The sequence below is a fragment of the Sycon ciliatum genome, chromosome 1 (genome assembly GCF_964019385.1).
Source record: "Sycon ciliatum chromosome 1, ocSycCili1.1, whole genome shotgun sequence".
In the NCBI taxonomy this organism is placed as follows: domain Eukaryota; kingdom Metazoa; phylum Porifera; class Calcarea; order Leucosolenida; family Sycettidae; genus Sycon; species Sycon ciliatum.
This window is the reverse complement of record NC_088643.1, coordinates 51,871,347-51,943,435: the sequence shown is the minus strand read 5'-3', so window position 1 is coordinate 51,943,435 and position 72,089 is coordinate 51,871,347. Positions and strand designations below refer to the sequence as shown.

The following is a 72,089-nucleotide window of genomic DNA, read 5'->3' as shown; positions in this document are numbered from 1 at the left end:
CCGTGTCCTGATTTTTTAGAATGTCATCAAGGGGGCAGGTGATGTAGAACGATGTGTTGTTTTTCTGCATGATGACATTCACCAAACTGTCTATTGCCTCGCATAGATGCGTTATATGAGCATTCGTGATTTTTGAGTCTTCAGTTTTGTCTTTTGGAGTCTTTTTGTTCCTTCCGGTGGAGTTATTGTCCCTGGTATCCCGTCATGTCATGTCCTAGTTCAAATACGTTATTGCAAACAAACGAGTGCTTGTCTTCTGTGTCCTGCGCCCCTGGGTACGAATGGCCGTGACTCCGTCACAATATGACTGTATCGGTACTCTACGAAGTAATGCATGTCCAAATAGCAAAGAGAATGCAGCAGTGCGAATATCAGATGGATCTCTATTCCATCTGTCTGCAGCCAAATAAGAAATATAAAACAGACCGTAGCGTGAATGAAAAACGCAGGGTAGAACTAAGCTATTGGGGGAGTGAATGGAATTCCGACATTGGAAGGGATTAGGTGCTGATGAGCGGAGTGGAAAGAGGTCCCAAAAAAGAACACCATGGACATTGGTAGAGGTTCCAAATCTCCCGATCACCCACAAGATCTCCCGATTTTTTTATGTATTGAAACCTCTCCCGATCTCCCGCCCAACATCACAAACCTCCGTTTTCTTTGCTACCAATTTTTCGTCAACTTCATAAACCTCAAACAAACACACCAGCATAGGGTAAAAGGCAAGAAAAAACACGCACACATGCACTAGAGGCAGCTCTGGTGCTGCCATCAAATTACTATCATCCGGAGACGCAAACGCATCTTGATTATTATTATTATTAATATTATTACTAAATTTTTGATAGGGCAATCCCCACAGGCCTAAGGCCTTCTTACAGGGTACCCTAAATGTGCCAATACAAGGTAATGGATGATGTACGAGTTCTGTATTTACAATCGAGTCAATGCCGGTAGAGACTCGTGGCAAGGACGGAAAGGGTGGTGTGTCACGCAGCCTGCTAGTATAGCGCGGGTGATCCCGCACCAAGTAGTTAGGCTGAAGGATTCGTGCTAGGCCCCGGCGGATTCAGCTAACATTATATCTATCATATTTAGCACATTCTGGAAACTAGCATTGCGCTAGCATAATCCCGTACGTTTTGCAGAAAACTAACTAGCATATTCTTGCGAGAACTAGCATATTCTTGCGAAGACTAGCATATTGTTTCAAAATATGGGATGTTCGTGAGAATTCGGAATGCCCTCGCGACTAGTACCACCTACCGCGCCTTTGCCTGCTGAGTAACAATAATTCGGTGGTTCTTCTATTGTCTTCTGTTTCGTAGAACATGACTTATGCTGCATAATAGTAGTTGTAGTAGTATTTATTTATTTACCATCGGATGCCTCAACAGTGATACACACAACTTTTAAGAGGGCCGATCACGGGATAAGTGGAAAGGAAAGGAAAAGAAAGGAAAAGAAAAAAATAGGAATCCAGACATCAAGCAGTACAGTAATCAAACACCAAGTCAACTTCAAGCTTAGTACAAGAACTATCAAGATCATCGAGAAACTCAACAGATTCCAAAAAGAAGGTCAAAATACTTCTTAAACGCCACTGGGTCTTTAAAAAGATCCCTGAGTTGGTTTGCAAATGTAAAGGTACGGTGGTGTCTGCGCCACTCGGCATGCAGTGTATTAAAGAAAATTGCGGCATGAATAGAAAAAGAATTTACTCCATAATACATGTATGCTGTTAACAATCTGCAACAAAATAAATGCCTCTATTTCCATTTTCCGAAGCAGAATTCCAGCATTATTAGTGCTCTTTTTGGAGCAGAATGCGAGTTTATTGAAAGGCAGAATCCATCAAATTCTCCAGCATTATCCGCCGGGACCTAATTGGTGCATTCAGTCGTACTTCGGAGGTAGGAGAATGGTGTCCGTGCACAGTGTGATTGGTCTTCGGTTGAACCAATCTGTTATGAGGGTAGGTACCTGCCGCTTCATTACTCTGACTGAGTTGATCCAAGGCAAAATAGCTCATCCTGAGTGCATGGCTATTGTCCATGGCCAAGAATTAGTACACAAGTCGAAAAATAATTTTTTTTGAGATGCTGACCAGCAATTGTAGTGAATACGCAGGATTCTTGGTGATTGATAGAGTGAGAAATGGTTTAAAAGTAGTTTATTGTGATGAGATTCAGTGGTAAGATGCAGGTGAGAATATTTCTCAGTTAGTGGTTCTGAAGTTGTGGGTGGTAAGTGTTGAGGATCGATGCACTCAAGAAAAAGGAAATGGTCAGAGTGCAGACTGGCAAAAGGTGTTGGTATGCGTGGAACGTAGAATTGGTAAAGGTGACAAGTCATGGTCAATAGGGTACAAGTCTCAGGTTGATGGCGTGCTGTTCCCACATGCAAGAGCTCCAATGTAAATGCATGACCCGCACATCATGATGTGTTTGCGCCTTTGAGTTACAGTAATGTGATATCAGCACCAGAGCCAGCAATGGTCTTACACCGAGGAAGACAACATATCCAGTCGCCACATATTTCCAGGTTACTTGCCATACCACCAAGACAACATGTACAAGTGGCGAGTACAAAGTTGCGAAAGTTCGTGCGAAGTTACTCAATCACTTCATGATGTAGAGCAAAGGTTTGCACGCATTTTCGTTTTTCAGAACCTCTCTAATCTAACCTAACGTTATGTCGAGAGTAATACCTCAACTGTTCAGGTAGAAAACTGCACAGATTGGCAGATAACCATGCATGTGAGTGCTGACTTAGCATAAAGCAGGAGATGCGTTCAGTGTGAATTATGGCAAGAAGCAAGCGAACGACACCTCAAAGAGTATGATTATCATGATGGCTACCCCTCCCCCTCCCCAAATGAAAAAAAAACTACACAATGCTGCATGCACAAACACATTGCACACGTGAATCTCTATTCAAATGTCAATCACAGCCCTTCAATTTTTGCCCAGATTACAACCTCTCACCCGTCTGCAGCTGATGGCAGACTAATACAGCACACCATCACCCTGGCACACATATCTTATCGAGCATGACTTGCCACATTTGCAACGTCTATCGTCCACGAACACCAACACCTATGGTTAGACTACACACCTACACCCCTAACAATTTCCCATTTCTCACCTGTATCGACCCGCAGCACTAACATTGCATAACTCCAGAACCACTAACTGAGAGACATTCCCACCTGCACCTCAACATCGTATCTCATCACCATCAACTCCCTATTAACTCGTACCACCACCCAGATTCATGCCTATTCACTGCAACCGTTGTTCAGAACCTCTCCATTTTGTTTCTGTGTCACCTTGTGAGTTTTTGTCTTTGCCATGGACAATAGCAACGCAAGCAGGATGAGCAAGTTTACCTTTGATCAACTCAGTCAGAGTGGTGTAGCGTCAAACCCCCACACTCACGACGCTTTAGTTCCACAAGACCAATCACGCAGCGCATCGACACCATTCTCCTACCTATCAAATTTGGTGGCAGCAAATCTTCAGCTTCTGGATCACGAGCACTATGACAACTTGTTTGATGGAGTACTTTTTCCCTCCTTGCCAGATGGCTCTACGGGCATGGGCTACAATGTGAACACACGACTCGTACATCATGATGCGTTTGCGCCTTTGGGTGATATTAAGTTGATGGCAGCACCAGCGCCAGCAATAGCCTTACAGCCAAGACGACAGCATCTCCAGCCGCCAAATATTGCCGGCTTACTTGACTTGCCACCAAGTCCACACGACCTCAGCCAGTCACTACCACAGAGTAACGTATTCGCAAAGCAGCCGTCAATGAAAGAACGTGAAAACCCAGCGACAACATTCTCCTTCCACCAAGGTCAGACGGCACCGATCCTTCCGCATAGCCTAATGCTGGATTACCAGCATAATTCCAACAGCTTGAGTGATGCAGCACTCTTTCCGTTCCCGCCACAATTTTTTATAGGCGTCAGCTCATTTGGAAATATAGGATTCCCTCATGATGTGTTTGCGCCTACTGGTGACACGAATGCGATGGACGCGTCAAGGCAAGGACGACAATATTATATTCCAAGTTTACCGGAAATGCCACCAAGTCGTCGTCACGACCTCAGTGAACCACTTCCACAGAGCACCTTACTCGGGCAGCAGCCGTCAATGAAAGAACCTGATTACTCAGCGACACCATTCTCCTTAAACCCAGGTCAGGCGGAACCACTCATTCAGCCTAACCTACTCGACAGCTTGAGTGATGCAGCAATCTTTCCCTACCTGCCAAAAGTCTCCACCTCTATGCGCTCCGATGTAAATACAGGATTACATCATGATGAGTTTGCGACATCGCGTGGTAGTGATGTGTTGCTATCACCGTCACCAGCAAGAGGCCTACAACAGCAACAACAACGACAACAACATCACAAGCCACCACATATTCCCAGGCTGCAGGTTATGTCACCGCATCACCATGACCTCAGCGAGCCACTACCACCGAGTAACGTACTTGGACAGCAGCCGTCGAGTAAAGAACCTGAAAAATTTGCCAAAGCCAAACGAGTCTGCCAGGAATGCAAAAGGAGTTTCTCGTCATCGCTCAAAACACACTTGACAGTGCACACCGGGGAGAAGCTATATCGTTGCACAGAGTGTGGACAAGCCTTCTCGCAGAAGCGTAGTCTAACTGTGCACGTCCGAAAACACACCGGGGAGAAGCCGTATCAATGCGACAGATGCGACTCACGTTTTTATGAACAAACAGCACTAACCAAACACAAGAGAACACACACAGGAGAGAAACCATACAAGTGCACTATCCCGGGCTGTGAACAGGCATTCTCACAGTCCTCCAGCCGCAACCGGCATGTGCGTACCCACAAGGCGAATATCGAGAGGCAAACCAAACCTGCCAGTGGATGCCACTAAACAGGCACTGCTCTATTGGACCAGCATGTCCAGTTCGAACAATGTCGGCAGGAGCACCAAATCAGAAGATAACAGGGCCAGGAAATGCGGTTATAGGGGTGTACGTTTTTGGAAACATGATTTCTGTGCTGGCGTGCACTGTGTGGAATTTGAGCAAAAGAATGATCTGACAAGTGTGTGTGTGTACAAGTAGTATCCTGGCCTAAACTGCATTTGCTGCTGCACCCATCCTATCACCCTCCGCTAGCAACCATTCACGTCTTTGATTTATATATAATTGCAAAACAGCCTATGTTCAGGGCATTTTGTTGTAGAACTATGCATTGGTTTTCTGAATGATGACATTACCAATGTCTCTTGCCTCGCGTATAGTACTTTACCGTAGTCGCATTTTGGGTTTGCCGAGTTTTCACTTGATTTGCTAGTTCATTTGTGGGTCTTCCATTTTCTGTGTTTCCTTTTGCTACATGTTGCTACTGTGCATGCGGAACGTGGTGTTGGTTTATTCCATGTACTGATTTTGTAGAATGTCATCGAGGGGTGGGTGTTGTAAAGCGATGACATTATATTTCTTTTCTGTATAATGATATTCCCCAAACTGTCTCTTGTTTAGCATACATGCGTGAGATGAGCATACGTAATTAGTGAGTTTTCAGTCTTGCCTTTTCAGTCTTCTTGTTCTTCCGTAAAAAAAGTTGTTGTCCCAGCTTTCCCGTTATGTCGCTCATGATGGTGCTGAACAAACGCTTAGGACCGTTGGAGCGACACTGACTCACGCTGCTATCTGGTGTTCACGAGGTGTTTGTCGCGCTGGAAACGGAGCGTCTCTGTACGTTGGTATCCCTGCTGATGTTTGTGCTTGGAGAGCAACATAAGTGGTGCTCTTCAGGCACAATCTTCCTCAGCCTACTCAAGCTCAACTGATGAGGGGTGAATTGGGCAAATCCCCTTAATAAGCCAGACTCCCTACACGAACTCCCCGACTACTCCCTTTATAGGCACGATCGGCAGCACTGTAGAGGCGGAGGAGTCGCCGTGTATGTTCACTCATCCATCCCACACAAACACAAAACAATCATCACGATGAACAACTTCGAAAGGCTTTGGCTTGAATTTGTTCTATCGAATGTATTACTCACAGTTGGATGCTTCTACGTTCCTTCAAGCACAGATCCGTACACATTCTGCCAACAACTGGAGCCCTGTCTAATAATAATAATAATAATAATGACAGTGCGCATTTCACTCATTGCATGAGGTCAACGCATCTGTTAACAATTTTGAGCCAAGCAGCTCTATCAGAAGCAGATTGCACAGCATCCAGAAGCGACAGATTAATGCATTGTAAGTCTTTCTTGACAACGTCGATCCATCTCAGACGTGGTCGTCCTTGGGGTCGTCGTATGTCTGTTGCCCCGTCTAGGTCTCTGCAATATGAACTCTCCGTTTCTATTGGTAGGAGGCATGAACGCAAACACACCTCATGGCTTCCCACTGATAGAGTTGGCGACCTGCTGAGCTACCCACTGAACACTGCCGGATTAAACCAGCACCTGTCTTTTCCTATCTGTATTTCCAAAGGCAATTTGAAGTCCTGCCTCGACGTAGTCATCTCCAACGTACCAGAAGAAGACCTATCTGTCACATCATATCCTCCTGTCGGAGCGTCAGATCATGTACTCGTCGGAGGACATGTGTCCCTTGCATGCCCACCACAAGCACCCGCAATCCAGCAACACGTCGAAACTTGGCGCTGGAACTGGAACCCTGATCGCGTCGTCGCACTGAAATAAGCCCTGGGCTCAATGCAGCTTTTGCCACCAGCTGAGGAAATTCCGCAGTTATCAATGTCAGACCTCTGGTCGCATTGGCATCACTCGCTTATCAACACAGCATACTTTTACTGTACTAACTTTGCACCAACACGTACACACCAGTCTCGCCCAGGTCGGCGACCATGGATGACTCAACAGCTTCGTTGCAGCATTAAGGACACTGATATGGCGTTGCCTTTTTGTCTCAAACAAAGTCGCATTATTGCGACGAACGGGGATAACACTTACAGTCAACATGCGGGCAGTCTCACTCATCTTCTGATGGGAAGGTGACAGGCACGCACTGCCTTTGAGCGTGATTCGAGACGAGGAGAAGTGGAACAAGCTATGAAACGACCCGCGCAGCAGCTGTCCGGATCGTACATTTTGAGCTCTTCCTCCAGCGACGATAGTGGCGAGGAGGATGTGTAACTTGCTTGAATTTTCGACTGAGTTGCTTACTGACATGTAAATAATCATGTATATAGTGCTTTGTGATCGTGGCTTGCTTCAAATATTCGTATTTCTTTCCTGAGACAAGTGTGAAGATAAGCGCCAATTTTAACTGGGCGGACCAAGTAGATAATAGCGAGCAATGAATTGGTGAGTGAAGTATATTTCAAAAGTAATAACCACTCGATTACTGAATAGTAGTGAATACGTAGAATACTCTAGTATTATAATGATATGAACACTGAAGCTAATGTGACATTACGGTAGTACAATATGAAGTACGTCACCACTGTTGTAAATGCACGCGCTGATCCTATCCAACGTGACGGCCAATGCAAGAGGTTGGAATTGGCTATTGATTTCCTAACACACTCATACAGCACCAAAAGCTATCATTTCTGTCATTGCTTATTTTCAACTAAACATAACACAGTTCCAAATCACCAGGTGCACATCTTGGCACATAATGTGTGCTGTCGCAGTCCACCGCAGAACATAGTAATCCACAGATAACTACCGATATAAGATGATGTCACATACATGCACGCGCGCACACACATGCACGCGCACACACACAAACACGCGCACACTTGCACGCTCGCACACATGCACGCGCGCGCGCACACACACAAACACGCACACACACCCAGAAATGCGCACACACACACGTGCGCACACACACATACACAGCTAATGGTATAGTATTGTTGCCCGCAAAGCAGCCAGGTGCTCTGGCTTGGACCTCCAGCAGCGCTGGTTTTGCCCTCGCTACTTGTCGTCTTGCCCTTTTAAGGGAAACGTGACGTTTCGTAAGGTGGATGTCAAAAACGAGTTCCAGTGCTTTCACTAAGATTTTCTCTTGACTGGCCTTAGCTTTGGTAAGAAACGGAAGCCAGATTCCAAATCCAATTCTGGGAGTCTTAGAAGTACAGAGAGCCTCGCACTGAAGAAGAGAACGAAGGAAACCCCCAGCCATGGAGGCAATAGATCGATAACGAGCGACGGCACATCATCGGAGTCCATCAACACCATTGCGGACACCCCGCCCACGGTAAGCACGGTAACAACTGCTGAAAGCTTGCTGAAGGAACTGCTTGCTGGACAACAGGACCTGAAGAGTACCTTGAATAAATTATGCCAAAAAGTGGAGGGGCTCACGCTTGATTTGTCCAATGTCAAAAATAAAGTGGAACATAATTATGGAGAAATCTAGCAAGGCAAGAGACAAGAAGATTGATAATTGCATGCTCGAAGTCGATTCTCTGAAAGCCCAAACTGAAACTGATATCAGAAGAATACGTGAGGAGCTTGTTGATGTGGGAGAGAAGCTACGTTCTCTGAATGGCACTTCGTCCGCCACTTTCGAGACAAACTCAACCGCGACTTCCGCAAAATACATCAAAAGAGAAGAGGTCCAAGAGCTATTGCGTGAGCAACAAGATGCAGCTTCTCGTGCGAGCAATGTGATCCTGTTTGGTGTGCCTGAATCTTTGGGTGATATTGTGCAAACTTGCAGAAAGATGCTCATGGAGCCAGGTGTTTCTCTTCCGGACAACACCTCCATTGAAAGAATTGGTAAAACCACACACAACACGAACGATTCCCGCCCACGACCGATCCGCATTAGGACATCGAAGTCCGTAAAGGACAGCATCTTTCAGCACAAATTCCAAATCCGCTTCCGCGACAGGCCGATCTACATAGGTCATGACCTCACTCCAAAGCAGCAAGCAGCGCGAAAGGCCGTGTTGCACCTTTTCCGTACGCTGAGGAGCAAGAAAGTGGCCTGCTCACTACCGTACGACCGGATTGTCCAAGGAGGGGTGCCTCTAACTGACGAGCGTCTCGCCGAGATTCTTCACAGCAATGCATAGGACAACGCTGACCCAAAGGCACAGGCAAGTAACGTTGTCCCTGCCCATGTAAATAATTCTATTCTCACAACCCCTACTAACAATGCATGTATTGAGTCCCTGCTTCCTCGTCCTCCCCCTCCTCCTCTCTATGTACATAATATCACTTCACCCCCCCCCCCCCGCACAATCGTTCACAGCCCAATAATATAGCCATAAATTCACGCCCATTCATTTTAAGCACCTTGAACTCCCGCAGCATGCAGTCCAATCTAGCTAGTATCATTGACCTCATAGATCACCACGACATCGATGTTCTCTGCCTACCAGAAACATGGCTGAACAAGGCCACCCCAGACGAAGTAGTATCAATACGCGGCTTCGAAATTTACCGACGAGACAGAGACAGCACCCAAACCAACTGGAATACACTAGGAGGTGGCGGAGTTGCCATACTGTGCGCATCACATCTTTCCGTACGTCGTCGAGCAGATCTAGAACACTTAGCATCAGAAATGATCACTCTGCAAATCAACGGTATCATTATTTCATGTATGTACCGGCCACCCCGTCATCATATCTCGTCCTTCACTGCTGCAGTTTCCGTATTGCATGAAATCGTCGACCAAAGCCCCGTGGTGGTTACAGGTGACTTCAATGCCAGAAACCAAGAATGGGACATCAGTGACAAGACGATTGCCGAAGGTCGACAGCTCAACACAATTTTCAATGAAGTTGGACTGTGTCTGATATCAACGAACTGCGGCACTCGGCCTTCGCGTAAGTCAAACTCATCATTAGACCTTGTACTATCAAATGTGCCACGAGCATTCAAAACCTGCAGTGTCGGCATGCCGCTCACAGACCACTGCCCTCTCATATGCTCCATCTCGTGGTCGGCTTTGTCTACCATCCACATGTCAGTTTCAACACCAGGAGCATGCAACGCCACCACCACGAAAACCGACATCCAAAAACGGAAAATTGATTTTTGACATGTTGCGCACCAGACTGAGCACTATGCCTTTAATGGAGTGCATTGGTGGTGAGGCACACATCGACTATAGATGCCTGGCACTTTGCTCGTCCTTAGACATGGCCATCAGTCGATCAACAATTTTGTTTTCCAAACCATACCACGCAAATAACCAACCTTGGTTCAAAACCGCACACAAGAAACTCAGACAGCGTGTCAACCGCCTGTATAAGTTACATCGCCGAGACTTGTGTAATCCCACCCTCAAAGCTGCATACACGCTCTGTAGAAACAAATACAGAACTACCATCCGACGCGCTCGAGATTCCTACTTGTCTGCACTAGGTACATCAACTCTAAGGAAAGGTAGAACAGGAGGTTACTTGTGGTGGAAACGAGCGAAACGCCTGTGCAATATTGATGGCAAGAAGCATGATATACAACTCCTAAAGGATGATGTTGGAAATCATACATCCAGCGAGGCAAAAGCTGATGCTCTTTGTCGCTTCTTCAGCGCTCAGTGCAATCAGAATCCCAATATTCATCTCGGAAACCGACCACCTCCGTGTACCACCATTGCCAGTGAAGAAGAAGATCACTTCAGGTTCACTGCAATCACTCCTGCACAAGTCTACGATGCTGCAAGAGCATTGCCGGTGCACAAATCGTGTGCTGACACGCGTATTACAAACTCTGTTCTCAGCAAATGTGCGGATCTTCTTTGTACCTCTCTGGCCGTCCTGTTCAACTACAGTCTGGAGCAAGGTGTTCGTCCCAAGGCTTGGAGAATGGCAACAATCATCCCCATCTTCAAGAAGAGAGGCTGCCCAACTCAGCCAACGAATTATCGTCCAATATCCCTTCTCCCATGCATCGCAAAACTATTTGAAAAACTAGTCGCCAATCAGCTCCAGAAATACCTCAGCGCAACAGAGAAAATATGCAGTGAACAATTCGCCTATGTGAAAGACAAATCCGCCACAGACCAGCTGGTTATTCTAACGCAATATATGGCATGCTACATTGTTCAGAAGTCAAATTTCGATTTAGTCTCCCTCGACTTCTGCAAAGCCTTCGACAGAGTAAACCACTCCACTCTCCTTGATCAGATCGGTAGGTTTTCAGACCCCAAAGTCACTGCATGGATACGGAGCTACTTGCAGGACAGACAGATAGCGGTACAAGTTGGGTCATGCACATCGTTACCGAAGATCACCAACTGTGGTGTGCCGCAGGGCTCACATTTATCACCTCTCTTGTTCTTAATCTACATTAATGACCTACCTACCACCATAATGCATTCCCATACCTTCCTGTTTGCGGATGATGTGACTTTACTCCACCCATACGAACACACTCCGTCCAGCCCAGCACTGCAAGCCGATATACAAGCGTGCCAAACCTGGGCTCGAGCTAGAGGAGGCGAGTTTTCCCCATCGAAAACCTCTGTCATCAGCTATTCCTACAAGTCGGTATCGCCGTCCACGGCTCCAGCATACCAAATAGATGGGGCTCCTCTCAACCGTACCGATGTGCTGAAACATCTGGGAATTCGCTTCACCGCTAATCTGAACTTCCACCAGCATTACATAGATATGAGTCGAAAATTCAAACAGAGAATTACGTTGCTATGTTACATGGCCCACCGCCTTACTCCCAAAGCCATGATGCTCCTTTACAAGAGCTACGTTCGACCCGTTATAGAGTATGGTGTTGTGGTGTGGGCGTACCGGCTACCTGCGTCTGATTTGTGTGAGCTAGACAAACTCCAAGCAAGATTCATCAGGTCGTACTTGCGACGGCGTAAGTTTCGATTTGCGTTCGACACGCCAAAGCAAGATCTGAACGCATTCGCCAAACTAGAATCACTGCAGTACCGTAGACAATTCATTAGCCTAGTTACATTGCACAAGTTTATTTTCAAATACCGGAATACCTTGGCTCAGTTCAGTTTTAATATTTCCCGTAGTGAGAGACGCCCCAACAAAATTATCCTCCCCAAAGCCTTGACAACATCCAAATCACTTTTTTTTATTCAAAACCTCCCTTTTATGGAATTGTCTCCCGCCCACATTGACTTCGGAATCTTCTGTCCATGTATTCAAGAAAGAGCTGCGCAAACATTCTTGGCAGTATTCATGTCTACTCGCTGGCATGCCGTTACCCTGTTCATCGTAGTCCTCCCCCCCCCCCCCCTTCCCAATCTGTACTCTCTTGTACCATCATCCTTCAATGCGACGGACCCCACGATAGGCGGTCAGCCTTTGGGTCATCCTAATAAAGTTATTATTATTATTGCCCTCTCCAGTGCTGCCTGCAACAAAACATTCCCTTCCGGAAACTCTGGGTGGACCAGTTCTCGGTGTTGTGTTTACACCGTGCTCCGCTTTCATAATTTCCGGTATGGCATTCGTTGTTCGTATCAACCACTAAGCTCCTGGTAGGTGGCCCTTACTGGCCTTAGGATGTGGCTCTGGGTTCACTACTACATGCACATCACTGTCAGCAAGTATAGACAAAGCAAAATCGGAGGCACTGGTCTTTTCCAGGTTTGCAATTGCTATCACATGGGTGCAATTGGTGAAGCACTTTCCATGATACCAGCCACACAATTTCCTCCTCCCCGAGCCCTTGTGCTGGCAGAGAAAAGCCCAGATATGGTCGTCCTTCTCTGGAGCAGCGCTGACGATGCGACACCAACTTGTAGTCTCGATATTACTCACTGCAGGCTTCTCGTTTTTACTAAATGGGCGCTGTGACACAGACACAAAATTCCAGCAATATTCAACTCCGCTGGGCTGTCATTTGCCACTTCGTTGCCGTCAGCTGCCTCATCCAGCACCTCGCTGCCACTAGAAACGTCTTCCTCTTCTTCCATTGTTGTCAAAACAACATCAATGTACACGAAAGGAATAAACTTCAATAAAGCGATCACAATATCCCAAGTCGATATTGTCGTCAACGTCGTCTTCTTCTAAAAAATAAATTATTTTTCCTCACTCCACGCGAACTCGTGTTTTGCGCTTGCTCATACGATGCACACCTCACCACTCGCGTAAAAATATTTGTTCTCACGGTGGAATTTGGTCGAGAAAAGAAGCCCTCGCGAAGGTCTCTGGATCGGTTCTGGAACGTCCAACAAGCGAAAACGTATCCTTTGTGATGTCCTTGACCAACACTGTATGCGGCGATTTGTCCCTCCGAGAGTGCATCAGCACTTGTGATTGTGAGTTTTGGCTCACGGACTACAGGGCACTGGCCATGCAGCCTTGGATAAGCGGTACACACATGTATTTATGCGCTACAGCGCGCTGGGACGTGGTCGCATTGGATCAACATGACTACACGCAGCGTTCTGTACGTGCGCTCACTGCCGCTCAGGGCGCCGGCCCCGGTCAATTCAAGGGAAACTGAACGCCAAAAATAAGTATGGCTTATCCGAATGAGAATTGGGCACTGATTCTGATGAGCTATGTCTCGAGCCGATCAGAGAAGAGGAACCGTGTCAAATTTCATAAATAACACCTTCCATATTTGGAAATTGGGCTTGATGACGTGCGTACTGCTTAGCTGTCACCATGCTGTACATACTCAGCAGTGAATGGAAGAAAACAATTACTTTGGTGTTTTGCAGCTCTATTTCGTTCCCTGACGGTACCCAAATCTAGATGTAGGAATCTGTTGAGCAGGAGAGTGACACAATGTCTTGTCTTCCCGAAGGCTGTCAAGCCTGCAGTGGTGATGAAGAAGACACGAATAACACCCCAAGATCGATTGTAGCGAATTGGAAAGCTCATGGTGAATTTGCTTCCACTCCAAGGCAATGTCGAGGTATGACGGGTGCTTGTACTGCCTTCCAAAGTGAAGCGGAGATGAACATGGCTTTGCATAGCTGTTGTTCTACGCCAACTTACCTACTCTTGCTGGTACCGTAGTGGTATATTGCAAATTTCGTGGACGAACAATTCGAGTCACTAGTGGCTAGTGAGCAACACTAACAGGTGAGATTTTTCAATTTGACAAAAATTGTTCTTGTTTGAGAACAGACGGTGGCAGTCATTAAACTCAGTAGGTGTCTCTCTGCGGCTTCTTTCCCTTCATCGATAGGGTTGTGCTTGAAGTCGAAATAAATAGAACATGTGGAACAAAAATCTGATCATGTAATTCGAATTTCAATTTCAAAGTATGTGTACATCAAATCACAAAAATTTCAATATGGTGCTGTGCATTGAAAAAGACTGGGTGCTGGCAGCAATGGAAAGGGTAGAAACGAAACCAGTAAAGTAGAGTATTCATAAGGTAGAGGGAGTTGAAAACGGGAGATGAGTAGTGAGCATTTCAGTTCGAAGTAGTGTCAATAGACAGCATCGTGTTGCATATGTTGTGAATATTGTGCGAATCTAATAATTGGCAGAGGGCAGTGATTAAGCAGAGTCTTGTTACAATACGAGGTACTTTGTGAGCAGATACATGTAGCAATCAATATCACGACATGGTTTAGACAGGAACTCATAAATGTCAAGAAATTTATAATCCAAATTTATAATTATTATCCCTTGAGTCGTATAATTATTATGGTGTTCTCCTGTGTTTACATGCAGAGCCTTGACGTTGCTGGATGAGCGACAATATAAATTACATAAACCTGTAGCTCATAATGTGGGATGACTGCCGTATTGCATTGCCAATGCAAACCCATCCTGTGTCAGTGCAGCCATCCAGCAACTTGTACTCCCCGGACCAGATGCCGCTGCAGCTGAACACCATGCCGATGGAAAGCCAGGAGTTGATGGCGAAGCATTCTGGTCTGCACAGTACAAGGCAAAGAACAATTATGAATTATAACGCATTGTAATCCTTCCCACACGTCTTTGTAAAAACAAACAAACAGTGCCATTATCACAACACTTGATCAAGCATCTTCATGGAGGTATTTTCCATTGTGCTGGCCCAGCATCTGCACCAGGAAGACCATGTACACTTACAAGTATCTTGTGTGTGTGTGTGTTTGTGCGTGTGTGTGTTTGTGTATCCGTCTGTGCACACGTCTGTGTGTGTGTGGGGGGGGGTAGACGCATATGTGTATGGGTAGGAGTGTGTGTGTGGGGGGGTCATGCACACGTGTATGGATGTGCACGCTGCATGCGTGTGTCTGTGGGATGGGGTGGGGGTGCACGCACATGTGTACATGTGTGCGCGCAATATAGAATGTGTGTGTTGTGTTCGTTGAACACAGGGAGTCCTCCTGATTCCATAAACTTTGTGATCATTGTGATTTCATGTGCTTTGAAGTTGAAATTCGCAATACATGTACTGATGCTTGATTAGATTTATGTTCCACATGTTCTATTTATTTTATTTTACTTCAAGCACTTGTACTATCAAGCACAACCCTACCAATGAAGGGAAAGAAGCAGCAGAGACACCTACTGAGTCAAATGACTGCCACCGTCTGTTCTCAAACAAGAACAATTTTTGTCAAATTGAAAAATCTCACCTGTTAGTGTTGCTTACTAGCCACTAGTCTTTACCACGGCGGGTTGTTGTGCTGCGGAGTGTACTGCATTCATTAAGCGGTTGTGTGCATTGCTGGCAACTGCCGATCGACCGCATGCCCAGCTAATGGCCTATGTGCGGTGTCGCTTGTCCTTCGCTTTGCTCAGGGCAGCCATAATGTGCATTCGCGGTGCACGTTCGGCCTACCATCGTCCAGTTAATGCAATGAGGGAGTTGGCCATTGTGGAGAGCGGCTTCTAAGCATGTGATTGAGTGGTCTCTGCATGTTGATCGGGTAGCGGAGTTCCATCACTGACACAGTGTGCGGGTATTGCATTATGAATTGGTTGAGTAGATAGTTCCGGAATTAATTCCGTGTTCGATATTGTTTATTTTTTACATATTTTTATTTATTTTTTTATTCGTGTTCGATATTGAATTTTAATTTTAATTTTTTTTTTACAAATATTGTTTTTATTCCATTTCACATTTTTCATTCGTGTTGGGTTTAATTTGGCCGTCACAAGAATTCAGCGTATTCTTGCAGTTTTTTTCTTTTGTTTCGGCTTGTATTGGCCCAATTAAGCATGTTTATAAGTTTGACCTCAATATGTCCATGCGTTATGGAAATATTTATACGTTCCCAAAAGGGAACGTTGGCCGGATCGCGTACCGAAAAGACCCTGGTTTTTATGAAGGGAAGATGCAATATGATATAATGGATTATGTTGCCTTCTAAGTGTTTGTGGAGCAATGCAAACATGAACAAGCAGAGGTGGAGAACAAAAAATATGTAATGGTCGCCAAGGAGTGTCCAGCAATGTTTCTTAGGGTTTTCGTCTGCTACCGTTCGCGTCTCGTATACATCGTGGTATTCGATCCACGATCGAAATGCAGTCGAACTCCACACTTAGAACAGTAACATATCGTGGTTTGTCTGCACCATTTACAACGACATTGTGTTGTCCACATGCTGTGTTGTCAAACGCCCTTGTATTGCACATCAACAGCAAGACACTGGTGGTTCTGGGCGGGGTCGGCTATAATAAAATAGGACGGCGATCTCGGGATGAAACTGGATGTAGGACGTCGGCTTGGGGCTCGCCGCTGCTTGAAAAATTGGCACTCTCAGATCAGTTGTAAGACTGTGGAGCCAGACAAAAAGAATTACAATGAATCTCTCAAGATTGTCGGTCTCCGAGCTAATGCGGGCCTTGTCCGTATCGCGGGTATCGCGCGGTACTTACTCGTCCAATAGCGTTTAGAGATGTACAGGGTGTGTATATCTCGCGATTGGCAAGTGGGTGATGCTGTAGTGATCTCGTGGTGATCGTGAAGGGATTTGTCCAGTTCAATTTCAGGACGCCTATCGTAAACACCAGCCTATTTCACCCAAAGCGTTGCTCCAGCGGGTTTGCGATTTTTTGCCGTCGTACTCACTATCAACAGGACAGGCACCAACATCATCATCCTCTCCATTCGTCAACTGGTAGTTGTCTAGGTCCATATATCTTGCAAGTTCGATGAAATCCTTATCATCCGTTGAATCATCTGATTACTACTCTATTTCATCGTCCATGTTCATATCAACGAGAGTGGTGAGCACACATGCTCTTTCCCTGGGCACAGCAAATTCACTGAATCAGAATCACTGAATCATTAGCACCATGCAGTGAACTGAGTTGTGAATTTGCAGTGCTCAGGGAAGGAGCAAGTGTGCTCACCCCTTCTTTTCGAGTTATGAAGCTGCAGGATGCCTTACTCCTATAGCGCTTACGTTCAGATTGCCAGTAATCGGTGGCGCTATGACTAGGTCCTGAAGTGTGTTGGAGTTCTCAACAATGTCCTTAGCTTCCATTGGAATCACTTTTGAGTCCCTTTCCAGAAAGGACTCTGCTACTGTAAAAATTTCCCTCTGTCATACCTAATTACAGCTAAAGCGATATTTTCTGACAAAAATGCAACCACGCGGAGGAAAAATCATCGAAAGTCCAGGAGAACGGCGTGAAGCATCCATACTTTGCTGAATATTGTTCAAGTGAATCTTGTTACACAAAAGAAAACCTACTTCAGAAGTATATCCCTTTGGAGACTGTTTAGCAATCTTTACTTTGGCAAATGTCAGGCTCGCAAAGCATTGCTGTATTCCGCATGCCAGTGAATCACAAATATATCACCAAATTTGGTTACCATGGAGACGGTCCAATCACCATCAAAACATCAAAAAGGCTCCATCAGTTGTATATCCACGTTTACGGATGTTACAAACAAGACATATGCGCTAGATATACTGGTTCCTGAAATCTGGTGAAAATGAGGTATATCTGGGTCTCGAATCAGGCCAATGTTCCCTTTTGGGAACATCGAAGAAAGACGGCGGGTTTCTATGTGCCATGACCAAATTTCCGGTGAATCTTCAGGCCAGTTGGGTGGCCATAGTAGCACAGTGCACATTTTACGTTTGGAGTAGTCTGATAAAGACTGTTTTTCACACCAGAATTCTCAATTTCTGAAGTACGGCCGAATACCGAAAATTCACGACATTTCGCGTTATATACCGATACTTGAAAATTTCAAAAGCCTGACAAATATTCCAAGATTCATGATCATCAGCCTCCTAGATATGTATATAAACAGAAAATGTGGAGGAAAAATGAATTTCCCTTGACTAAATCGCATGCGGAAAGATATGTTCCCTTTTGGGAACATTGGCCTGATTAAGGTTAACTACTCACTGTACTGATACATGGTGATGATTGTGCTTTGCTTTGCCCGTAAAAGAGGCCTTCCCTATGTCACTAGCCACTAGTGACTCGAGTTGTTCGTCCACGAAATTTGCAATATGCCACTACGTAACCAGCAGGAGTAGGTAAGTTGGCGTAGAACAACAGCTATGCAAAGCCATGTTCATCTCCGCTGCACTTTGGAAGGCAGTACAAGCACCCTTCATACCTCAACATTGCCTTGGAGTGGAAGCAAATTCACCATGAGTTTTCCAATTCGCTACAATCGATCTTGGGGTGATATTCGTGTCTTCTTCATCACCACTTCAGGCTGGACAGCCTTCGGGAAAACATTGTGTCACTCTCCTGCTCAACAGATTCCTACATCTAGATTTGGGTACCGTCAGGGAACGAAATAGAGCTGCAAAACACCAAAGTAATTGTTTTCTTCCATTCAATTCCACTGCTGAGCATGCACAGCATGGTGACAGCTAAGCAGTACGCACGTCATCAAGCCCAATTTCCAAATATGGAAGGTGTTATTTATGAAATTTGACACGGTTCCTCTTCTCTGATCGGCTCGAGACATAGCTCATGGGAATCAGTGCCCAATTCTCCTTCGGATAAGCCATACTTATTTTTGGCGTTCAGTTTCCCTTTAACTGGATTTCCATATCCACGACAGTACATGTATTTCAGCAAACGAAACAGTGGCTAGATCAGATGGAGAAAAGGAGGAAGGGTTTAATAATTTTTTTCATTTCTGAAAGCCAGAAGTGCGTCACCGGACCAACTAAGGGTAGAAATTTTTGAATCTCAGGGGTGGTTGACGTTTTTGGTGCTCCTCGGAACAGCTTTCCGGGAGCCCCCCGCAGCAGTTTTACCCTTCTACCTTTGTCCTTGCTGAAACTAAGAATGTCCCTGGACCAGAACCTTGATCTTGCCCTGATCGGGTACCAGGAACTAATCGGCATCGCTGAACGCAAGTCCCTGGACTCCCCTTCGAGCCTCGCCCGGCCAGAGCTGGTGCAGGCACTGCGGAAGCAAGGCGTTGGAGTGAAGCCCGTCACTGACACCGGTACGTCGTGGATTAATGACTCTAAGCTAGATAGCCTTGCTAACACTATCCAGGCCTTGGCGGGGGAGATTGCCTCCATGAGGGAGGACAGGGAAAGCATAATTTTGTTCATGAAGCTGGAAATTTCGGAGCTGAAGGGGGAAGTGCAACAGCTTCACCAGCAGCAGCACAATGGTTCATCCAAACCCGTACATTGCGACACTCCAGACATGCAATCCCGTTGTACTCGTACAGTGAGTACGAATAGCACACAGCCTAGCCAGAAGAGGATGCACGCACTCTACACAGCGGGTCAACTAGCACTACTTATAGCAGGGCCACCGTACCTAACACCAACCACATGGAACGCAGGAACATACCCGTACACACTGTTAGAAATGCAACAACTGGGGCGCACTTACAACAGCAGGCGCCGGTGGTGCACCAGTACAGCCCACATGTACTCAGGGTGCTGCTGGGAGCACAAGAAGTTCTTGAACAGCGGCGAAGGAGCAATAAATCAGCGGCCCACAGCGATCCCATTGCCCGGGCAACAAAATCCAAAATTGTGTCTGTCTACAGAAAAATGGCCATAGAAAACCCCAACCCCAACACACTCACTGGCCCACATCTTCCCAAGCGATGTGCCTTCTTTGTCGGGAATGTTAGTCCTGGAAGTAAGGCACAGTCCATTGTAACCTGGTGCACTGATAGGGGCGTTGATGTATACGCATGCACAATTGCCGAAACCCAATACTTTGGTACCTGCTATGCACGCGTTTCTGTCGCGGAAGAGTTTGAGCAAGCGCTGCTTGACAAGGAATTCTGGCCTGGCACCATTGCGCACACCGTCCGCAAATGGCACTATGCCGACTCCGCAAACAAGTGATGGGTCCTTGGTCACCTAGCCAACAGCTAAATCCTCTTGCCCAACCCTTTGTGCCCCACGCAAGTTCATCACACCCTTCCCCTCATTGCGTTACATATTCTTCTATATCTATTGGTCATATTCCACTTGCACCACCATTCCTTCCTGATTCTGGACGACAAACTACTAAAACTCCTAATCAACCTGCCCAATTACCTTCATCCTTCTCAGTGCTCTCACTTAACTGCCGCTCCATAGTAAATAAGTTAGCTGAGCTTAGTCAAGTCTGTGAGCAGTATTCTCCAGACATAATCTGCCTATGTGAAACGTGGCTGACAGCTGCCATAGACGTCTCAATTCCAGGCTACACGTCATACCGTCTGGACTGCCCACCTACGACCAGCTCTGATAACCTGCTAGCAAGAGGCTATGGCGGTGTTGCTACTCTTGTAGCTGACAGGTCGTTCATGTCCATCAAGCGCCGCTACGACCTTGAGCGTTGTGGACTGGAGACGGTTTGGCTCGAATGGCGGCCAGTGATCCTTCCCTCACTCCCCCTCATCATCTGCTCTATTTACAGACCCCCTGGAGACAGCATCTCCCAAGTCCAGGCATTTAGTGACCTCCTAGAGGACTTTCTGTCCAACATTAGCCTCCCCAATTCTGCGATTGTACTTGCAGGAGATTTGAATGCTCGCCACTCTGACTGGTCCCCTAGAGACACCACGAATCATGCTGGAAGGGAGTTCCGCAACCTCTTCTCTTGTTTTGGCCTTGAGCAAATGGTGACATTCCCCACACACTTTACCCCCCATGGCTCAACATCGTGTATTGACGTTGTGCTCACGGATCATACTCACCTACTACTCTCTGTTACATCTCTTGCTCCTCTTGGTGCATCTGACCACGCACAGATCCTCAGTCACTTCATACTGCCTACTGATGCTGTTTATCGTGAGGAACCTGCTGCAAACGGACATCCCGCTGCTGCACCCCAATACCACTTCAGGAATGTTCCTGGAAAGCCGGAATATGACTTTAAATCCGTGCCATCTTCCGTCTGGGATAGTGTGAATGCAGAGCTCGCTGACATTGACTGGAGCTGGCATCTGCGTGCCAGCAACGTCAATGATGCGCTTTCGCACTTTTCTTCCATTCTCAACAGTGCCCTTGAGAAGCACCTCTGGCCATTCGGAAAGCAGCCGTATTCTCACCGCTGCCCACGGCCCAGTCAGCCACCCTGGGTTGATGCCCATCTCCGCACAGCAATCAAGTGGAAATATGATCTCTATAGCATGTTTAAGAAGTACCCAACACAACAAAACAAACAAGCATACCAACAGCAGCGAAATATAGTGAAAACCCTGACGTGGACAAAGTACAGAGCCGAGTAATATCCGCTCTGTGCAAACTACTTTGCAGGGTGGACACCGTCCATCGCTTCATCAGTTTGTGAGACAAGCAAGAATTCGAAACGTATCACGGGAAATTCCGTCACTCACCACAGGGACTCAGCAGGCGGCTGACCCTTTGGCCAAAGCTACGGCATTAAACGCCCAGTTTGCCTCTGTGACTCGCCCAGATGACCCGTTGCTCTCTATTCCCCCTATTCTCACCCCCTCGGAGCCCTCAGCTTGTTTCACGTCCGTCATCACCACAACTGCCACTGTCCGGCGTCATCTGAAGAAGCTTCCGACGTGCAAGGCATCTGGCCCCGACTGCATCCCCAACCGGGTCCTCAAGGCCCTGGCACTATCCATAGCATTCCCTTTGTGCCATATTTTCAACATGTCATTTACCACGGGCATATTCCCTTGCGCATGGAAAACAGCGAAAGTCATACCTGTATACAAGAAAGGTTCCCGCCACGAACCTGCAAACTACCGCCCCATCTCTCTTCTTCCCTGCGTGTCCAAAGTATGTGAACGCATCTTTTATGATCACTTATACAGACATATTTCGCCGTTTCTGAGTCCCGCACAATCTGGGTTTCGTAAAGACGACTCCACCTCCCTTCAACTGACCTGCATCGTGCAGCAGGTGTGCCAACATAGGGATAACAGAGCGCTTGCTGGTATTTGCTTCTTTGACTTGGCCAAGGCGTTTGATACCGTCTGGCATCGAGGACTTTTGGCCAAGCTCGAGCATGCATTCAGGGTACGTAAGCAACCACTCTCCTGGCTGAAATCATATCTCTCTGGGCGTTATCAGTACGTAACTGTGCTTGGCGTATCCTCGGTTGCAGAGCCAGTATTATCAGGCGTTCCTCAACGATCAATTCTTGGTCCCCTACTATTTATAATTTACGTAAACGATTTACCTGCAGTCTTCCCTGGAACGTCTCTGTTTGATGACGACACGACCTTTATCACCTCATCAGCTTCCCTCACTGGCCTGAAAAACAACTTGCGTGCTGGCATTCAGGAAGTTCTTTCCTGGATGTCGTCCTGGAGATTGTCCCCAAATTTATCAAAAACAACGATCATGCTCTTCCCGCCCCAGCCAGAGTTCACAACCCTCATCCATGCCAACTTTCCAAATCCAATTGACATAGTGTCTTCTCACAAACACCTTGGCATTGTGATTGACTCTGCACTCTCTTGGGTACCCCACATCGAATATATCTGTAAAAAATCAAGTAAATCCTTAGGAATTCTCTCCCCCCACTGCTCCTACCTCCCACTTTCTTGCAAGCTTCAGTATTGTTTAGCCTACCTTCGCCCAATATTTGATAATGCCGATACGTCTTGGGTTGGATTATCCTCTTCTGCTGCTGCAAAGCTTGAAATACACCACAAGAAAATCCTTAAAATTCTCCTCCGTCAATCCCACATGCTCTCATCATCCGCCCTTTATAAAATCGCACATACAACCCGGTTATCACATGGACGCAGTGCACACCTGGCTTCTCTTGTCCATTCTATTAAGCTAGAGTTGTGCCCACCTCATCTCATGTGTTTTAATTGGTTCTCTTCTCTAAGAACTAGAAACTCGCTCTTACTCCCTAAGTGTAACTCATCCACTCTTTTGCGCTCCCCTCTCTTTATTGCTTTTTCTGATTGGCTCACTCTACCCCCCACTACTTATCTAATTTTGGAATACATATCACAACCAGTGCACGACGGCCCAATAAGCTGATATTGACAAACCATGGACAGCGCTGTTCAAATCTTTTTTTCCATAAATACAGCACCCTCTGGAATTGTCTGCCCCCTAAGATCACCTCCTTAACCAGTTTAAGCGAATTTAAGCAAGAACTGCACAAACAGTTTTACGAGCATTGGTTTCACTGTAGTGGAATTCCGTTGAATATGTAGCGTCACATCATATTCTGTAGAAGCTTATCTCTGGCACATTTTTCATCATTTATATGTATTATCCCAGTTCTGCAAGCTTACAATCATATGCTCAAGCGCAGAGCTCTGCCCTAGACTATGCCTTTTTCTCTTTCTTTGCTCACCTATCGCTCATTACTTTTTTTACAGATTTCGTATTATGGAAAGTTTGGAAACCCCTCGATAGGCGAAAGCCTTTGGGGAATCCTTAAACAATAAAAAATTACAAAAAAAATTAACCAGAGAAGTTACGGATCTGACCTCACTCCGCCTGTTTAAGATCCGTGCCGCCCCTTATTTACTACGACATAAATTGCTCATTATCCACATGTCCTTTGCGTCTCTGTGTTTTTCACGGTTTTTATTTGACATTATCTTTCTTTACGGAGTTGTTGTTGCTGTTCATTTTGCTACTCTTTCTTTTTCCCTCCCCTTCCTTATATTTATCGCCGTTGTTGGCAATCACCCACTCTCTTCACATTGGCCGGTGTTTCCACCGAGTCTTGAGATGTTGCAATAAATATAATATAAACTAAAGCCGTACCAGAGATAGGCGTGTCGCGCATCATCGAAGCGAACTGAAGGGAATCACCACCACCCTGGAGGAGGTCAGAAAACTCCTTTCCGCTCTTGATTTCCGGAAGTCGGCTGTGTACCATGACATCCCGACGAAATTGCTTGAGATCACTGGAGAGGAAATATTGTGCTCCCTCGCAACGCTTTTCAATGAGTCCTTCTCGCGAGGCGAGCAGCAACAGGACTGGGGCGACGCCACTATCAGTCCTCTACACAAGAAAGCCTCTTGTGCAGAGATAACCAATTTACGGCCAAACTCGCTCCTGAGCGTTGTCAGCAAGGTTCAGGAGAGAATTGTTCACCAACGCCCACATTGAGCCCCACCTACCGGCCGACTCATCTGGTTTTCGATCTGAAATACAGCTCTCCCGCCTTGTGCATTAGATTTCCGCCAGCCGAGATGCCCGTCACATAGTGTCAGCATGCGTCTTTGACTTATCAAAGGCCTTTGACGGAGTTTGGCATGCTGGCCTCCTGGCCAAACTCAAGCACCTTGGTGTCCATGGCATTGCCCATAGCTGGCTCACAAGCTACCTGACTCGCCGCCGACAACGCGTCAAGGTTGGCTCCGCCTTTTCATCATGGAAATCCATTCCAGCTGGAGTATCCAAGGCTCTGTCTGGGGCACCTTCCTATCCTGGTGTACACGATCGACCTACCCCCAGCATGTACAAACTCGCACTCCAAATGCACCCAGTTTGCCGATGACACGGCATTCATCGCGACGCATTACACGAGGAATTTATCCGCTGCATTCCTCCAACGTGCAGGACACGCAGCAGGACGATGGTTGAAGGATTGGCATCTCCTCGTCAACACCACTTAAACCGTCGTCCTTTCCATTCAAAACCAACACATCACGCTCCAATCGACTCTGCTGCAGGAGGTCCAATAACATAGGCACCTTGGCGTTACACTCCAAGACGATATGCGATGGACCCAACACATCATATAAATTACCAACAAAGCCAATAAAACTACTACACCAACTCCACAAGACACGTGGCACAATGAACGCTTCCAGCCTATTATTTATATACACGACCTACATCCGACCCGTTCTCGAATATGGCAGCCTTGGTGTTTGTACTCAGTGCGCAGCATGTGGGTATGTGACACTTTGTGATGTCAAACCTGCATGGACACGATCCATACAGTTCTCCATTCTACAAGAGACTGCGCTTGTATCAGAGATAATTATGTTATTTCTCAATAAGGATTCTGCTATATCTGGTTTCTACAGCAGAAAGGGTGGTTGGCAATGGGAAGCCAACTCTGAACTTCATTAGCCGCCATCAACATGGACAGCTTCAAAATCGACACAGCATCTACTGAGACGTTTTCGTTCGCTACACGGATGACACTGTAACTGCTGAGAAAATACCAGAGGAAACTGAATCCTTATTGTTAAAGGTTAACATTAAACGCCCAACAATCAACTTCACACTTCCGTAATCGTACGAAGATCGTGTCTTGTACATGTAGCTGTAGTTTCGTGTCGTGTTCTACTCCCTGGTCATATCTATCAAAGCACTCAGAAAGAAAAGAGAAAGCCAGAGACGTTCAGGATGCGTGAATCTCCAATAGCCAAAATAATAGACAATAAACAACAAATTCTTAGTTTGAAAAGACACATGCCACCTATCGTGACGGTAGGTACCTCCTCCCGTACCTTCTATAACCTTATCCAAGTTGGCCTGCATGCACTCTCGTACTCACCTTTTGTCTCCGCTCCGTTGGCCTGGGTAGCAAGTAAATCGGCTCTTGTTTGGAATTATTTACCAGACGACCTGAAGTCCTGCACTACTATCTCAGATTTCCGCGTCAAATTGGCTATTTGGGTTGATTTGCTTTCAAGCAATGTGCATAATCAGTAAATTGATGTTGCTGTTTTATTTTGTTGTTTTTTTGGTTTCCCGTTCTCGGGACCTTCTATTCGATACTCTTTGTAGTTGTACTTCTGTACTGTTGAGCTATCCGAATTCAAATGAAAACAAAAAAAGAAAAGAAAAAGCTAGCTACTTCCGCGCCCATAATTGCCATAGCTACCCAGGCCATTTATCTTGCCGTTCACACTTGATCTCTACCTCTTGTCTCTCTCTTCCATAATTTTGTCGTTTCGTTCGTCTTTGTCTCAGTCTCTTCGTCTCCCCAATAAAATGTTGTTCGACCTAACCTGTTCCCGTTGTCCGTTGTAATGTCTTGAGAAGATGTCGTCGTCTTTTTCGTACTCAACAGTTATGTAAAGAGGTCAACGCGGGCTCGCAGCTCATGCGATAACATTAGGGACCTTTAGCACCACGTTGTTCACTACGTAAGCCTGACGTAGGCCCTTGTCCGGGTTCGGGGTCACGTCGCGACGTCGGATGTACGTTCATCAGGCAACGTTTTCGACGTAGAAAAGGCCTTTTGTACGTTGTGGCAGGACCTAGGAATTTGCCTTTGCACCAAGAGGGCAAGAGTTCAAATAACGTCGATGTGTTTATGTTGTAGCAAGAGTTCATTTTAGTTATGAACTCTTGGTTGTAGTTTTTGTTTTGTAACCCACGAGGTACGATCGATTGAGAGGCACTAGGCGTAATTTTATTCTTTGCTATCTTTGTTTTGTGTTTCCGGTATCCTCTTCTCCGAGCAAAATTTGTTTCGGTATGGCTGCGGAGGACACGCAGACTAAGGCTGTGTGCCAGAAATTTCGTTTTGGAACCAAGGAGGACATCAATCTGTTGAAAGAAGCAGTGGCAGCGTCGAGCGAAAAGCCCTTCTCTCGTGGCTCGCCTGCCTGGAACACTGTACTCCTGAATTTGACAACCAACTACGACGCCAAATGGAAACCGGTAGTTTCGTCCATCACGCATGTCATGTACAGCTCCAAATCTCGAGCATCCTGAAATCTGGCAGCCATCAACAATCATCGACTGCCCAGAAACGCTGTGTTTGCAACTTACTAGGTAAACTGCATAAGGTGCTCTACACGCGCTCTCTCTCTTTCTCGTTCTCTCTCCTTGAAGGAAATCAACTAATTTTCGAAGTACATGTATATGTACAGTAGTTTACTAAAAAAGTCTTTTCTTCAAGTCTTTCCTTCCACATTTCCCGCGAGGAACTTTGAAATCACGCGCGCCATTCTGCTCTGTTCCTGTGGCAACGACGTCGATCCATAATCACGTCTCGCTAAAGGCTAGCCAAGTATGCAAAACACGTATCGCGCACCCCGATCGACGTGATCAAGTACGTCAAAAGGCCTACGTTGTAACGTGGTGCTAAAGGTCCCTATTGATCGACACTGACGGATGGTACTGTTGTTCTACAACTTACTGGCTATCAGCTCTAGCGCATCTTGGATACGCACCCCAACAGCCTGCCAGCTTGGAAGGTTCTAAGGTACATCTATTATGATAACATAGGAGGGGAAGGTGTTGTTAGTGGATACTATAGCGTAACTTGTAGTTCCTTGGTCCCTTTTTCTATTCCATCAATTTATTCTTGGCTCTGAATCCGAGTCAATCCTAACACTACCGGTACCACAGTGCATGCATGCCTCTCCATGCATCCGCTAATTTCTATTACACTGGACAGCTTCGCAGTTTTAGCCCAAATCACAACTTCTCTTAACCTGAAATCCTTACCCTATCTAAGATGATTTGCTACATTTGTCACCTTTTTTTTCTTCCTGACACACCAACACCTATTTCCAGTCCGCACTTATCTCCTTTTGATCGGTTATCCTGGCCTCTTTGTAGTTGTACATTGTACTGTTGAGCCAGTGAAGTAAAATAAATTCAATGCAATACAATACAGTACAGTCTGATCATTTCCTTTTTCTCACCTGCATCGACCCGCAACACTTACCCTGCCAACTCCTCGCGGCACCACTGACTGTTAGATATGTCCACCTTCACAGTTTCACCTTTTCTCAGCACCATCAACTGCCTATTTCCTCAAGCCACTACAAAGAATTCTGCATATTCACTGCAACTAGTGTTCAGAACCTCTTGATTCTGGTTATATTCCGACTTCGGTCCGTAGTCTCTGCCATGGACAATAGCAGTGCAGGCAGGAATAGCCATCCTTCCTTTGATCAACCCAGTCAGAGTGATGGAGCAGCAAGCAGCTACACTCACAACGCTTCGGTTCAACAGGACCAATCACACAGCTCAGAAACAGGACGACAACGTCTCCAGCCACATCATATTCCAAGTTTACCTGGAATGCCACAAAGTCGTCATGAGCTCAGGGAGCCACTACCACAAAGCACCTTACTTGGTCAGCTACCGTCACTGAAAGAACCTGATAACTCAGCGACACCATTTCCCTTCCGCCCACTCCTTGAGCCCAACCTACCCAACAGCTTGGGTGATGCAACAATCTCGCCGTCATCGTCACAAGTCTCTACCGGCACGGGATGCATTGCAAATACAGGATTACCTCATGATGTGTTTGCCTCTTCGAGTGGAAGTAATGTGTTGCTATCACCATCACCAGCAAGAGACCCGCAACGAGAACAACAACATCTCCATACGCCGCAACTCCGGAGCTCACCGGAAATGCTACCAAATCAACACGACCTCAACGAGCCACTACCACAGAGTAACTTACTTGGACTGCAGCTGTCGACTAAAGAACCTGCAAAATCTGCCAAAGCCAAACTAGTCTGCCCGGAATGCAAAAGGAGTTGCTCATATCCGTCGGACCTGAAAAGACACATGAGAGTGCACACCGGTGAAAAGCCATATCGTTGCACAGATTGTGGACAAGCCTTCTCGCGGAAGAGTGATCTAACTGTACACATCCGAAAACACGCTGGGGAGAAGCCATAATATCATTGCGACAGATGCAAAAAACGTTTTTCTGACCCATCAGTACTAACCGTCCACAAGAGAACACACACAGGTGAGAAACCGTATAAGTGTACAATCCCGGGCTGTGAACAGGCATTCTCACAGTCCTCCAGCCGCAACCTGCATGTGCTTCGCCACAAGGCGAATGTCAAGAAGCAAACCCAACCTGCCAGTGGATGCAACTAAACAGGCACTGCTCTATTGGACCAGCATCTCCAGTTGAAACACGACAATGTCGGTAGGAGCACCAAATCAGAAGATAACAGCGCCAGGAAATGATGTTATAGGGTGTACGTTTTTGGAAACATGATTTCTGTGTTGGCGTGCAATGTGTGGAATTTGAGCAATAGAATGATCTGACAAGTGTGTGTGTGTGTGTACAAGTAGTATCCTGGACTAAACTGCATTTGCTGCTGCACCCATCCTAACACCCTCCGCTATCAACACCCTCACGTCTTTGATATATATATTATTGCAAAACAGTATATGTACAGGGTACTATATTGGTTTTTGGAATGTTCGATTTAATTCTCCCTGTCTCCTGCCTCGCGTTTAGTTTTTAGTCGCATTCTTGGTTTGCCGAGTTTTGCTACAATGTTACCTTGTTGGTTTGTGGCTTTTCTCTTTTGCTGTGTTTCCTGTTGCTACATGTTGCTGTTGTGTATGTGGAACGTTTTGGTCGTTTATTCCATGTACTCGTTTTGGATTTGTGAATTCAAAAAGGTAAACAAACAAAGAAACAGGGAAAAGTTTGATGCTCCCTACATGGGAGCTCGCGGTTTTCCTGCGGACTTGAATTCTCACTACAAACAAACAACATCAAAATTTATTTGTGGAATGTCGTCAAAGGGGGCAGGTGTTGTAGAACGATGTATTTCCTATCTAAACAGTCGACGAGGAGACAATAGTCGTAAAATGGCAATAAATAAGATAAATTGTGCACTCATAACAACAGCAAAAATGAAGAAAGTCAAGTTCCATAACGTTTTCTTGTGACTGTCATCAGTGGAACGCCGTCACATAAAAATGTAATAACTAAAACACACACTTATATACATGTAGCTAATATGGTTTCAGGTAGAAATACAGCAGCTAACAAGTACAAAAAGCGAAGTTTGCACCCTTGCAATGTGTGAATATAGTGTATGTGAGAAAGGTAGTGGCAGATGAATGTGATACTGTGTGAATGAATGTAATGGTGCGTGTGTATTACTTGAAGAGTGTGAGTGATACAACGTTTTCTTTCTGTTTACATAGCACAGGGTCACGAGTACGAATATACACAGCTTCCAACACCTGCAATTGCTTGAAGAAACGTGCGCAACGAATAACACTAAACCAGGAATCGTCAAACACCTTACGACATTCTGGACTGGACACCAAATGCTTGTACACTGCAGACTTCCTCTTGTCAACATCAAACTCCTCCTCATCACTACTCTCATCCTCCACCTCCATTCCAATGCCGCCGTCCATCCCATCGCACTCGTATTCGTCGTCATCAGTCTCCATCTCCTCGCGACACCGCTTCCCTCTCCTTGATTCGTTCTGTGCCGTGCCTGTGCTTCCTCCTGCGTCTCCTTGCCTTGTGTTCTCCACTTGTCTCAGTCGTGCCTCTGCTAGTCTCTTGCTTCTCCTCGGTTCTGCTCTGTTTTCAAGTTGTTCCCCTTCCGCTCTTACCGTTGTAGCAACATGGTTTGTCGAGGAGCGACCGTCCGGCGGCCTCCCTTGCCGTGGTCCGGTTTCCGAGGGGGGAACCAGATTAGTCTGCTCGTTCTCCATGGAAGTAGTCGGTGCTTCTGTTTCCGAATTGTGAGCCGTGCTAGGTGTAGAAATAGGCAGCGGATGTTTTCGTGGTCTCCCACGCTTCGGCCTGCTTAACCTGGCAGCCTGGGACAACAATGATAATGGGACGTGCTGCTTGATGCGTTCGGACAAGTGTTGAAGCGTCCTGCCAACATACCGACTACCACATTGTCGGCATTCAAATTGATAAATGAGATGGCTCAAATGGTGGGTTGGCAGGACGTCCTTCAACACTGTGAACGAACGCACCGTTGTAAAGACAGTAACTACATTCACTGCATAGTATGTCTTTTGCACGATCGATTTCACTGCACGACTGACTTTTGTTGATTCAGAGCCTTTCCAAGGCAGGCATAAGAACACCCGACACGGTGTTGGCCCGATTTTGTGTTCCTTCCGCGGCTCTTTGCTCGTGAGCAGTTTTGCTAAGAGTGATGATGGATATCCATTTTTCAGGAAAACTGAGCGCAGGAAATCGAGTTCAGGTTGTAATTTACTGTCAGAGCAAATGCGTCTTGCCCTATCCACCAAGTTCCGGACTAAATTGATCTTGTACTGGGCCGAGCAATATGAGTCATACATTATATATTGTCCTGTAAACGTAGGCTTACGATAAACCGATGTGACAACACCATCACACGTCCTTTCGACTAAGACATCCAAAAACGACAATTTTCTGGATTCTTCGTGTTCACATGTGAAGCGCAGCGCAGGATGGACATCATTCAATTCAGTTAGAAAGGCTTCACTGTCACGTCTTGATTCGAAATAGCTACATGTATATAAGTGTGTGTTTTAGTTATTACATTTTTATGTGTGTGTTTTAGTTATTACATTTTTATGTGACGGCGTTCCACTGATGACAGTCACAAGAAAACGTTATGGAACTTGACTTTCTTCATTTTTGCTGTTGTTATGAGTGCACAATTTATCTTATTTATTGCCATATTTCCTATCTCTATGATTATATTTCTCAAACTGCCAGCAATGGTCTAACACTGAGGAAGACAACATATCCAGTCGCCACATATTTCAAGGTTACTTGCCATACCACCAAGACGACAAGTACAAGTGGCGAGCACAAAGTTGCGAAAGTTCGTGCAAAATTTATCACTTCATGATGTAGAGCAAAGGTTTGCACGCATTCTCGTTTTTTAAGAACCTCTCTAATCTAACCCAGCGTCATGTCGAGAGTAATACCTCAACTCTTCAGGTAGAAAACAGCACAGATTGGCAGATAACCATGCCCGTGAGTGCTGACATACCCTAAAACAGGAGATGCGTTCAGCGATAACTATGGCAAGAAGCAAGCGAACGACACCTCGAAGAGTTTGTTTATCATGATGGCTACCCCCCCCCCCCCCCCTCCCCAAATGACAAGCTACACAATGCTGCATGCACAAACGCATTGCACACGTGAATCTCTATTCTACTTTCAATCACAGCCTTTCAATTTTCGCCTAGATTACCACTTCTCACCCGCCTTCAGCTGATGGCAGACTAATACAGCACACCATCACACTGACTCACATATCCTATCGAGCATGACTTGCCACATTCGCAACGTCTATCTTCCACGCACACCGACACCTTTGGTTAGACTACACACCTACAGTGCATTTCAAAACTATAGACGCGTAGGGTTTTGCTGGAACGTTTTGAGAATAGTTTTCGGAATATTGCTCAGGATCGCTCCACAATTACTCTCATATAGTTTCTAAAGGATTGGATAACAGACGCCCAATTTCTCTCGGAACGTCTACTTCGATACTTGATGACCCAGGGTGTAATTTGTAAAGGTCAATTCGCATATGTACGCAACAAGTCTGTAACGGACCAACTTATCTTGCTAACCCAATCAATGGCTGTAAATATTGATAGTGGCACTAATTTTGACCTGATATCTCTAGATTTCAGGAAAGCTTTCGACCGGGTCGACCACTCTGTACTCCTAAAGAAATTCGGTAAGATTGCTACAGCTTCATCAGTAAAATGGCTGAAGAGCTTCTTAGGGGATCGACAAATTGAAGTGAAGGTACATAGCACTAAATCGAAGAAGCGGAGCATCAACTGCGGAGTGCCTCAAGGTTCCCACCTTTCACCACTCCTATTCCTACTCTATATAAATGACCTGCCCAACGCTATGCAACATTGCACGCAATATCTATTTGCAGATGATGTCACCCTCCTACTGGCTTACAAACCTGAAGACACCCTCGCCAGTAGAGCGAACATGCAGTCTGATCTCGATGCATGTCAAACATGGGGCAAGAACAATGGAGGTGAATTCTCAGCAAGCAAGACATCCGTGCTGTGCCATAGAGCTATCAATGATACACCACCTGCAGGAATCCAATACCAAATGTACAATGAGCCATTAACGGTGGTTTCTGAACTGCAACATCTTGGCATCACCTTGACCGACAACCTGGATTTCCGCAAACATGTCGCCTCAATAACTTCGAAGTTCAGATATCGAGTGCACCTACTGTCAATTATGTCCCAGCAACTTACGCCTTCGGCAATGATCATACTGTACAAAGGGTTTGTAAGACCTGTGATCGAATATACCTGTACGGTGTGGTCGTTTGGATCTAATAAGAAACCCATGACCACTCTTGATCAATTACAGGCAAGGTTTGCTAGAGCTCTACTGAAAAAGAAAAAAATTGCATTTGATTACACTTCTTCCAAATCTGTCTTAAATTCTAAATGCTCCCTAGAGTCACTAGCCTATCGTCGTCAAATCATCAGTCTCACTACTTTTCACAGATATGTTTTCCATCATCGTGATTACCTTGCTGATTTCCATTTCAAGATTACGAATAGTGAGCGACGACCAAATAAAATCATTCTTCCCAAATTTAAATCATTGTCTAAGTCTCTCTTCATGTTCCGAACTGCTATTCTATGGAACTGTTTACCCCCCAGTCTAACATCGGAAGCCTCGCTCTATAAGTTCAAAGCTGCCCTCAGGAAATTTACAGCTGACTATGCTTATGCAATCAACGGAATTCCGCCACCTTGCAGTTGATTTTCCCCATTTCTCTCCTCATCAATCCCTACTTCTCTTTGTACATACATCTACATCTACTGTTCTTTCAATCAAATGAACCCCTCGATAGGCACATTGCCTTTGGGTCATTTCATAATAATAATAAATAACATCGTATCTCATCACCATCAACTGCCTATTAACTCGTACCACCACCCAGATTCATGCCTATTCACTGCAACCGTTGTTCAGAACCTCTCCATTTTGTTTCTGTGCCGACTTGTGAGTTTTAGTCTTTGCCATGGACAATACCAACGCAAGCAGGATGAGCCAGTTTACCTTTGATCACTTCAGTCAGAGTGGTGTAGCGTCAAACCCCTACGCTCACGACGCTTTGGTTCCACAAGACCAATCACGCAGCGCATCAACACCATTCTCCTACCTACAAAATTTGGCGGCACCAAATCTTCAGATTCAGGATCACCAGCACTATGGCAACTTGTTTGATGGAGTAATTTTTCCCTCCTTGCCAGAAGTCTCTACGGGCATGGGCTCCAATGTGAACACACGACTCGTACATCATGATGCGTTTGCGCCTTTGGGTGATAGTAAGTTGATGGCAGCACCAGCGCCAGCAATGGCCTTACAGCCAAGACGACTGCATCTCCAGCCGCCAAATAATCCCGGCTTACTTGACTTGCTACAAGGTCCACATGACCTCAGCCAGTCACTACCACAGAGTAACGTATTCGGAAAGCAGTCGTCAATGAAAGAACCTGAAACCCCAGCGACAATATTGTCCTTCCACCAAGGTCAGACGGCACCGAACCTTCCGCATAGCCTAATGCCGGATAACCAGCATAATTTCAACAGCTTGAGTGATGCAGCACTCTTTCCGTTCCCGCCACAAGTTTCTAAAGGCGTCAGCTCATTTGGAAATATAGGATTCCCTCATGATGTGTTTGCGCCTACTGGTGATATGAATGCGATGGTCGTGTCAAGGCAAGGACGACAATATATTCCAAGTTTACCGGAAATGCCACCAAGTGGTCGTCACGACCTCAGTGAGCCACTTCCACAGAGCACCTTACTCGGGCAGCAGCCGTCAATGAAAGAACCTGATTACTCAGCGACACCATTCTCCTTATACGCAGGTCCGGCGGAACCACTCATTCAGCCTAACCTACTCAACAGCTTGAGTGATGCAGCAATCTTTCCCTACCTGCCAAAGGTCTCTACCGCTATGCGCTCCGATGTAAATACAGGATTAAATCAGGATGTGTTTGCGAAATCGCGTGGTAGTGATGTGTTGCTATCACCATCACTAGCAAGAGGCCTACAACAGCAACAACCACAACAACAACATCACAAGCCACCACATATTCCCAGGCTGCAGGTAATGCCACCGCATCACCATGATCTCAGCGAGCCACTACCACCGAGTAACGTACTTGGACAGCAGCCGTCGACTAATGAACCTGAAAAAATTGCCAAAGCCAAACGAGTCTGCCCGGAATGCAAAAGGAGTTTCTCGTATCCGTCGCAGCTCAAAATACACATGACAGTGCACACTGGCAAGAAGCCATATCGTTGCACAGAGTGTGGACAAGACTTCTCGCAGAAGCGTTATCTAACTGTGCACATCCGAAAACACACCGGGAAGAAGCCACATCATTGTGACAGATGCAACTCACGTTTTTATGACCAATCAGCACTATGCAAACACACGAGAACGCATACAGGCGAGAAACCATACAAGTGCACTATGCCTTCGTGATCTCGGCACCTATGCCCGCGACAGAAAACAATGGAGTAACATCTGCTCAGCCATTTAGTCTAGTACTGCTCTTCTTAAATTTGACCTTATTACAAGACTTCTTTTCTTTTTCATTTCGTTCTCCCACTCTCACACACACATGCTCGCGGTTAATTCTGCCGTCGTGAGTCCCATTCGGGACGGATACGAGAATAATAATAATAATAATAATAATGCCGGGCTGTGAACAGGCATTCTCACAATCCGGCCATCGCAACCGCCATGTGCGTAGCCACAAGGCGAATATTGAGAAGCAAACCAAACCTGCCAGTGGATGCAACTAACAGACAGTGCACTATTGCTCCCGCATCACCAGTTCAAAAACAACAATGTCGGCAGGAGCAGCAAATAAGAAGATACCAGCGACAGAAGTTTCAGTTTACGTGAGATTAATTCCAATTTTGGGCAGGGGCATGCTTTTCACACCGGGGCGCACTGTGCCGAATATGAGCAATAGAAGAATCTGACATGTGTGCGTGTGTGTGTGTGTGCCTTCAGTACTACTATTAATTTTGGGTATGTACGTTTCATACACTCAACTCCCAAAATATGGTGCCACACCCAGACCGCCATACATGCACGTGTATTCGTACTTGCCTAAAAATGCGTTTGCCGGTGCAGACATCCCTCCACCCTCCGCGATCAAAAACCCTCACTTCTTTGATTTATTTGATACAAAATAGCATAGAGTTTTGGCTTGTTTTGGTACAATGTCAGCTGGCTCGTTTGTGGTTTTTCTCTTTTGCTGTGGTTCCTTTTGCTACATGTGACTGTTGTCCATGTGGATTGTGGTGTTCGTTTGTTCCGTGTCCTGATTTTTTAGAATGTTATCAAGGGGGCAGGTGATGTAGAACGATGTGTTGTTTTTCTGCATGATGACATTCACCAAACTGTCTATTGCCTCGCATAGATGCGTTATATGAGCATTCGTGATTTTTGAGTCTTCAGTTTTGTCTTTTTCAGTCTTTTTGTTCCTTCCAGTGGAGTTATTGTCCCTGGTTTCCCGTCATGTCCTTTGTTCAAATACGTTAATGCAAACAAACGAGTGCTTGTCTCCTGTGTCCTGCGCCCCTGGGTACGAATGGCCGTGATACCGTTACAATATGTATCGGTACTCTACGAAGTACTGCATGTCGAAACAGCAATGGGGATGCAGCAGTGCGAATATCAGACGGATTTCTATTGTATCTGTCTTCAGCCAAATAAGAAAGATAAAACAGACCGTAGCGTGAATGAAAAATGCAGGGTAGAACTAAGCTATATGGAGAGTGAATGCAATCTCGACATTGTAAGGTATTAGGTACTGAAGAGCGGTGTACAAAGAGGTCGCAAAAAAGGACACCATCGACATTGGTAGCGGTTCCAAATCTCCCGATCAGCCACAAGATCTCCCGATTTTTTGATGTTTTTGAAACCTCTCCCGATCTCCCGCCTAACAACAAAAACCTCCGTTTTCTTTGCTACCAATTTTTCGTCAACTTCATAAACCTCAAACAAAGACACCAGCATAGGGTAAATATCAAGAAAAAACACGCACACATGCACTAGAAGCAGCTCTGGTGCTGCCATCAAATTACTATCACCCGGAGGCGCCAACACATCTTGTTGTACGAGTTCTGTATTTACAATCGAGTCAATGCCGGTAGAGACTTGTGGCAAGGACGGAAAGGGTGGTGTGTCATGCAGGCTGCTAGTATAGCCCGGGTGATTCCGCACCAAATAGTTAGGCTGAAGGATTGGTGCTAGGCCCCAGCGGATATTGCTAACATTATACCTAGCATATTTAGCACATTCTGGAAACTAGCATTACGCTAGCACCGTACGTTTTGCAGAAAACTAACTAAGGCCACCCCGTTTTGTTTCTATGTTTCGCGTCACCTTATTCGATGAAATCAATGAGGGAGGGCGAAAAAAATAAAAAAGCCATCCGAAAAAAAAACACAGTGTACGTGCATTGCATGCATTTGTGTACAGTGAAGCGACGCGGCACTGTTCATGTACATGTACATGAATACAAGGTCATGAGTGTATGTATCCCCTATGCCATGCAAGTAAGTTGTGGTCCAAACACAGGCGCTAGGTTGCATGATGATTGTGTGACTTGCGGCCCAGCTTATTACACACATGTACATGTCCATGTGTGTGAGCCGAGTACAATCATGCGATAATTAGAACAAATATATAAATTTTGATGCCAAAATCCAAAATCAAAATCCGTTGATCCCCGAGCTGCAGAGAGTGCTCAGAAGATCGTGGCTGCTGTGCGTCGCCAAACGGCCGTGAACCTATGGAGGAGCACCATGTCAGTGATCGAGTGGTTCAAGGAGATACCCCACAAACAGCGCCACACGTTCCTATGCTTTGACGTGGTAGAATTCTACCCGTCAATTGATGAGCAGCTCCTCCGTCAGGCCTTATCGTTCGCGGAGCAATTCATCACGATCGAGCCGCGTGAAATGGACATCATCTTTCACGCCCGGAAATCGCTCTTATTCCACGATGGCCGCCCCTGGATGAAGGACAAGGGCGACATGTTTGACGTACCAATGGGAAGTTACGATGGCGCCGAGACGTGCGAACTTGTGGGAGCCTTTCTTCTCAACCAGCTCTCAAGCCTCGTCGGTAGATCCGCTATCGGCCTCTACGGAGACGATGGACTGGCCGCCCTCAAGGACACCAGCCCACAGGCTGCAGACCGCCTCAGAAAAAAGCTGACGGAAATATTCAAGCGCTTCGACCTAAAAATTACCATCGAAGCGAACTTGAAGGTGGTGGATTTCCTGGATGTCACCATGAACCTGGACACCGGGAAATTTCAACCCTTCTGAAAGCCCAATGACAACCCGCTCTACGTCAGCAAGCCGTCCAACCACCCACCTGGCATCACCAACAACATCCCTGCTGCTGTCAACAAGCGCCTTTCCGCTATATCGAGCGACGGGGAGGCATTCAACCATGCAGCCCCCGTGTACCAGACCGCATTAAAGGCCAGTGGATACACCGAAGTGCTGAGCTTTCAGCCCGAGGCACATGAGCACAGGGGCAGGAAGAACCGCAGCCGGAAGGTCATATGGTTCAACCCTCCCTACTCCAAAAACGTTAGCACAAACGTCGCTGGTAGGTTCCTGAGCCTTGTCTCCAGGCACTTCCCGAAAACATCCAAGCTCGGGAAGATTTTTAACCGTAACACTCTGAAAGTGAGCTACAGTTGTATGCCAAATATGGGAGCGGTCATCAGCAGCCACAACAAGAGCAACCTGCGAGAGCCAGAACAAACCAAGGCATGCAACTGCAGAATTAAGGAATCCTGCCCGCTGCGTGGAGAGTGGCAGACGAAGGAGATTGTGTATGAGGCCGCTGCAGAATCTACCAGCAAGATTTACATCGACCTATCAGAGACACCTTTCAAAGCCCGTCACGCCAACCACCTGACCTCCATGCGTCATGAAAAATACAAAAACAGCACTGAGCTCGCAAAACACGCCTGCCCGTCACCAAACGACTCCCTACTTGTAGTGATCTCACTGGGCCACTGCCCGCCACCCTCCTGGCACCCCCCACACATCTGCTGTACACTGCCTCCCCATGGCCTCTTTCCGCGCTTTCATGCTCACACCTGCCTGTTGCCCGCCACCCTCCTGGCACTTCCACTGTCGCGCCTTGGCCCGCGCCAGCTTTCTCCCCATACCTCACACCAGATTTAGCGCTAAATTTGTTTATGCTTGTGGCCCTATGTGTTTACAAGCATACTGTTGGGTAGACCAGAGTATCAGTTGTCTGATGATTGCCTAGCGGCATGAAACTCAGAGTTACAACCAACCTGAACGTCCTCCGCTGAGTCTGCTATGTAAATTTTGATGCCAACGTAATAGTTACGTATAACAATCATGTTCGGGGTTTTTTCTACCAGCTACCACGCCTTTGCCTGCTGAGTAATAATAATTCTGTGGATCTTGTATATTCAGAATTCAAGCATTATCAGTGCTTTTTTGGAGCAGAATGCGAGTATATTGAAAAGCAGAATCCATCAAATTCTCCAGCATTATCCGCCGGGGCCTAATTGGTGCATTCAGTCGTACTTCGGAGGTAGGAGAATGGTGTCCGTGCACAGTGTGATTGGTCTTCGGTTGAACCCAGGGAGTCGTAAAATACCGGGAGGCGACACGAGATGCACAACCGCGTCGGATGATTGACTCAGCTCGGGCACGAGTGCTGAGGGAAAAATATAGAATCCCCATGAGGTCAAAGCGGCGCAGGTCATGCACAAAGGACGCGTTCGCTGTTTGGTCCCAAAAATCAAAAAAATAATCCTGCTCCCAAGGAATCGTCCGAGTGTCAGCAGTTGATTTGGTGATTCTAAGTTTGTGCCTTGGCGGGGTAAAGGATGATGGAGCTTGACAGAGATGCCTGCCAAAGTGATGAGTCCACCGTGGAAGATGTAGATGACGCCACGTATCCACTTGGTGACCTGAGTTGTGGAGATCTTCAGCTGTGGACTACTGGTGAGATTCTCTCGTCTGCATTTTTTGGTCTCGTCTTGTCCTTGTGAACACGAATGTATATGTTGGACTCAGTAGAGCGTCCAGCCCCTATATGATGTCCAACCCCTATATAGAGTCACTTGGTCCAAAATCCACTGTACAGAGTCCAAATTTGGAATCAACTGTGAGCTCAAAGTTTCGATGGACATCACTCCCTGTATAGAGTCCAGCCAATTGGCTTCACCCCTATTATAGAGTCCATTGGTCCAAAATCAACTGTACGGAGTCCAAACTTTGAAATCAACTATAAAGAGTCTTTATGTGGACGACACCCCCTGTATAAAGTCCAGCCAATTACGCATCCCCTATCGAGTTCGAAAATAGACATAGGATCTGCTGTAAGCAGTGAATATTAACCAGAAAACGACCTCTCCCTTTAATCCTTTACATCATTCACTTCTCAAGATAAAAAAAGTATGTATTGAGGCGCCACTGCAGCCACTTCATTACATGAAAAACCCTACAAACACCATCCCCAAATCAAGTGGTCTCTTCGCAGACGCTGCAAATTACAATATCTCAATCATGTAGTGTTGCCAAATTATTGTGCACGCACACACACATGCACACACCCACACAACGCCAAGAAAATACCTAGAAAAAAAAACAAGAATCGAAAGAGAATAATGGAGAGCCCAGGATTAATTATTTGTTTTCAAATTATTGTGCGCGCGCGCGCGCACACACACACACACACACACACACACACACACACACACACACACACACACACACACACACACACACACACACACACACACACACACACACACAAACTTATACAACGCCAAGAAAACACCAAAAAAAGAGTAGAGACACAATACACACCCAACTCCAACAGCCATGCAAACGTCCACCCATTTACATGTAAAGTCAAGAGGGATAACAAATAATTATACGAAACGAATGCATACGGGGACGGGTACACGAACGTTTACATACACGTAGTAGTGTAAGAGAGTAACATAGTGCAGTGGTCAGCATAATACTAGCACATGCTGAGACTGCAATAGCAAGCTTCACCATTGCTCATGGCCATGCAAATGTTCAGCAGCACTCAGTTCCGCAAGCTTCTGAAGATCAGCACACCTGCAACAAATAGATAGCACAAGGATACGCTTATTACCGTAATGATGCATGGGAGCACACAACTACCAAGTTCTCAACAAATGTGATGCTCAATGAAAATCAATCCACTCAAAGACCTGTGAACAGGTGACGGTGGGGACAATAATCTATTAGTAATACGAGGAACAAGATCGTTTGTGCCCACTCAAGACGCACAGACACACCAACATACATGTAGTGTACACAGTGTTTCACTTCACTGCAACTAAATTCAAATGAGATGATTTGAACAATCTGTACAGCGTTGCTGTCAGTCAGTCTTCCCCAAGATGGAAATGCAATGATTTGTTGTCACGAGGCAGTTTCACTGACACAATGTCATGTTCGTGACATCAAAACGGTTTCTTCAGGGAATACGAGTATTACGTCAGGCGAAATTACTGGTCAGTCGGCGTCACGCATTTTTCACAAAAATTTGCGTTTCACCTGCGGGGAGAGTATGCGTGTACTCGAGTCTCATCCTGAGCACGTTTTTTTCTCCGTTTTTTCAGCTCCAGTATAGCTGTATTTTTCATTGCAAAGCCGTCCTCGATTGTTGTGTTCGTTGTTCAAACGAACTGGACATTCAATCATGAAGGCAGAGGACATAGGAGCCTGATTCGAGTTTCTCGTGCCATAGGACGGCCACACACAGACACTTTGGGATTTTCTGAATATAAAATACCGTACGCACGATGCTGAGATCAATTTGTGCGATATCAAATTGTTTGTGATCTACCACATCGAGCAGAACGGGATCCAAACACAAGCTTACCGACGGTTAGGCTGCCGACCTGACTGGAAAAATGATCCCTGGCTTCACCAGACGCCAGAAGTCGGACACCATGTCCCTTGCCGCGACGTCCATCTCCAAAAAGAACTCCATCTTCGTCGTGAAAAGGCTTGAAATACTCAATATTCAACCGAGATTCGCGGTCTCACCCTTTCTCAGATCGAATCATTTTTTGTTGTAGCAGTTGCAGGGCAGTTCCCCGCCACCACTTCAACAGAAGATGGCTCCAAACCATGCCTGGAACAAGCCATATCGAGGTTGCAAGCCACCCATCTCAGCACTTTTTTTGAAGAAATTCAAAATTTCAATGGTGGAAGATATACTATGGAGAGAATTTCAAAAAGTATGTTTCGCGGAGCGATCGCTCAACCTACGTCATTCAAACTTTGCAGGATGGTTCAGACATACATGCTAGGCATGGAACCACAGAAGATGATATCATAGCTGACACACAGAGTCACACACACAGCAGATTCGTGTGCACAGATACCAAATTAGTGGACGTCGTCATCTTCTTCCCGCTGATCTCAAATGTACTATGACGTGCTATTTCGCCTGACGAGCTTGAGAAGCTTTTTCTTGTCATTGGCATACAAGCAATCCTCCTAGTCCTACTACTACTAGTACACTGGCACTGCGTTTGTGGATCCCATTGTATTTGACATCATACTACAGGAACAGTGTCGTGGATTTCACATAATTATCACAGGGATAAAAATACATTTCTCATGAAATAAAATAATAATTGATGATAGCTAGACGATCATATACGATTGATGCAAAGTCCTTGCAGTCCTTGAGGACTATTACGAAGTGGTTGATTACTTTTAGGGCATTCATTCAAGCAACATCAAACAAACGCGATACGCTCCTTGAAAATGGAAAAAAAAATCAAGCATAACGACAGAACAGCAGACCAATCGAAACGAGTAAAAGCTTCCTTACCTCAGTCATCGTCCTGCCATGTAGTTGGACAGCCTTTTGACACGGTGGTACAGGCAGCTCTTGTCCAGTCAAACAGGGGTATCCTTGTGGGGTCGAACGAAAGAGAGTGTCAGTGTACCTGACTCGTCAGATTGCAACTGTGCTGAACTTTTCTCTTTCTCCGCTTTCTGCTTTCATCCCTCGCTCTGATGAAACCGTTCAAACGTCTTACTGGCAGCAATGGCCAGCCAAACAGGGGATCCTTGTGGCGTCGAACGAAAGAGAGCGTCAGTGTACCTGTCTCGTCAGATTTGAACTGTGCTGAACTTTTCTCGTTCTGCAATTTCTGCTTTCATCCCGCGCACTGATGAAACGTCTTCAGAGAACCACAAGACGCTTTCCAGATTTGATTTTGAACGTCTCCTTATCCTCCTTGGTTACCTCGAGACAGATTACTGTCAGCAACTGCACAGCAGAATTGGCAGCCATGGCTGAAGTGAAGAAAGGAATGCGCTGCCACGAGGCAAGCAAAACTGAAAATGTTTTTGTTCTCTTTCGGGCACAACACACAGGACGGCGTGACTGGATAAACTGGACTCCTGGACTGTGAATAGGGGACTTGTAGAAAGTGTACTCCTTATAGGGGATTGCGCGGCAGGATGAAGCTGATCAAAACTGAGGGGACTCCTGGACTCTGTATAGTGGATTTTGGACCAATGGACTCTATACAGGGTGCTGGACATCATATAGTGCATGGACTCTATACTGAGTCCTACATATAATCTGTAGCATACTATTACTAAGCGCCCCAAACTCACCCAAAAAATGGGAGTCTGCCCACGGTGCATTGTCTGTTCACTATGACATGTGACAGTGTTGACACTGTGACAGGATATTATTTTATTCATGTCCTGAAAATTACGTGTGTACCTAGTATGTAGATTGTTGACATTATATGTAAACCTCCGCCCTCAACCCTTGCTTTGCCTATCCATGTAAGAGTGGCAGTGCCACCATGGTGTACAGGTCTATGGAAGGTGAAATAATCCATGGAATTTGCGAACTGCTGACAATGAGACAGGCGAGTGTTACTGAGGCGATGGAGTCATTCCTGCATGTTATCAGGACACGGTTACACAAGGCATCAGGTTTTGGAAATCTGCTACGCCAGGAAGTGTGCCAGCTGAAGGCATGCAATGGTGCTGGCATTTCGCAAGCATGGCAACAAGATTAGTGCTCTCCAGCATCTCAACAGCTTTTCCCAAAGTGAAGCTCTGTATAAGACACAATATGACACAGCTAAAAACAACTGAAGCAGTGACATGTGAATGTTGCACGAGCATGCGTGTGTGTGTGTGTATGTGTGTGTGTGTGTATATGTGTGCGGCTGTGCCAAAGCCTAGGCTAGAGTGTTCATTCAGTCGATGCGCCAAGCCAGCTGAGTGGGTCTTTTTATTTTTTTCGCGCGAAAGTTTATGTGGAGAACTGTGTTGGTAAAGATGAAGATGTCAGTCAATGAAATTTGCTTATTTCTTGTGTCTAACCAACCCTGTACGGATCGAACTGACGATTCCCGAGTGCGACAAATGTCCTGAAGTCTGCTCCTATTAGCTAGGTATCTAGAAATTTCAACTTGAGTGTCAAGTGAAGACTTTGCCAGTTGCAGACGAGGGAATTCTCGCTTCACGATTTTCCTGGTGTGTGGAGATACGTCGGAATGCCGACCCACCACACCCGACATGATGCTTCGGCCGGAATGCAGGTTGGTGCAGATAATTGCCTAATAATATATGTCTAAGCGTGTATACCTTTCCTTTCGTTGCATGCTTGGTTAATCCGACGGCACGAAATTATAGACATTTCGAAATTAACTTGAATATTATTTGGTCGTTGTATGTCTTAGTATTCCCTGTCAGTTTGTGCCTTTTTGTCGCGCTCGCCGACTGTATATGATCTAGCGACATTGGTACATGGTGGACAGTTAGTCATAACTCGTAACATTTTGTCCTTATTCTTTTTATCCATGATTACATTGGCTCACCATCCGAGTTTATTTATATATTTTTGATAGGGCAATATGTAATGTACACACACACACACACACACACACACACACACACACACACACACACACACACACACACACACACACACACACACACATACACATACACATACACACACCACCCACACACACCACCACACACACAGTGACACACACACCACACGCACACACCATCCAATTACGACAAAATCAAGGCAATGCCGGCGAAGCTCTATAATTTTCTTGTGCCACGTGCTAGGAGCATAATGGCATTGCCCGATAATAGCACTTGGTGTAAATGGGTTCCCATGTTCACACACACATACACACACACACCACACACACACACGCACACACCATCACATTACGACAAAATCAAGGCAATGCTGGCGAAGCTCTATAATTTTCTTGTGCCGCGTGCTAGGAGCATAATGGCATTGTCCGATAATAGCACTTGGTGTAAATGGGTTCCCATATTTGTGAAGTACATGTATTATTCGGTTGCTGGCTATCAATTGTGCTGTGAGCATGGCAGAGTGAGGTCTTCCAGCTTTGTTGGTGTTTGCTCTATCTTGTGTTTACCAGGTTTACGCTCTGCAGAAAGGAGAGTATGTATATATGTAGTGCCTTCTCAGCATTACATTACATCCATTGCGTAGCAGCAATGTGCCATCCTTCCGCGACTTAGGTGGAATGACGTGCAAGTGGTGCTCCAGGGTCAACTTCAATTTGCCGAGCACGTATGCCGCTGGCTTGGGGTCAGCAGCTGGGTGCAAAGTCTCTGTATACAAATCGTGCACTGTCGTCAACAATATGGCATCCTTGTCCAGCAATTCCCGTCCTGTAGCGGCAATGACTATAATATTCGGGAAATCACTCTCGGCACCTTCCGTGCTGTACTGAGAGATGATGCTTCGCAATTGGTGGTCTGTGCTTGGTGCATTGTCGGCAGGGAGCATGTCAATTTGCTTTTGGTAGCAGCGTCTACAAAATCGACTCTCGTCTGAAATCCTGACATGGTGCATGCTACGCAACACATGCTCTGCAAGCTGAAAGTTTGGTGACTTCCACCTGTGTTCTGGTGTGAGTCTCGACTTACACCAAGCACATGTTGCATGGCCCACACACTGCTGGTAATGGGTTGGGCACAGAAGCGGTTCGCACTGTTCTTTCAGACTGTGCACGCGCAGTTTGTCTGCAGGACAGTGTACGGATGCCGCTCCGCTGCAATCATGTACACTGCATGTGCTTTGGCTGACTGGTGGCTTATTTTCTTTCGCTGCTGTGCATACTTGGCGTCGTAGTGCTTTGACGCACTTGCAATAAATGCATTGGCCTGACGTGATGGATGTGCATGTGTGTAGCTTTTGGCAATTTTGCCAATCTGACAGCATTGAGTCATGTGTAAATCGCTTGTCAGATGGCACTTTGGAGCAAATGCTTCATTCTGGGCCACATGGTCGTCAAGTATGTATGCTTGTGCTAGTTGTGGCATTGCTGGGTCTTCCTGCCGCTGACATCTGTGCACACATGCATGGAAAATATACGTAAAAACACTAGTTAGAAATCACGTCACCAGAGGCATGCCCTTTTTTCGGCCAGAACATAACTTCCGCTCCAATGTCACAAAGACTTACTCTTTCGATTCGTCCAGCATAGAAGCAGCGAAATGCCTGGTTAATTCGGTGGCACGAAATTATAGGTCGGGCGACGAAATTTCGACGAAAAAAGGAAAAGAGACAAACCGACGTGTAGCGACACCAAACTACAGAATTTCGTCGTTCTTGAAGAACTCATAACAGAAAAAGGTGAAAGGCGACTACTGAATCCTCGAGTGTGACGAATAACTCCGAGAAAGCGTGAGACTGGCCAGCACGTACATACATGAAAACGATCGTATGTTGAGAATGCCTTGAGAAAAGTGCCCAAAAAGGGTGCATCTGAAAAATAGAACTCTGTGTTCCGACGTGATTTTTCAAATCTGGCGCATCGACTGCATTTGCGGCTGTGGCAGGGACTTCCGTCGGCCCAATGATCTAACTCGCCACAGGAAATACTGCAACTCCTGATGCTATCATTGCATGGAGCAATGGGCATCCAAAGGTCCAAAGGTGTATGTGTGTTGTGCATTGGTGGTCGATTCACATGGCTTTGCCAGTTGTGTGGGTTATACAGTTATCTGATGCAAGTCTTGATCTGTCTCATTCAGATCTTATTCGCTATAAGAGAAAATCTGTGGGTGCACATCAAGTGCAATTGCAGACTTGCGTTCTTCTCTTGCGACGGGCGTATGCATGGTATGTGTGTGCATGCGTGTGTGTGTATGCTTCTGTGATAAGTGGATCAAGCAGTATACAGGGTATTTACGGGTATTCGCCTTGAGTGCATTTGCGGATAGTGTGACTTTCGTCGCAGAGAACTTTGCTCAGTCGGTCAGGCGACTCAGCCTTACGTTTCCTGAAGGCAATGTGTTCAGAACACAGTTACTTCAAGTATGAACAGCTATAAACAGTTAATAATAATAATAATAATAATAGTACAGCACGCATATAGCTCATATGAAAAATCAAATGAGGGTCATGCATCTGTCGACAACGTCGAGCCTGTGCGTTCTGTCTGAGGCAAGTTGCTCCGCTTCCAAAAGAGACATATTGAGAAGTAAAAGGTCATTCCTAATGTTGTCTACCCATCTGGTCACTGGGCGACCTCTGGGCTTCTTTATATCTGTTATATTCATTGCCATGTGAAGGGCTTTGTAGGACACAGCGTCCTTCCCTTCACGAATGACATGTCCAAACCATAATAAGCGCCGGCGTATAAACAGTTAAGAAATGACAAATATTGTGTGTAGTTCATGGACCATAATGTGAAACACTTTGAATGCAGAAGAATGAGGATAGTGGCATCAAATGCTGCATAGATTCTGTTTGATATGCTACTTTTTTCCCTTCCATGAAAAGGTGAGTGCATCATCGATCTTCATCTCGAAACTTGACACAAACCGAGAATGGAACTTGGACAACATGAAGGGGCCATGGGCATGGTGTGTTTAGTGGAGAACTATTCCGAAAACAGGGTGTCATTCGCACTTACTCAATTCAAATTTGAGTACATTTCGTGAATAACTTACCTTGACATTCCGTCGTCTCCAAAGCAGTGAACTTCCCAAAAAAACTAAAAGCCACGGCTCAACCTAAGGTAATGCGTAGTTCGTATCAGAAACAACCAGCTTTCGCTCTGGAGATCCAGAATAGGCCTCGAAGCATAGCAAAAACAATTGAGAAAAAGAAGATGACGACGACGTTTCTATCACGCATCAAATTTCGCGGGTCGAGTGCAGCAATCCTCGGATCGTGAAATGTGTGGCGTGTCGCCTCCCGGTATTTTGCGACTCCCTGGTTGAACCAATCTGTTATGAGTGTAGGTACCTGCCGCTTCATTACTCTGACTAAGTTGATCCAAGGCAAAATAGCTCATCCTGAGTGCATGGCTATTGTCCATGGCCAAGAATTGGTACACAAGTCGAAACATAAAGAAATATTTCAGATTCTGACCAGCATTTGCAGTGAATACGCAGGATTCTCGGTGATGGATAGAGTTTTTTTCAAATGGTTTAAAAGTAGCTGATGGTGATGAGATTCAGTGGTAAGATGCAGGTGAGAATATTTCTCAGTTAGCGGTGCTGAAGTTGTGGGTGGTAAGTGTTGAGGATCGATGCAGGTGAGAAAACGTAAATGGTCAGATTGCAGACTGGAAATAGGTGTTGGTGTGCATGGAAGGTAGAATTAGCAAAAGTGACAAGTCATGGTCGATAGGGTAAGAGTCTCAGGTTGATGGCGTGCTGTTTGCAAATGCAAGAGCTGCAATGTAAATGCATGACTCGCACATCATGATGTGTTTGCGCCTTTGAGTTACAGTAATGTGATATCAGCACCAGAGCCAGCAATGGCCTTACACCGAGGAAGACAACATATCCAGTCGCCACATATTTCCAGGTTACTTGCCATACCACCAAGACAACAAGTACAAGTGGCGAGTACAAAGTTGCGAAAGTTCGTGCGAAGTTACTCGATCACTTCATGATGTAGAACAAAGGTTTGCACACATTATATTATCATTTCCTTTACTGGCCTAACTTGCTTTTAATACTTCATTACCCACTCTACTCAGTATTATTACCTTTATTGGCCTTTTATACTTAATTCTCCTTTTTAGTCGATATAATGAAATTTGGCAAATTTGCCTGTTTGTTCTTCGACTCTAAATAAACAAACAAACAAACAAAACAAAAACATTAATTTTTCGTTTTCAGAACCTCTCTAATCTAACTTAACGTTATGTCGAGAGTAGAACCTCAACTCTTCAGGTAGAAAACTGCACAGATTGGCAGATAACCATGCATGTGAGTGCTGCTATATTATCCTAAAACAGGAGATGCGTTCAGTGTGAATTATGGCAAGAAGCAACCGATCGACACCTCAAAGAGTATGATTATTATGATGGCTACCCCCCCCCCCCCCCCGTCTCTCTCCAAATGAAAAAAACTACACAATGCTGCAAAAGTGCATGCACACCCACATTGCACACGTGAATCTCTATTCTACTTTCAATCACAGCCTCTCCATTTTAGCCCAGATTACCACATCTCACCCGCCAGTCCCGCCTTCAGCTGATGGCAGACTACTGCAGCACACCATCACTCTGACACACATATCCTTTCGTGGATGACTTGCCACATTTGCAACGTCTATCTTCCACGAACACGAACACCTAGGCTATCGTTAAAGTACACACCTACACCCCTAACAATTACCCGTTTTCACCTGTATCTATCCGCAGCACTCACCATGCTAAAATCCAGCACCACTAACTGAGAGACATTCCCACCTTCACCTCAACATCGTTTCTCATCACCATCAACTTCCTATTAACTCGTACCACCACCCAGATTCCTGCATATTCACTAGCACCGTTGTTCAGAACCTGTGCATTTTGTTTCTGTTTCAACTTGTGAAGTTTAGTCTTTGCCATGGACAACAGCAAGGCAGGCGAGATGAGTCATTTTACCTTTGATCAACTCAGTCAGAGTGGTGTAGCGTCAAACCCCTACGCTCACGATGCTTTGGTTCCACAAGACCAATCACGCAGCGCATCGACACCATTATCCTACCGACAAAGTTTGGAGGCACCAAATCTTCAGCTTAAAGGGGCACTCCGGCTTCATTTTCGACGCCGAGTTTTCGATGGCAAGACGAAAGTAGGTGAAAGAGAAGACCCCTCGAACAAGAACGAGTCTCCAGAAGCGATCGAGTCGAGCGGGAAGACGACTTTTGAATTTCGCCGAGCGAGCGCTGATGACGTAATGAGGGATTAGCTTGCCGGTGGAAATGCATCTACGCACATACATTTCACATACTTTTTGGCCAATTTTCAATCGAAGAGGAGGTTGTTTTCTATGTTCTTCCAACGTTGTGAGCGATCCCGTCTTCTATACCCTTCCAGGTATCCTGAGGGTCCTCCAGAGGAGAATTTATCTCCAGCAAAGCGTTGTTGATCCGCTAAATTCGTCTCGAGACATATTAACCCAGTACTGATAAAACGTAGAATGTTGAATCTGTGATAATTGTTGACGATGGAGAGAGAGGCTAATAGCCGCTGTCGCAGGGAGAGTGAAGCTGCTGGAAGTAACAACGGGGAGCCCGTTAGCATCATATGAGCACCCAGACTTCAAAGCAGCTTGACAAAATCGGAGGGTGCTGACTATTTCCCTCGTTGTGTATCGTGAATATTACACCAACATGAATTACTACACGTATGCTGGTGAGTTTTTCTTGTTTTTGTTCGTACACTAGTACCTATGGCTATGGCATGGCATGCTATGACCTGGAGTTCTCTTTAGCAAATTCCTTTTCCTTGGCGTTTTCTAAATTTCCGTGTAGTACTGTATGCGCGATCAATAGATATCCTTAGCTAAAAAAACGCTAACGTAAACGCAAACCTTTCCGTACTTCGGATCGTTCAAGCTGACTTTTCCCTTAGCACAAAGTACGTTATAGTTGAGACGAAGTAGTCGTGACAACCATGGCGATATGAATTTTCGTGGAACAGGTGCGGGAAATTCAAAATTTTGAACCAGGGATTAGTTTGCTGTCGTTCCGAAAGAATACCTTGGCGAGGTATTTTACTCTGGAATAGCAAAAGCACGGCGAACATGAGTTTTCGCTGTTCCCAGGTCCTTGGAAACCCTTTCCTAAACGCAGCACCGAAGACTGTAAGGGTTCTCCAGCTCCAGCACGTCTGGGAGAGGCCGATGAATTTTTTCCTCAGGAGTGCCGTGGAACTGGTCCTTTGTTTCCCAGATGGGATAGAGGGAGAAAGGCACGAAGCAGAGGACGCAGAAATTGTCAACTGAAAGGCAAAACTCGCCAAAAAGCTATACTAATGTCACAAGAGGAAGCAATCTCGACTCTCGATCTCATCTCGATCTGCACGACGTGCTTTTTATCTCCCGCCAGTTACAAAACAATGCGAGTTTTTGCATTTTTTGCAGAATTTCCATAACGAACGTCGGCCCGTTATTTTGAGCTCTGTAACGTTTTTCCGTTATCCGATAACGTCTTTTGTCACGGCTGGGAGTGAGTACCGTAAAAGTTAGCGTTATCGTACTTTTGCTAAGGATGTCTACTGTATGCCGATTTCGGTAGATGTGGGTAAAAAAATTCTATTTTCCAAATAGAGCGTTGGTAGAGAAATGGTTGCCCAAATACAACAAAATTGATTCTAAAGTTCTACAACTTTTACTAAAATCCAGTCGAAGTAAAAATGATTCTTCGTGACAGTTGGGGTCAATGAAATCTGATCCAGGCATGAAGAATGGTGACACCTGCCACCCCAAGAACGAATGCCCATTTGGTGGGGGATGTCATAGTACTCGAAGCGGTGCGCGTTTCAGTGTGGCAGTAGGAAATTTTACATGCTCTCTGGTCTATGCAACATACGATAGCCATCATGAATTGCAGTCCTCGAACGCAACTCAGACCAGAATTGGCAGTTCCCTAAATTAGATGCTTTATAATTCCATGCCCCCAGCTGTAGTTATAGAGGTTTTTGCACATTATAGTTATAGTCGATAGGTTCACACTGATGACCACAAACAACGGCAGTTCAAACTTCAAATTGTTCATGAGCTGAGAGATTTCTCTCCACTATTTCTGTTGTACACACAGGTCTGTCCAATATGCATTGACCGCAGTGGGTATGGTTTCTGCTCTGAGAAGGGAATCGCTGGAGCCACAGTCCAGCTCAACAGGCTTGCAAGAAAGAGAGAGGAGCCATCTTGTCAAGGCTGATACCTGATGTGTACCGACAGAATTCTCACGAGATACCTCACAGACTACGTCTGGTGTATACTTCATAGTACTCCTTCGACTACTGTCTAGAATCAAGTCGACGGAAACAACTCTGACTTCAAACGAGCCGTCAATTAGACAAACAAAGCCTTCTCTTATATAATTGATCACTCTGACAACTCATGACCTATTCCTAACGATTGCCACCGCTTATAAAGGTGTGGAGTGCTGTTTGGAATGTGCTCACAATCTCAATAATTCAGTGCTCTAATTATTTGAACAATGTGTTGGAAATTATTCCATTTTTCCTTCCATAAATGTTGTATCCGCAGATAATCCACAGTGTTGCAAAGTTTCAGAGTTCTCAGGGTATCAAGCAAATTATTCCAAATACAGTGAAATTGTTAGTGGACATTATAGCGTTACTTGTAGTTCCCTGGTCCTTTTCTTTGCTGTAAATTAATCATTGGCTCTCTATCCGAGTCCAACAGTGAAATTGTTAGTTCATATTGAGTGGGTATATGAGAGGGGGAGTTGAAAATATTTCTATACAAGGGACCTGCAACTGTAATGCCATGGAAAAATAGCTGGCAAATATGTAGAAAACAGAAATGCATGTTCCCATCATTGCAGGCCGAAGCTATCAGCCAGAACAGGACTATTTTACAATCACCTACAGATATTTGCGCTACTTCAGTATTCTCCGTGAGCTGTCCCATTCCACAATGGTTCATGCCACCATTATTTCTGGTATACCGGTAGTATCCATGTGCATAATTCCAAGACCATGTCGGATTCTTCTGTAATTTTTGCCGCGGCAAAAGTACATAGCATTGCTTGACTCGGTCACTGGGCTGTCAAACTTCCCATCACAAATGAACTTCAATTTCTCTTCTGTCACAAGTATATGTACAGTACTGCCCATGACTTGGCCATGCTTCATCCACAGCTGGGCGAAGAATGTGGCGTTGAATTCCATAGCACACCTTCTTGCTGCCATGCAGAAGTATGTTGAGAGAAGTGAACATATTTTTTACTGAGAAACAACAGCCACTGAAGAGGATAGCAGCAGGCTTGGGTGAATTTCCTGCAGGTACACGTTGTTTGTAGGTCCACTGGTCGGTCTCCATATCGTCAAGTTCAGAAATCACCTGTACTTCACATCTTGTGGAAGGGATCCTGATCGAATAGTTTCCTGACCATAAAATTCACTAAAACGGCGAGACAAATAGTCTGTACTCCCCGATTCCGTCAAGCTGCTTTGAAGTCTGGGTGCTCATGTGATGCTAATGGGCTCCCCGTTGTTACTTCCAGCAGCTTCACTCTCCCTGCGACAGCGGCTATCAGCCTCTCTCTCCATCGTCAACAAAATATCACAGATTCAACATTCTACACTTATCAGTACTGGGTGAATATGTCTCGAGACGAATTTAGCGGATCAACAACGCTTTGCTGGAGGTAAATTCTCCTCTGGAGGACCCTCAGGATACCTGGAAGGGTATAGAAGACGGGATCGCTCACAACGTTGGGAGAACATAGAAAACAACCTCTTCTTCGATTGAAAATTGGCCAAAAGTATGTGAAATGTATGTGCGTAGGTGCATTTCCACCGGCAAGCTAATCCCTCATTACGTCATCAGCGCTCGCTCGGCGAAATTCAAAAGTCGTCTTCCCGCTCGACTCGATCGCTTCTGGAGACTCGTTCTTGTTCGAGGGGTCTTCTCTTTCACCTACCTTCGTCTTGCCATCGAAAACTCGGCGTCGAAAATGAAGCCGGAGTGCCCCTTTAAGGATCACGAGCACTATGACAACTTGTTTGATGGAGTACTTTTGCCCTCCTTGCCAGAAGTCTTTACGGGCATGGGCTCCAATATGAACACACGACTCGTACATCATGATGCGTTTGCGCCTTTGGGTGATAGTAAGTTGACGGCAGCACAAGCGCCAGCAATGGCCTTACGGCCAAGACGACAGCATCTCCAGCCGCCAAATATTCCCGGCTTGCTTGACTTGCTACCAAGTCCACACGAACTCAGCCAGTCACTACCACACAGTAACGTATTCGGAAAGCAGCCATCAATGAAAGAACCTGAAAACCCAACGACAGCATTCTCCTTCCACCAAGGTCAGGCGGCACCGATCCTTCTGCATAGCCTAATGCAGGATAACCAGCATAATTCCAACAGCTTGAGTGATGCAGCACTCTTTCCGTTCCCGCCACAAGTTTCTAAAGGCGTCAGCTCATTTGGAAATATAGGATTCCCTCATGATGTGTTTGCGCCTACTTGTGACACGAATGCGATGGTCGTGTCAAGGCAAGGACGACAACATATTCCAAGTTTACCGGAAATGCCACCAAGTCTTCGTCACGACCTCAGTGAGCCACTTCCACAAAGCACCTTCCTCGGGCAGCAGCCGTCAATGAAAGAACCTGATAACTCAGCGACACCATTCTCCTTAAACCTAGGTCCGGCGGAACCACTCCTTCAGCCTAACCTACTCAACGGCTTGAGTGATGCAGCAATCTTTCCCTACCTGCCAAAAGTTTCTACCGCAATCCGCTCCGATGTAAATACAGGATTACATCAAGATGTGTTTGCGCCATCGCGTTGTAGCAATGTGTTCCTATCACCATCACTAGCAAGGGGCCTACAACAACAACGACGACAACAGCAAGATCACAAGCTGCCACATATTCCCAGGTTGCAGGTAATGCCACCATACCAACACGACCTTAGCGAGCCACTACCACAGAGTAACTTACTTGGACAGCAGCCGTCGAGTAAAGAACCTGCAAAATCTGCCAAAGCCAAACTAGTTTGCTCGGAATGCAATAAGAGTTTCTCGTATCCGTCGGACTTCAAAAGACACAAATCGGTGCACACTGGCGAGAGGCCATATCAGTGCATAGAGTGTGGAAAAACCTTCAAGAGGAAGTATAGTCTAACTGTGCACAAGAGAACACACACAGGTTACAAACCATATAAGTGTACAATCTCGGGCTGTGAACAGGCATTCTCACAGTCCGGCAATCGCAACCGGCATGTGCTTCGCCACAAGGCGAATGTCAAGAAGCAAACTAAACCTGCCAGTGGATGCAACTGAATAGACACTGCTCCACTGGACCAGTATCTCCAGTTCAAACACAACAATGTCGGAAGTAGCACCAAATCAGAAGGTAACAGTGCCAGGAAATGGGGTTACAGGGGTGTACGTTTTTGGAAACATGATTTCTGTGTTGGCGTGCACTGTGTGTAATTTGAGCAATAGAATGATCTGACAAGTGTGTGTGTGTACAAGTAGTATCCTGGCCTAAACTGCATTTGCTGCTGCACCCATCCTATCACCCTCCGCTGGCAACACCCTCACGTCTTTGATTTATGCAAAACAGTATATGTACAGGGTATTATCTTGTTGTAGAACGATGTTTTGGTTTTCTGAATGATGAAATTTCCCGTGTCTCTTGTCTCGCGTATGGTTTGTTGTCGCATTTTTGGTTTGTCGAGTTGTGCTACAATGTTACCTTGTTCGTTTGTGGCTTTTCTCTTTTGCTGTGTTTCCTGTTGCTACATGTTGCTGTTGTGTATGTGGAACATTTTGGTCGTTTATTCAATGTACCCGTTTTTGGATTTAAGAGTTCAAATAAAGTAAACAAAGAAAGAAACAGGGGAAGAGTGTGGTGCTCCCTTCATGGGAGCTCATGGTTTTCCTGCCGACTTGAATTCTCACTACAAACAAATAACATCAAAATATATTTGTGGAATGTCAATAATGTCATCAAGGGGGGGGGGAGGGGCAGGAGTTGTAGAACAATGTACTTCCTCTCTGTATGATGATATCCCCCAAACTGTCTCTTGTTTCGCGTGCATGCGTGAGATGAGCATACGGAATTAGTGAGTCTTCAGTCTTGCCTTTTCAGTCTTCTTGTTCACCCGTGGAAGTTGTTAAGAGTGGCTTTTGCAGTAAAAAGACAACTGTCGCTGGAGAGACCTTGGGAGTGTTGTGTGCTACCCACCACCTCGACCAGCATATACACCATCCAACACCCGGTGAAAACACGTTAGACCTAGTTCTCTCCGACTTCACTACCACAGTATCAACCAACGTGCTTGTTCCCCTCGGCAGGTCCGATCATGCCATTTTGATATGCAACTTCAAAGCGGTTTCCGCACGCCGCGATCCTACAACCTCTCACAAGGTGTGGAAATACGACAGTGCTGACTGGAACAGACTTAGGGCATTTTACCGCGGTCACGACTGGTAGTCGATAATGTCAGACGATCCCACTCTGCTTCGCGAGCGATTGTATTTGTATTTGTATTTTTATTTCCATTGCTATCAGGTTCGGCCTCATTTCCTCTGTGATGCGCTGACGAGTCCACAAAGGACGAAACAGTTCTGTCCGCAGATTGTGTATTTGTATTTATATAATTATCTTATGGCACATCATGATGACGGCCAGTAAAACTGAGACAAGGGTGAAAGCCAAGAAACAACAGCAGTAAAACAGATAAAAGAATACAAATAAAAGGCAAAAGAAGCAGGACAAAAATGTTACGAGTTATGACTAACTGTCCACCAATGTAACCAGATCTTATACAGTCAGCGAGTGCGACAAAATGGCACAAAACTGACAAGGAGTACTGAGACATTTGGCGACCTGTTCTTCTTTTCACAATAATTTAATTGGCTCACCATCCGAGTTAAATATTGCACACCTGATGAGCCGTCATGACCTATACGGCGAAACGTACGTCGTGTGGAAATGAGGCCGAATAGAACAGTGAGTTTCAGAGGTGTTCATCAACTTTCATTACTTTCCTGACAAACAAAACTGTCTGGCTGACAACGTCTTGGCAAGACCAAAAACCGCCAGAACAGAACGGAAAACAATTAGGTTGTATCCAGAAAGATAAGCACGAGAGATTCAAATATATTCAAATAACAGCAGCCACGTGGTGCATACGACGCATCACACGGAAAAGGCATGCATAGTCCAAGTGTGTCGCGGCGTGCAAGGCACAGCGAGTAGTAAACTTATTAGTATGTACCATGCGATAATATGGAATGCATCATTCTGTCGTCCACATGACTGTATCAAAGGAGGCGAAATCGCCTGTTTGTGGTGCGACGTTAAATAAACTTATACAACAACAACAACAACAACATCACGACGTCACAATCAGTGTGTCTCATCGGTAGACCTTCTGAACAACTTGTTATTGTACATAACTAGTCCATCAATTCATACATGATAGTGGAGTTCAGTAGGGTGTTGACGTTTCGGTTTGTCACTATTCGTCTTCCCTTTCTACGTTCATTACATAAACTTGAGCCACCCAAGTTGGGTGGTCTGTTGCTTTGCGTCGTCGAGTTGTAGTAAGGCCGGTCTGTCCAATAGTCTTACTAGTTTCGTCATCATCCAGTAACTTTCGGCATTTTTTGTTGCGGTGATGCGTAGCTCGTGCTCTTCTTCGTTGCGCTTTCCTTCCCCTCTCCGACCTTTCCAAACCTAAGCCTTCCAATTTGAAAGGTTGTTGGTTTGCGCCTGGGAGACGTGTTGGAGCTAGGTGTCAGGTCGCCGAATGTCTCAGTACTCCTTGTCAGTTTTGTGCCATTTTGTCGCGCTCGCTGACTGTATAAGATCTGGTTACGTTGGTGGACATTTAGTCATAACTCGTAACATTTTTGTCCTTCTTCTTTTCACAATAATTTAATTGGCTCACCATCCCAGTTAAATAAAAGGCAAAGAAGGCAAAGGAGGAGACAAACCAGCAGTATTTTATGCAAATACATGAAACCTATAATTGAGCAGAGATTTTAGCAACAAAAGTATCCATCAACGTGCTGGTCTTGGCCTGCGTTGGTAATGTTGCCCAAAACACTTAGCCAGCAAAGATCGGGGATGTAGTGAATAGGGTGGAGCCAGCGCGTGAAGACTGAATGAGTTCCGGGTATTCCGTGTTTCGGAGAACCAGTTATAAACCTGCATAAGCAAGGGTATTTATTTGGTAATATTTTATGTATGAGAACACACAGGTGGTACTTATGTCGAGTGGAAAGGGGACTGATCTTGGCATTGACCTCGGCCAGTCTGCAAGGCATGGACCAGTACATCCCCACCAAAGTCTTCACCACTCGTTCCTCTGACCCCCTCACTGGTGGACTCCAGAGGGCATCATTACTGAAGAGGCAAAGGAGAAGCAGTGGAAGAAGTGGAGGCGGAACCCGCACCAGGATGACCTCAAGGCCTCTTGCATTGCTCCTGTAAACCGAGCTGTCCACACATAGCAGATCGCTCATATGTAGGCCTGGGCGGATAATGCTATCATTATAAGTAGCGATTTGCAACGAGCATTATGCTAGCATTATAACACTACATTTCTACAAAAGTGGCATTATACTCAAAATATTTAATTTAAATGGCCCTTACTTCTGCGAAAACCAGGCTTAGGGTGAAAATCATTGTTTTGAGAAAAATGATGTTTTATAAAAAGGTTGTGTCGCGTGGACGCTCGAGTGCAGTGTCAGTGAAGTGGAACCAAAGAGAATCTCGCTTGTTTGAAGAAGTAGCAATCATGGCAGGAAGGGTTTCAGAAGTCAGGGAAATCAAAGGGCTTCCGGTAGAATAGTCTCTGCTACTCCTCTAGTCACAACGAAGAGTTTTTGAGCGAATTGAACAGATTCCATCTCCTACACTCAGAGATGGCGAAATTTCTGCGCTAGCTGCTGCTTGGGGAAAATGGTGAAGAAATCGTCTCCAGTTATAGTCGTGATGGCGATAGTGAAGAGAACCTGGACGACATCGATCCAGCCAATCGAAGTACGGAGATACTAGCTGCTTCTGGACCTCACACAAAGGGAACACACACAGCAGAGCTCATACGTTTGCAGCAAGTTCACGAGGAAAAAGGCTTGAAGCGCAGTGTGAAAACTGTTTTTTATTGAAGTCTTTGGCGATGAAGTGCTACTGAATGCCAGGCGAATGAGCGAGCAGATCGATAGGCCTCCACTCGAGACATTCCTCGCTGGACAGCTAGCTGCAAGGGATTGTATGGAGCAATAGCAGCATACAATTAGCATTATGATCATGATTTTCTAGCATTTTCCATGCCGTCTACGTAGAACTACGAAACGTGCACAATACTGCCCAAACCAAGCCATTTTCCATACTTACTACTGGTGAATTGCTGGCATTACAGAGGAACAGCAGCATTATAAGTAGCATTATGATACAGTTTTTCTGGCATTGCCATTAGCATTATCCCGCAAAATAACTAGCATTATCCGCCCAGGCCTACTCATATGTCTAGCGTCAATCCCCTGCGCCACACTCTCAGGTGCCAGTCACTTAGTGACAAACAATGGTGGACCAACATGAAGAAGGTCAATGGCGTTACACGCAACTCCGCTAGTGTCCCTCTGCTAGTCGACAGCCATGGCAAGGAGTATCACGCCTCAGCAGAGAAGGCTGAGTGCCTGGAAAAGCATTTCTCCTCGAAATGCAGCCTGGGCAACCAAGAACTGACTATCAATGACCATCCTGCGGTGACCACCCCGACCCACGAGCCATTAGAGCACGTACATTTCCGAGAAGCTACAGTCCAGCGGCATCTTGCAAGGCTAGTCCCATCCAAAGGCATCTGGACCTAACTGTATTCCATCTTGGGTGTTGAAAGAGTGCTGTAAGGAACTTGCCGCTCCCACCACGTAACTGTTTAGTGCTAACGTTAGCTTTGGTGCCGGTGTTGGACCGTCGCAATGGAAGCTCGCTCACGTGGTCCCGGTATACAAGAAGCCACCTCGCTCTAGGCCATCCAACTACCAATCTGTATCCTTTGCTCTCCATTTTATCCAAGGGTATGGAGAGTATTATCAACCAACAAGTCACCAATTTCCTGGAGCGCAATCTGCCTGACAGCCAGTTTGGTTTTAGGCGTGGACCAGGCACAGCTGTGACCTTCTTACAGCACTGCAGAGCGAATGGGTGCAGATTGTAGCTGGGAGGGGGGGGGGGACTGTGTCAAATATTAGCAATATTGCCGGTGCGTTTGAGCCCGTATCTCATGTCGGCCTCCTCAACAAGGCAGAGCGAGTAGGCATCGATGGACCTGTTTAATCTTGGCTACGCGACTACCTGAGTAACCGCTGCCTAAAAGTGGAAACTTGAGGCCACGCTTCCAAGAAGTACCCCATCACTGCCGGAGTGCCCCAAGGAAGCGTCTCTAGCCCCACACTCTTCATATTATTTGCTGTCGACATTGACCAATGGCTCTCGCATGGTTTAAGGCTCAGCTCTTTCGCTGATGACACTACCCTGTACAGTCTGATCAGACCAAAGTACAACCTCCTGGAGAAGACAGTATCCTTACAGACAACCCTCAGCAATCATGCCGCATGAGGGTCAGCAATGGCGGATCCATTTTCTCTTGCTGGTTTAGGCTTTGTTGCTGTTGTTGTTGTCGTCGTCGTCGTCGTTGTTGTTGTTGTTGTTATGTTGTTGTTGTTGTTGTTGTTGTTGTTGTTGTTGTTGTTGTTGTTGTTGTTGTTGTTGTTGTTGTTGTTGTTGTTTTCTCTTCCATTCTAAGTAGGCATGTACACTTCTATAAAAATTGGGGAAAAATAAAATAAAAAACACGCCGTGAACCTATATGTACAATGTAGGTGCCGATTTTTACAGCGTCACATAATTCAGCGCCGTATACAGTGTAATTCAGCGTCGTATACTTCAGCGCCGGTTACTTCAGCGCCGTATACTTCAGCGCCGTATACTTCAGTGCCGTATACTTCAGCGCCGTATACTTCAGCGCCGTATACAGTGTACTTCAGCGCCATGTACTTCAGCGCCCTATACTTCAGCGCCGTATACTTCAGCGCCGTATACTTCAGCGCCGTATACTTCAGTGCCGTGTACTTCAGCCCCGTATACTTCAGCACCGTATACTTCAGCGCCGTATACTTCAGCACCGTATACTTCAGCGCCGTATACTTCAGCGACGTATACTTCAGCGCCGTATACTTCAGCGCCGTATACTTCAGCGCTGTATACTTCAGCGCCGTATACTTCAGCGCCGTGTACTTCAGCGCCGTGTACTTCAGCGCCGTGTACTTCAGCGCCGTATACTTCAGCGCCGTGTACTTCAGCGCCGTATACTTCAGCGCCGTGTACTTCAGCGCCGTGTACTTCAGCGTCGTATACTTCAGCGCCGTGTACTTCAGCGCTGTGTACTTCAGCACCATATACTTCAGCGCCGTATACTTCAGCACCGTATACTTCAGCGCCGTGTACTTCAGCGCTGTGTACTTCAGCGCCGTATACTTCAGCGCCGTGTACTTCAGCGCCGTGTACTTCACCGTCGTATACTTCAGCGCCGTATACTTCAGCGCCGTATACTTCAGCGCTGTGTACTTCAGCGCCGTATACTTCAGCACCGTATACTTCAGCACCGTATACTTCAGCGCCGTGTACCTCAGCGCTGTATACTTCAGCGCCGTGTACTTCAGCGCCGTATACTTCAGCGCCGTGTACTTCAGCGCCGTATACTTCAGCGCCGTGTACTTCAGCGCTGTGTACTTTAGCGTCGTGTACTTCAGCGCCGTATACTTCAGCGCCGTATACTTCAGCGCCGTGTACTTCAGCGCCGTATACTTCAGCGCCGTATACTTCAGCACCCGTATACTTCAGCGCCGTACACTTCAGCGCCGTATTTTTCAGCGCCGTATACTTCAGCGCCGTATACTTCAGGGCCATATACTTCAGCGCCGTATACTTCAGCGCCGTATACTTCAGCGCCGTATACTTCAGCGCCGTATACTTCAGAGCCGTATACTTCAGCGCCGTATACTTCAGCGCCGTATACAGTGTACTTCAGCGCCGTATACTTCAGCGCCGTATACTTCAGCGCCGTATACTTCAGCCCTGCATACTTCAGCGCCGTATACTTCAGCGCCGTATACTTCAGTGCCGTATACTTCAGCGCCGTATACTTCAGCACCGTATACTTCAGTGCCGTGTACTTCAGCGCCGTGTACTTCAGCGCCGTGTAATTCAGCGCCGTGTACTTCAGCTCCGTGTACTTCAGCGCCGTGTACTTCAGCGCCGTGTACTTCAGCGCCGTATACTTCAGCGCCGTATACTTCAGCGCCGTATACTTCAGTGCCGTATACTTCAGCGCCGTGTACTTCAGCGCCGTTTACTTCAGCGCCGTATACTTCAGCGCCGTGTACTTCAGCGCCGTGTACTTCAGCACCAGCAGATACCCTAGGGATATCTCTGCGCCAAAAAAGTCAGCGCCAAATACGAACAATGAAAATTTGAAAATACGCACAAAGTCTCGCAGCGGGCCTTTGTAAAGTTTTGTGCGGATTTTCAATTCTCCTTCCCTGCAAGTTGTGAGAACAAAGTTGCGAACGTTCATCCGACGTTTCTCACTTCATGACGTACAGCGAAATTTTGCACACATTTTAGATTTTCAGAACCTCTCTAACATCACCTAACGTTATCAATTTTATAGAGTAATAATTATGATATACACCCACTCTCCAGGTAGAAAACTGCACAGGCGTGCAGATAACCATGCATGTGAGTGCTGACCTAAAACACACGATGGGTTCAGTGTGCATTATGCCAAGAAGCAAGCAAACAACACTACAAAGAGCGAGTAAGATTATTATGATTGTACCCCCCCCCCCCTCACCCCTCCCCAATAAAAACTACACATTACAGCCCCAGTTCATGCACACACGCCATGCACGCGCTAATACATCTCTATTATACTTTCAATCACAGCCCCTCAGTTTTTGCCCCAATCACCACTTCTCACCCACCTTCACATGATCGCTGACTAGCACACCATCCACCTGACACCCTTACCCTATCAATCATGACTTGCCATATTTGGAATGGTCTATCTTGTACGCACGCCAACACCTATGATTAATTTATACTCCTACACCCCTACAATTTACTCTTTCTCACATGTATCGATCCGCAGCTCTTATCCTGCGTTAACTCCAGCACCACTAACTATCTGTGCATTTTGTTTATGTTTCAACTTGTGTATTTAGGCTTTGCCATGGACAATAGCAACGCAGGCAGGATGAGTTACCTTTTATCAACTCAGTCACAGTCCTCTAGCGTCAAACCGCTTTGGTTCCACAAGACCAATAACCCAGCGCACCAACACCATTCACCTATCTCCAAAGTTCGGCGGCTCCAAATCTTCAGCACTATGACAACTTGTGTGATGGAGTACCTTTTCCGTCCTTGCCACAAGTCTCCACGGGCGAGAGCTCGAATGTAAATACAGGACTCGTACATCATGATGTGTTGGCGTCATTGAGTGATAGTAATGTGATATCAGTACCAGATCCAGCAATGGCATTACACCGATGAAGACAACATAATATCCAGTCGCCACATAAATCCAGCTTACTACCACCAAGACAACAAATGTAAGTTGCGAGTACAAAGTTGCGACAGTCCGTGCGAAGTATCCCACTTCATTCGACGTAGAGCGTTAAATTGCACGCATTTTTCGTTTTTCAGGACCTCTCGAATGTCACCTAGCGTTATGTCGAGAGTAATACCTCAACTCTTCAGGTAGAAAACTGCACAGATTGGCAGATAACCATGCATGTAAGTGCTGATATACTATTCTAAAACAGGAGATGCGTCCAATGTGAATTATGGCAAGAAGCAAGCGAACGACACCTAAAGGAGCATGCTTATCATGATGACTACCCCCCCCCCCCCCCCCAGTGCATGCAAACACGCATTACACACGCCAATCTCTTTTCTATTTTAGATCACAGCCTCATAATTTTAGCCCACATTACCACACCTCACCCGCCTTCAGCTGATGGCAGACTACTGCAGCACACCATCACCCTGACACACCTATCCTATCGAGCATGACTTGCCACATTTGTAACGTCTATCTTCCACGCACACCAACACCTATGGTTGAACTACACACCCACACCCCTAACAATTTCCCCTTTCTCACCGGTATCGACCCGCAGCACTAACATTGCATAACTGCAGCACCACTAACTGAGAGACATTCCCACCTGGACCTCAACATCGTATCTCATCACCATCAACTCCCTATTAACTCCTACCACCACCCAGATTCCTGCATATTTACTGCAACCCTTGTTCAGAACCTCTGCATTTTGTTTCTGTTTAAACTTGTGAATTTTAGTCTTTGCCATGGACAATAGCAACGCAAGCAGGATGAGCCATTTTACCTTTGATCAACTCAGTCAGAGTGGTGTACCGTCAAATCCCTACGCTCACGACGCTTTGGTTCCACAAGACCAATCACGCAGCGCATCGACACCATTCTCCTACCTTCAAAGTTTGGCGGCACCAAATCTTCAGCTTAAGGATCACGAGCACTATGACAACTTGTTTGATGGAGTACTTTTGCCCTCCTTGCCAGAAGTCTTTACGGGCATGGGCTCCAATATGAACACACGACTCTTACATCATGTGTTTGCGCCTTCGGGTGATAGTAAGTTGACGGCAGCACCAGCGCCAGCAATGGCCTTACAGCCAGGACGACTGCATCTCCAGCCGCCAAATATTCCCGGCTTACTTGAATTGCTACCAAGTCCACACGAACTCGGCCAGTCACTACCACAGAGTAACGTATTCGGAAAGCAGCCGTCGATGAAAGAACCCGAAAACCCAGCGACAACATTCTCCTTCCACCAAGGTCAGGCGGAATCGATCCTTCCGCATGGCCTAATGCCGGATAACCAGCATAATTTCAACAGTTTGAGTGATGCAGCACTCTTTCCGTTCCCGCCAGAAGTTTCTATAGACGTCAGCTCATTTGGAAATATAGGATTCCCTCATGATGTGTTTGCGCCTACTGGTGACACGAATGCGATAGCAGTGCCAAGGCAAGGACGACAAAATATTCCAAGTTTACCGGAGATGCCACCAAGTCGTCGTCACCTCAGTGAGCCACTTCCAAAAGAGCGTCTTACTCGAGCAGCAGCTGTCAATGAAAGAACCAAATAACTCAGTGACACCATTCTCCTTTAACCCAGGTCAGGCGGAACCACTCATTCAGCCTAACCTACTCAACTGCTTGAGTGATGCAGCAATCTTTCCCCACCTGCCAAACGTCTCTACCGCCATGCCCTCCAATGTAAATACAGGATTAAATCATGATGTTTTTGCGCCATCGCGTGGTAGTGATGTGTTGCTATCACCATCACTAGCAAGGGGCCTACAACAACAACGACAACAACAACATCACAAGCCGCCACATATTCCAAGGTTACAGGTACCAAAGCTGCACCACGAAAGTTGGGATATCCCCGGATCACCATGGATACTGCGCCTGGCGCCACTGGCGCCACGGCGGCAATCTCAAAAGCGCCACAACCAAAAAATTGGTGGCGAAACACAAAAGCGGTAGTGCAACTTTTGCGGCGTTGTCGTTGTTGGATCTCTTGGATCTTGGAAAAATTAGTTTTTCATCTCTCGTCATGAAGTGGACTGCTGACCAAGAGCAACTGCTCCTCTCCCTCTATTTCGAGGTCAACCATCCGACATGGGACTCGACTCAGGCGTAGGCACCGGCGGACTATGCTCGAAAAGGTGGCAGATTCTGCGCGAAAAGCAGTGAAATTGGCAGAACCATACAAACCTTATGGCGGGCAATTAGGGTCCCGCGGATTTTGCCGGCAGAACAATTGGCAGAATTCGGTACTTTTTCTGGTAAGTTTCATGCATGTTTGGTATGTGGATAAAGAAAAAGGTCAGAATTCGAGGAATTGCCCGCCATAAGGTTTGTATGGTTCTGCCAATTTCACTGCTTTTCGAGCAGAATCTGCTACCTTTTCGAGCAGAATCCGCCGGTCCCTACTCAGGCGTCCACCGATGCTCAAGGAGCTTCCGCAAGATTCAAACGAAGAGAAATTGAACAACATGAATATTGAGGCAATCTTCATAGCTCTCCGCAGTCGCTGGTCACGACGTAGTCGGCGATTCTGGGCGTTTCTGTGATCCATACCAGCGCAGGAAAGGAATTTTGAGGCTACAGTCTTTTTCATAGAAAAGTTTTACGACACCTGTGGAGACCCGTGAAGCTGCGTGCGTACCAAAGCCTTTGCATGTGTGACCGCCGGCAGAAAAGAGCCGCAAAAGCGCCCACTGCCAGCGTGTTGGAGGCAGCCGCAAAAGCGGTGTCGCCGCCTGAATGTCGCCGCCTGAATGTGTGACCGGCGCCTAACTTGGACAGCAGCCTTAGACTAAAGAACCTGCAAAATCTGCCAAAGCCAAACTAGTCTGCCCGGAATGCAATAAGAGTTTCTCGTATCCGTCGGCCTTCAAAAGACACATATCAGTGCACACTGGCGAGAGGCCATATCCTTGCATAGAGTGTGGAAAAACCTTCAAGACGAAGTGTCATCTAACTGTGCACAAGAGAACACACACAGGTTACAAACCATATAAGTGCACAATCCCGGGCTGCGAACAGGCATTCTCACAGTCCGGCAATCGCAACCTGCATGTGCGTACCCACAAGTCGAATATCGAGAAGCAAACCAAACCTGCCAATGGATGCAACTGAACAGGGACTGCTCTATTGAACCAGCATCTCCAGTTCAAACACGACAATGTCGGCAGGAGCACCAAATCAGAAACTAACAGCGCTAGGAAATGCGGTTATCGGGGTGTACGTTTTTGTAAACATGGTATCTGTGCTGGCGTGCACTGTGTGGAATTTGAGCAATAGAATGATCTGACAAGTGTGTGTGTGTGCATGTAGTATCCTGGTCTAAACTGCATTTGCTGCTGCACCCATCCTAACACCCTCCGCTAACAACAACCTACCGTCTTTGATTTATATATTGCAAAACAGTATATGTACAGGGTATTATATTGGTTTTCGGAATGATTTAATTCCCCCCTGTCTCTTGTCTCTTGTCTCGCATTTAGTCGCATTCTTGGTTTGCCTAGTTTTGCTACAATGTTACCTTGTTGGTTTGTGGCTTTTCTCTTTTGCTGTGTTCCCTGTTGCTGCATGTTGCTGTTGTGTATGTGGAACGTTTTGGTCGTTTATTCCATGTACCCGTTTTGGATTTGTGAATTCAAAAAAGGTAAACAAACAAAGAAACAGGGGAAGAGTTTGTTGCTCCCTACATGGGAGCTCGCGGTTTTCCTGCCGACTTGAATTATCACTACAAACAAACAACATCAAAATTTATTTGTGGAATGTCATCAAAGGGGGGGGGCAGGTGTTGTAGAACGATGTATTTCCTATCTCTATGATGATATTTCCCAAACTGCCAGCAATGGTCTTACACCGAGGAAGACAACATTATCCAGTCGCCACATATTTCCAGGTTACTTGCCATACCACTAAGACGACAAGTACAAGTGGCGAGCACAAAGTTGCGAAAGTTCGTGCAAAGTTTTTCACTTCATGATGTAGAGCAAAGGTTTGCACGCATTTTCGTTTTTTCAGAACCTCTCTAATCTATCCCAGCGTCATGTCTAGAATAATACCTCAACTCTTCAGGTAGAAAACTGGAAAGGCTGGCAGATAACAATGCACGTGAGTGCTGACATACCCTAAAACAGGAGATGCGTTCAGCGATAATTATGGCAAGAAGCAAGCGAACGACACCTCAAAGAGTTTGTTTATCATGATGGCTACCCCCCCCCCCCCTCCCCAAAATGAAAAGCTATACACAATGCTGCATGCACAAACGCATTGCACACGTGAATCTCTTTTCTACTTTCAATCACAGCCTTTCAATTTTAGCCTTGATTACCACTTCTCACCCGCCTTCAGCTGATGGCAGACTAATGCAGCACACCATCACCCTGGCACACCTATCCTATCCAGCATGACTTGCCACATTTGTAACGTCTATCTTCCACGCACACCAACCCCTATGGTTAGACTACATACCTAAACCCCTAACAATTTCCCCTTTCTCACCTGTATCTACCCGCAGCACTAACATTGCATAACTCCAGAACCACTAACTGAGAGACATTCCCACCTGCACCTCAACATCGTATCTCATCACCATCAACTCCCTATTAACTCGTACCACCACCCAGATTCATGCCTATTCACTGCAACCGTTGTTCAGAACCTCTCAATTTTGTTTCTGTGTAACCTTGTGAGTTTTAGTCTTTGCCATGAACAATAGCAACGCAGGCAGGATGAGCCAGTTTACCTTTGATCAACTCAGTCACAGTGGTGTAGCGTCAAACCCCTATGCTCAAGACGCTTTGGTTCCACAAGACCAATCACGCAGCGCATCGACACCATTCTCCTACCTACAAAATTTGGCGGCAGCAAATCTTCAGCTTCAGGATCACCAGCACTATGACAACTTGTTTGATGGAGTAATTTTTCCCTCCTTGCCAGATGTCTCTACGGGCATGGGCTCCAATGTGAACACACGACTCGTACATCATGATGCGTTTGCGCCTTTGGGTGATAGTAAGTTGATGGCAGCACCAACGCCAGCAATGGCCTTACAGCCAAGACGACAGCATCTCCAGCCGCCAAATATTCCCGGCTTGCTTGACTTGCTACCAAGTCCACACGACTTCAACCAGTCGCTACCACAGAGTAACGTATTCGGAAAGCAGCCGTCAATGAAAGAACCTGAAAACCCAGCGACAACATTCTCCTTCCACCAAGGTCAGACGGCACAGATTCTTCCGCATAGCCTAATGCCGGATAACCAGCATAATTCCAACAGCTTGAGTGATGCAGCACTCTTTCCGTTCCCGCCACAATTTTCTAAAGGCGTCAGCTCATTTGGAAATATAGGATTCCCTCATGATGTGTTTGCGCCTACTGGTGACACGAATGCGATGGTCGTGTCAAGGCAAGGACGACAATATATTGCAAGTTTACCGGAAATGCCACCAAGTCGTCGTCACGACCTCAGTGAGCCACTTTCGCAGAGCACCTTACTTGGGCAGCAGCCGTCAATGAAAGAACCTGATTACTCAGCCATACCATTCTCCTTAAACCCAGGTAAGGCGGAACCACTCATTCAGCCTAACTTACTCGACAGCTTGAGTGATGCAGCAATCTTTCCCTACCTGCCAAAAGTCTCTACTGCTATGCGCTCCGATGTAAATACAGGATTAAATCATGATGTGTTTGCGACATCGCGTGGTAGTGATGTGTTGCTATCACCATCACTAGCTAGAGGCCCACAACAGCAACAACCACAACAACAACATCACAAGCCACCACATATTCCCAGGCTGCAGGTAATGCCACCGCATCACCATGACCTCAGCGAGCCACTACCACCGAGTAACGTACTTGGACAGCAGCCGTCGAGTAAAGAACCTGAAAAATTTGCCAAAGCCAAACGAGTCTGCCCGGAATGCAAAAGGAGTTTCTCTTATCCGTCGCAGCTCAAAAGACACTTGACAGTGCACACTGGCGAGAGGCCATATCGTTGCACAGAGTGTGGACAAGCCTTCTCGCGGAAGCGTAGTCTAACTGTGCACGTCCGAAAACACACCGGGGAGAAGCCATATCATTGCGACAGATGCAACTCACGTTTTTCTCAGCTATGGACACTAACCGAACACAAGAGAATACACACAGGCGAGAAACCGTATAAGTGCAGAATCCCGGGCTGTGAACAGGCATTCTCACAGTCCTCCAACCGCAACCGGCATGTGCTTGGCCACAAGGCGAATACCCAGAAGCAAACCAAACCTGCCAGTGGATGCAACTAAACAGACAGTGCACTATTGCTCCCGCATCACCAGTTCAAAAACAACAATGTCGGCAGGATCTAGGAGCAGCAAATAAGAAGAAACCAGAGACAGAAGTCTCAGTTTACGTGAGATTAATTCCAATTATGAGCAGGGGCATGCTTTGCACACTGGGGCGCACTGTGCCGAATATGAGCAATAGAAGAATCTGATCACATGTGTGCGTGTGTGTGTGCCTTCAGTACTACTATTCGGGTATGTACGTTTCATACCCTCAATTCCCAAAAATTAATATGGTGCCACACCCAGACCGCCATACATGCACGTGTACTCGTACTTGCCTAAAAATGCATTTGCCGGTTCAGACATCCCTCCACTCCGCGATCAAAAACCCTCACTTCTTTGATATATATGATACAAAATAGCATAGAGTTTTGGCTTGTTTTGATACAATGTCTGCTGGTTCGTTTGTGGTTTTTCTCTTTTGCTGTGGTTCCTTTTGCTACATGTGACTGTTGTGCATGTGGAACGTGGTGGTCGTTTGTTCCGTGTACTGATTTTTAGAATGTCATCAAGGGGGCAGGTGATGTAGAACGATGTGTTGTTTTTCTGCATAATGACATTCCCCAAACTGTCTATTGCCTCGCATAGATGCGTTATATGAGCATTCGTGATTTTTGAGTCTTCAGTTTTGTCTTTTTCAGTCTTTGTGTTCCTTCCAGTGGAGTTGTTGTCCCTGGTATCCCGTCATGTCCTTTGTTCAAATACGTTAATGCAAACAAACGAGTGCTTGTCTCCTGTGTCCTGCGCCCCTGGGTACGAATGGCCGTGATACCGTTACAAGATGTATCGGTACTCTACGAAATAATGCATGTCGAAATAGCAATGGGGATGCAGCAGTGCGAATATCAGATGGATTTTTATTTTATCTGTCTGCAGTCAAATAATAAAGATAAAACAGACCGTAGCGTGAATGAAAATCGCAGGGTAGAACTAAGCTATTGGGGGAGTGAATGCAATCTCGACATTGTAAGGTATTAGGTACTGAAGAGCGGAGTACAAAGAGGTCGCAAAAAACGACCCCATAAACATTGGTAGTGGTTCCAAATCTCCCGATCAGCCACAAGATCTCCCGATTTTTTGACGTTTTTGAAACCTCTCCCGATCTCCCGCCCAACAACAAAAACCTCCGTTTTCTTTGCTGCCAATTTTTCGTCATTTTCATAAATCTCAAACAAAGACATCAGCATAGGGTAAAAGGCAAGAAAAAACACGCACACATGCACTAGAGGCAGCTCTGGTGCTGCCATCAAATTACTATCATCCGGAGGCGCAAATACATCTTGATGTACGAGTCCTGTATTTACAATCGAGTCAATCCCGGTAGAGACTTGTGGCAAGGACGGAAAGGGTGGTGTGTAATGCAGGCTGCTAGTGTAGCCCCGGTGATCCCGCATCAAATAGTTAGGCTGAAGGACTGGTGCTAGGTCCCCAGCGGATAGTGCTAACATTTTATCTAGCATATTTAGCTTATTCTGGAAACTAGCATTGCGCTATCATAATCCCGTACGTTTTGCAGAAAACTAACTAACATAATTTGCGAAAAGTAGCATATTCTTGCGAGAACTAGCATATTTTTGCGAGAACTAGCATATTCTTGCGAGAACTAGCATATTCTTGCGAGAACTAGCATATTCTTGCGAAAACTAGCGTATTACTGCAAAATATGGGATGTTCGTGAGAATGCGGAATGCCCTCGCGACTACTACCAGCTACCACGCCTTTGCCTGCTGAGTAATAATAATTCTGTGGTTCTTGTATATTCAGAATTCAAGCATTATCAGTGCTTTTTTGGAGCAGAATGCGAGTATATTGAAAAGCAGAATCCATCAAATTCTCCAGCATTATCCGCCGGGACCTAATTGGTGCATTCAGTCGTACTTCGGAGGTAGGAGAATGGTGTCCGTGCACAGTGTGATTGGTCTTCGGTTGAACCAATCTGTTATGAGGGTAGGTACCTGCCGCTTCATTACTCTGACTGAGTTGATCCAAGGCAAAATAGCTCATCC

At 46.1% G+C, this 72,089-nt stretch overlaps 4 protein-coding genes and 2 long non-coding RNA genes across 6 annotated transcripts in view; 5 read left to right on the top strand and 1 right to left on the bottom strand.

Annotated features, from left to right (window-relative positions):
- LOC135805238 (uncharacterized) overlaps positions 1-5,659 on the top strand; it is a 7,810-nt gene extending 2,151 nt beyond the window's left edge. Inside the window, exon 2 of the mRNA XM_065319253.1 lies at positions 3,340-5,659. Coding sequence (XP_065175325.1) covers positions 3,340-4,925 — 1,586 coding nt within the window. The 3' untranslated portion in view covers positions 4,926-5,659. The remainder of the gene's footprint in view (positions 1-3,339) is intronic.
- Positions 5,660-28,051: 22,392 nt separating this feature from the next.
- On the top strand, positions 28,052-35,492 carry LOC135806736 (zinc finger protein 236-like). Its single transcript, XM_065320961.1, has 2 exons — positions 28,052-28,891; positions 34,009-35,492. Exons 1-2 carry the CDS (start codon positions 28,111-28,113, stop codon positions 35,490-35,492), a joined length of 2,265 nt encoding a protein of 754 aa, XP_065177033.1. The 5' UTR covers positions 28,052-28,110.
- A 5,251-nt stretch (positions 35,493-40,743) lies between these two features.
- On the bottom strand, positions 40,744-43,505 carry LOC135830996 (uncharacterized). The gene is made up of 2 exons (XR_010556140.1): positions 42,918-43,505; positions 40,744-41,161 (listed from the first exon to the last, which is right to left on the bottom strand). It is a non-coding gene; the product is annotated as an uncharacterized LOC135830996 (long non-coding RNA).
- Positions 43,506-44,360: 855 nt separating this feature from the next.
- LOC135830995 (uncharacterized) lies at positions 44,361-46,285 on the top strand. The gene is made up of 2 exons (XR_010556139.1): positions 44,361-44,658; positions 45,541-46,285. It is a non-coding gene; the product is annotated as an uncharacterized LOC135830995 (long non-coding RNA).
- Positions 46,286-54,056: 7,771 nt separating this feature from the next.
- On the top strand, positions 54,057-55,394 carry LOC135805227 (zinc finger protein 174-like). Its single transcript, XM_065319241.1, has one exon. It carries the CDS (start codon positions 54,057-54,059, stop codon positions 55,392-55,394), a length of 1,338 nt encoding a protein of 445 aa, XP_065175313.1.
- A 13,023-nt stretch (positions 55,395-68,417) lies between these two features.
- Positions 68,418-70,789, top strand: LOC135830978 (zinc finger protein 362-like). Its single transcript, XM_065343222.1, has one exon. The coding sequence runs from the start codon at positions 68,467-68,469 to the stop codon at positions 70,039-70,041; it is 1,575 nt and encodes a 524-aa protein (XP_065199294.1). The 5' UTR covers positions 68,418-68,466; the 3' UTR covers positions 70,042-70,789.
- Positions 70,790-72,089: the final 1,300 nt, after the last annotated feature.

Excerpts from the sequence above, each read along its gene's own strand:
- LOC135830978 (XM_065343222.1), top strand. The coding sequence starts at position 68,467 with ATGAACAATAGCAACGCAGGCAGGATGAGCCAGTTTACCTTTGATCAA.
- LOC135806736 (XM_065320961.1), top strand. The coding sequence starts at position 28,111 with ATGGACAATAGCAGTGCAGGCAGGAATAGCCATCCTTCCTTTGATCAA. Across the intron at positions 28,892-34,008 it reads ACACGCTGGGGAGAAGCCAT|TCTTTGCCATGGACAATACC; the intron begins AATATCATTGCG and ends TGTGAGTTTTAG.
- LOC135805227 (XM_065319241.1), top strand. The coding sequence starts at position 54,057 with ATGAAGCCGGAGTGCCCCTTTAAGGATCACGAGCACTATGACAACTTG.